Here is a 72,089-nt window from a genome sequence, read left to right as displayed (position 1 = left end):
AAGGCTTTTTTTTCTGTAACATTTACTCTATAACCTTCTGTTTATCAAGTTGTCATTCAATGCAGACCTACGGGTTTCAAGCCCAAAAAAAAAAGTGTCATTGAATGCTAAATGGGTCAGATTCAGCACTGCATCGGGGGCTGCGGTTCGTTTCCAGCAACAGCGGTTACAACTTTTTTTCTTTTTGTTCTGATGAAAAGCCCTCGTGTCATGTTCGGTGAAATAAGTGGAGTAAACTCTCTATTCCATCTTTAATGAGTCAAACGAGAAATAAATTTGAAGAAATATGATGAAGTAATATTTGAGTTAATTCAAATTAAGTTACTTCACATTTAAAAATGTGAAGTAACTTTGTTTGTGAATCATGTAGTTATATTTTCTCATTCTTCATAAGCTTATTTTATCAAATTTCAATCAAACATGATTAATTTAATATACCTTAATTTGGTGTAAGAAATTTAATCCGAATTAACTTTATTCCCTAACCAAACATGAATCCGATCCCCTAAAGTAATCCAATCTTTGAATTTTGGATCGAGACCGTTCGATTCAAATTCGTCGCTCGAGATTGTTTCACAATTCGAATTTATCTCTCCAAATATGTATGCTCCACTTTGAATAGATTATCACGGATTCAGATTAAACAGTTTCAATTTAAAACTCAAACATCGAGTTACATGAATTCACCAAACATGACCTCAGGCCGTTAGGCGCAGCGGTTACAGCTTACAACAAAGAAACCGCGTGGTCTCCACGTGGCGTGGTCCTGTTGAACGATTACAACTCTGTTGAGCGATGTTTGTTGCCAAAGGTGTATAACGGGTACTTCCAAATTGTCCGAGGACCTCTGTAGCTAACTACACCGTATTCCATCTTTTGACCTGCCACACAAAACCATGTTCAACCCAACGCTTGATGCTGTGGTGGACCCGCAAAGGCAGTGATCTGACCAACAGAACAGAGACACGTGTCATGTCCGTATGTAGTTTTTCTGTTTCTAGTTTTAAGTGGCTTCCCGTGTTGCTGCAGCTCCATTTTTTTGGTGTCAAATATCATGGTCTGATTTAGATCAAATGGCTCCCTATTGCTGTTTTTAAAAATATTCCAATTTTTTTTCCTGCATCTTCCACCCTTTTACTTTTAATCGGATGGCACACAATTTTGCTTTATAATACAACTCTATACTATTCTTCTTCACCCTGTTCGGTAGGTAGAGAATAGAGGAATTGAGCAGAATTTAAATTCTATTCCTGCCGAACATGATCTCAATGAATTGGAATAGAGGAGCAAGAATAGGCCACTTTTCCACTTTTCTCAATTCCAGGGGTGATTTGGAATTGAGAATTGAGCCGGAATAGAGAATAAAAAAATACTACTTTTATCTTCATTTTGATGATGTGGCAGCCCCATTCTAATTTAATACTACCCACCCTTCTTCTCTCCCACCTTTCTTCGTGCACAATTCCAGAGGAAAGAAAAACTTTTTTCTTCATTAACTCCAACTAAAATTAATGACAATCTATTGGGAGATTTGAGAAATTAAAACTACAAGATTGATAAACTCAAAATGCTCTTTCAAATGAGATCCCCTTTGATGTTTTTGCTCTTCTATCTTGCTTCCCCTTTTGCTTTTTGTCGGTTTGGTTATTCATCTATAGCCATATTTCACCATTATTTATGTCAATCGCGAGTCCAAGGAGGCTATCGGGTATCCGGTTGAAGAGGTTCTTGAAAGAAATTGACCAGTCTATGTTTTTACTCTAGTTTAAGACGATTGATGAGCTAAGTTGAAATAAAAATATTCTGATGACATGTCTGAAAAATGAGAAATGAGGTTTGCTTTTCTCATTACCCAATCAATTTTGTTAGGTTTATGATTTACTATTATTTATTTGGTTGATTTTTGGACATGTATCAACGGAAGAGGACATCAAAGCCCATTTACTTAAATGGATGCATGAAGAAGGATTTTATGGAATATCTTTGCAATATCTCTCTCCAGTTCAAGATATTCAGATGACCTATCGAGATCCCCTGGTACCACTGGTACAATCGTTGATCACACGATAGTAGCATGAAGAAATTATAATTTTAGTATTTTTTAAGGACTTTAGAGCTTTTTCAGAATTTTTAGAAGAGTGGGGTTGTAATAACAAAAATGAAGGTTCCAAACTGGTACAGTACATGGTACCAGTATCAAGTTTTATTTCAAGGTGCATTTTTTTTCTTGTAAATTTAGATTTTTTTTTTACTATATTATCATTTTATTATCACAATTTGTATTTAACATTTTATTGAATATGTAATTTATTCATGTGTTAATATTCATCACTTTATGTTGCATTCCTCAAAATTCAACAAGGTTATAAAAATCATTTGTACTAATTTTCTATTTTAGTGAAAAGTTACTTTTGCTATTCTAAATATTAAGTTTGCCGAACACAATTGGAATAGAGAGGAAGAGTGATCAATTCTCAATTCCACAATTCCTCCGCTATTCTACGAGGCCACATTTTGTAAAGTAATGTCGGCTATACTTTGAATTTAAAAAAAATATAACACTATAATTTATATTTCATAAATTCAACAATATTATGTTTTATTTGTGAATATGTATTAAAAAAATTAACACTACCCAGTACCCACCTAATCGTGTTAATATATTAAAACTGAGATAAAGTGGCATTATTCAAGAAAGTTGAAGACAGCAAATAAAAAGTTCGTTATGTTGTACATTCTATTGACAACACTTGACATAAATGCTTTATCACTTATATAATAACCTTAATCAGAAGTCAAATTTAGTATATAAACAAAGCAGCTCTCTTGTCATGATACTAGAAAAAGTCACTGCCACTTGTCAAAGTTAAGAGGACAAAATTGAGGTTGATTGTGGAGCCCATACAACCTTAATATTTTTTAAATGAGAAACCAGTTCTTCTGTAACTCTCCTCTGTGACAATTTGTGTCGTTAAAATAGAGACCTTTGTTTTTTTTTTTCCTCAAGTTTTATGTAAGTTGAGCTTGTAGCCCGTAGTCTGTTTGTGTTCAACTTTAATTTACCTTAAGTTTAACTCGATTGATAAATTAAGTTCAATAGCATCTAAATTGACTCAGTTAAACTTGAATTGAATGTATTTTGATTCTTCAATATATGTTTACTATTGCGTTGTTCCATATTAACTATCTAGTCATGTAATTATATCATACTTGTATAGATTCAAGTACTAATTTTTTAAAAATATTTTATCATAAGAACACTAAAACTTAAAAATTCAGAAAAATTACTTACAAATATAATGAGTGGTTCAACTTTTTTTTCTTTAGAAAAAGATGCTTAAACAAATTCAGCATATAAAATAATTGAGTTTTTATAAAGATTAAATTTGACTTGAACTTAAATTACTTTGAGTTCAAGAATTCAAAATAATGAAAATACTTTTAACTGTATTGATCTCAACTCGACTAATAACTAATAACCGAATCAAACTAAAATTAGAATAAATTAGATGAGTTAGTTTTTTTTTGCAACTATAATTAGCTTTTTATTTTTCTCTCTTAAGATCCTCCGCCTTTAAATTTAACTCTCTCCGATTGTATAGAGAGTGCAGAGGAGATACAATAATTAGGACTTCATAAATAAACTTTTTTATTATCAATATATTTGTTGGCAGTTTACCAACCATAAAACAAGGTCCTCTATACAAGTTAAGATATATGGACCCACATGAAAATTCTTTTTTCTTCTACAAATTTGATACATGAATTTTTTGTAATAACATGCCACAGAAAACCTGAAATACTGGCTGATTAGCGATTACATTCTAAATTTCTAATACTACCACTAATATATAGCCATCCATCACTTTTGGTTTAGTTGGTATCACCACCCAACGGCCACTCCAACAAGTGCAGGGGCCCACTTATCACGTAATATCTACAAATATCTCCAGTTCATCTATGCACTGGAAATATCCTTAACATCATATATGGGTTGTAACTTGTAAAACTAAATCCTGTGCAGATGTAATGAAATGGACATCTACAGTTTCATAAAAATGGTGAGATATGTAGTGTATCATCGGTTGGAAATTCTGTATTGCCCGGCGGTAGATTAGATTTTCCTACCTACTGATAAAGAGGTATCTTTTTCACAACAATCCCTGATTTATTTATTTGTTTCTTTATTTTTTGATACATCCCTTCATTTTAGTTTACTTCTTGCCAAAATTAAAATTCTAATTATATGGTTCTACCAGACGCATTACCACTAAATCATCATCAAGCTCTACTGTCATCATTTTATAGAGAAGGAGAGAGAGAGGTCATGGAAGAGTTTAGTTTTCCTATAATTGCAACAAATCAAGATCCACCCTTTCAACACTTTGCCTCCTCTCCTCTGTGGTTTTTCTCACCAAGTCACGATAAGAGCCAGAGAAGCATACTCATGAGAACTCAACGAGATGTCGAGATAAAGAAACCGGATGAAGATAAGATGGATATGCTATGGGAAGATTTTAACGAGGACGGTATTGCCGCCGTGAAATGCGATTTAGATAAAAAGTTGGGGTTTTCAAATGAATTTGACGTGACGAAAGACGGTCGAATTGTGAGCCGGAAAAAGATCGGCATGGTAGTTATGCTTAAGGTGTTGAAGAGATATTTCAATGACAAGATGAATAAAAAGAAAGAGAAGGTAAGAAGGATTCTGTAATCTGTCAAAAGAAGGAGAATTAGTGTTGTTTTTCTTTTATTTCTTCCTTCTTTTTCATAAGAGTACTGTTAGGAATTTGAAGCATGTGTTGCACAGGCAATGTTTTTGTTTTCAAGAAATTAATTTTGATTTTATCAAAGACTACCTATTGAGTCTTATTAGTTGTTTGAGTTGATTTTTACTAGAAGATGATCATATTTTGTCTTGTTTATACTTGAGAGCTTTCTTCTCTCATTAGAAACAACATGTATTTGTGATTGGCCAAAATAAAAATAAAAATTGCAATCGTCACTACATGAAGTTTAACCATCTCTGAATAATACATGCCAGTATCTGACACAATTTAATTATCTCTTTCTACTTTTGTTCTTTTAGTCTTATTATGCACCATAATGGTCTGATACCAGCATGTATTTTTATACTGTTAGCTATTCATGCATTTCAAGTTTAGCATTAAAGAGGTGAAATTTGTACTTGACTACTGGTGTTTTGAGGAACCTTCGAGAAATAATTGCTTTAATTTAGGCTCATATAAGCCATTCAATCCAAATTGCAAAATGATCAGATGTTTCCAAGGCACGCTGTGCACCAAAAGCTACTGAAATGCTCTGTTTATATGCTATTGTGGAGAAACCTAGCACTCTTCCCCTTTTTAAATGATAATAGACTTTTCATATATATCTTAAATGTCAGTCCTACGACATAGTAAGTGTCTAACTAAACTAGACCTATTGTACATGATCAAATGGAAAGCAAGCTGTAGTGATGTGCAAATTGCTTTCAATCAAAGAAAGTTATGATAGCTTTATACAAAAGCCTGCTATTCTGGTATGGAAGAACAGATGGAGACCACAAGGCAAATTGCCAAGTATCTGAAGTTTTAACTTCTTCTTCTTTTTTATATAATTTCTTATTATTTTTGTCATTTGCATTTATAACATTATTTAGATAAAACTTCTACTTGTTCAGACAAAAAGAAAATTTAATCACATATTGAGAAATGGGATTCTCGAGGTACCTTTTATATTTAGGTATGACTAATATTTGATTGAGGCTATAGTACTATCCATAGCTAAGATTGGTTTGTACTGTAGATTAATATTTTCTCTTTCAAATTTTAATTAGTCAATATGGACCAATGTTCTAAATAGCGCGCTATAGCGTTTTTCTCCCATAAAAGCTATGGCACTATGTCCAAATAGCGCCGCTATAGCGCGCTATTTCGCACTATAACGCCGCTATTTGGGTATAGCGCAATTTTTTTAACCCGGCCGATATGATGCGATAAACGTTATTTAAATCATTGATATGGACCATTTAACATGATTTTTATATGAAAATGTACTTGTAGACTAAATTTTATTTTCAGATTTTTTTTGTACTATTTTCTTAGATTGATAGAAAATCAATACTTATGAATGGCCTAGAATTTTTAGATCACGTGATATTTCTATCTATCTAAAAAAATAATCTAAAAAAATGTAATATTTTGATATGCAAGTACATATTCATATGGATTATGTTGAGCAGTTTAAATTGATTGCTTGGACTTTAAAAATAGAAATATTGATACATAGTAAGGATCAATATCCGCTATGCATAGTGCTATAGCCTCACTCGTGATATTTTTATTTAAATTTCTCTTTGGAATATTTTCCAAATAAGTTCTTGTGATAACAATCTTTTATCAGCACGTAAGAACAGTAACTGGGTCTTTTGCACACCCCTTTTCCAAAATATACAAAAAAAAGGGGGTAAAAGTAAATATTTATTTGACTTATTTCTTAATCTGCCTTGAAGAAAACCATCTGCATGTTTTACATCAGTTGACAATATTTACGAAAATTAAAATGCCTAAAATTCCAATTATTTGTAAATAAACACACAGCATATGTGGCATCATATAAACCACTACAATCTGCTAGATACTGCCAGATACTTGGTATGCCGTGCTTGTGCTATTGTTTTCCCGGTTTTTTTATTCACAAAATCAATAGAAATGACACCGACAGATTTCCCAGCTCTCAGTAGATTTCCTTCTATCTCTATTTCATCCTACAAGAAAAAATAAAATTAATACTGTACTGGAAATTTAAAAATAAATAGAGGTCTGTACAGTAAAGATATATTCATTCTAGTGATAAAAATCATTACCCAAGATAGTAATACAAAGACCAGTGCAGCACAAGCATGGTGCTAGGTGATACCAACTATTTACCAGAACTAGACTGGTACCGGCATTAAGAAATGGTAAAGAATGGGATATGATATACTCACTCCAATGAAAGCGGCATCGACAAAAGAAACACTGATCTCAAGGGAAACCCCACTTGTATGGATACCAGCACTGTAGAAAACGGCAGACCCTACCACATCAGCCAGTGTTGCAATTGCTCCTCCGTGGATGTAGCCTCCTGAGCTCTACTTTTAAGTTAGCAAATAGAGAAGATTACAATATGGATTGAACTAAAAAGGATAAATTAAGTCATTTTTTCTGAAATGATTGCACAAATAAATACAGGGTGAATTCGATTATGGATTTAAGTAGCTTTCAGGCACATTGCGAAATCAAATCTGGTTTTGCAATTCGATTACAGTTTAACTGCACAATTGAAGGTAAAACGAGACGCAATTGCACAATTGAGGATTATTTGGGGGCTTAACTGAGTTTAATTGCAAATCATAAAGCCATAACATCACTTGATCAACACTTCATTCAATCTGCATCTAACTGGTGCTTTAAACCAGAGAGGGGAGAGAAAGAGGTGAGGTGATGAAAGGAGACTAACAGAGGAGAGACGGGGAGGGACGGAAAGGGAGCAGAGAACACGGCCGTTGTCGACGGCGTCTAAACGCATGCCGTGAAGAACGAACTGATCGTAGAAGTGATCGGACAGGTGGGAGATGAACTCCGCCTTGTTTTCGCCTTCAAGCGATCGCTTCACCGCATCCGGGTCCATTTCTCGGCCTCGATCAAACCCGATCCGATGCGGCCTCAGTGAATCCGATCGGGGATATAAAAGAGAATTCGGAAGAATGATGATTCTTTAATTCCTTTTTCATATGCATGCAAACCCTTGAATTTTTTTAAATTTGAGATTGGTCTTCAGGAACTATGTACTTTTATTTCGGACGGAGTAATTTATTTTGGTATGTTAATAGAGAAATATTAAATAACATCAGTGAATTTTATATAATTATTTTTGAGTATATGTTGGAGTCAAGTTATATAAATATTTAATATTCATAAAAGATTTTTCTTTCCGAGTTTTGAACATGCGATGAATTTTTTATAATTATATCTCTAGTTCATAGATTCATGTGTTTTTATAAGAAAAAAAAATATTTAGCTTATATTATATGATATATATACTTTATAAAGACATTAAAAAATCACATCTTTTTACATATGTTTTTATGTGCATCGATAGCTTCAGGAATTGAGGAATCAACATATAGTTCCAACAAGTAATTTTTTCATATTTTGAAAATTTATATGCCAACATATAACGCTATGATAACACAGATGTGATAAGCACCAAAAACTAAATTTTTTTTAAATTTATGACATTAAACTTCATTTTCATATATTTGATATATAATGCATAATTAACCGATTTTTTTTATTGGAGTATTAAAAAAAATTACAAAGATACTTCTATTGTTCACTTGTTCCCAAGTATTGCAGATTTGAGGGACATATAAGTAAAAGTCCAAGAAATGCGTCTAGTTGGCGCCATCCTTCAGTCCACATAGTTCGTCACCAGTTAAGACCAATGAAAACCCGCCACGTAGTCCCTCTTCCTTTCATCCCCTCCAGCTCATCTTCTCTCTCGCGCGTAATGGCAACGACGTATCAACGCCGCCGCCGCGTAAAACCATCAACTCCACCTCTTGACTCCACCCCTCCCCCTTCCCTCTCACCGTCTTTGCCCAAACAAAACCCTAATCCTAACCCTAACTCTACCCCGCGTCGCTCTCTAACGTCTTCTTTCCAGTGGGAGCCACTTCCCTTCCCCCAATCAGAGCTTTTTCTTCCCCTTACGCTTCCCACTGGTCAGTCCTTCCGCTGGCGTAAAACTGGACCTGTCCAGTTCACCGGAGTTGTGGGCTCTCACTTGGTTTCCCTCACCCACCTGGACATCTCCCCTTCCCGCCACGTTGCGTATTATCTCCACACTGATAACTCTGTCTCATCAGCTCATGCTGCATTGTCAGATTATTTCAATCTTGGTATTGTCATATCGTCTAAAAAATGCATTTTTTTTTACTTATTTAATTTTTTTTATCTCAGTGTTCATACTCAATTAGTTAACTATCTATCAGGTATATCCCTCTCTGATCTATGGCAAGAATTCTCAGCCACCGATTCCAGATTTAAGGAGCTGTCAGAGAGGTTTGGGGGTGGGGCGCGCGTTATGCGACAAGATCCAGTTGAGTGTGTGTTTCAGTTTCTATGTTCATCAAATAATAATATAAAGAGAATTGAGAAGATGGTTTCTGTTTTGGAGTCGCATGGTAAACATTTGGGTTCGGTTGGTGGGTTTGAATTTTATGAATTTCCTTCCATTGAGAGGCTTGCTTCGATAACAGAAACTGAGCTCAGAGAAGCCGGTTTTGGATACAGGTCTGATTTCTTTTTAGTTTGGTTTTGAATTCTGCTCCTTTGATCAACAACTCAGTAGTGAATTATGTTCTGAAATTTGAATAATCAGAATCAAAAGTTCAGTACTGCCATCAATTGGCATTACAATAACATGTTGGGAGTATAAATTTGTATATACCAGAATATCTCAATTCAATGAAATAACTTAAAACAAACAGAAACTGATTGGTTTTCACCGGGGCCATTTTCACACCTAATGAAACCAGTGAAATTATCGAGCTTCATTAGTTGAGTGATACTAGTGAGACCTGTTAATTCAATAAAATGAGAACAAAAGGGAAAACCTGCCAAATCTAAACTAGGTTGAAATATAAAATAGGGCAAAGTACGTGGTCGGGACTGCAAAAGCACTGCAAGAAAAGCCAGGTGGAGGCGAAAAATGGCTTGCATCTCTACGCCAAATGGAGCTTAGCACGGTAATTGATGCGCTTTGTACATTGCCAGGAGTAGGACCTAAAGTTGCTGCTTGTATTGCATTATTCTCGCTTGATCAGCATCATGCCGTACCCGTTGATACCCATGTTTGGAAGGTGATCTCTTTTTTCCTTTTTCAATTTTTAATATTATTCAATTATTCTGGTCACCGTATTTTATTTTTTGGCAGAAAATTTTGCCTGCTCGTCTAGAAACTCAAGTCGTCATGAATTCCCCTGCTAAACAAGAAATAATGTGTATATTCCATCCCCATGAAAACATGGAGAGATCATATCTTATTATTTACCCAATTCTTAAATAAATTGTCCAAAATACCCCTTTGTATTTGACGTCTTTATTAAAGCATATCATGATAAAAAAAATTATAATTGGGCACATCCTCAGGCAAGAAGGATTGAGAAATAAATACAGTATTATTTGTACAGTTTGCTTCTACTGCCATGATTTTGATGGTAGCTTCCTGCAATTCTAATCAATCTAAATCATCATATTAAATTCTAGTGGTCCAGATGGGCACCTTGATATTTTAGGGGTTGCATCTGTTATCTGATCTGTACCATCCAATTGAAATCGGATGGTTCCCTGCCATATCTGCACCATTTGGTAATGACAGCAGATGTGAACTCTTATTTTGTACATTACTTGTGTTTGTGCTGGCAGGAATTATAATTTCTTTTTATAGCTTTGTTCTGGAAGTTTTATTTTAATTCCCATGGGACTATTTCTCCAAAATAACATGAATTAACTGTACGCTTTATATTTCAGATTGCAACAAGATACCTTATGCCGGAGCTAGCAGGTATGAGCTTGACACCAAAGCTATGCAACCGTGTGGCCGAGGCATTTGTGGCCAAATATGGGAAGTATGCTGGTTGGGCTCAGAATGTGCTCTTCATTGGTGAACTCTCCTCTCATAAGGTCCCTTCTGCAGTTGGTGGCGTCACCCCTCACGTAGCAAAGGCGGTGAAGAGAAAACATGCCACAGAAGATCTGGTTATATCAGAAGACATTGAAGGAAATTGAAATACACACAACACATTGCCTGTATTGTTGTATTCATTGATATTTGGAGTATTATGCCCCCATTTTTTTTTTTCTTTTTTCAAGGTTTTCTTGAGGTGGTTTGGGTGAGTTGGTAGGGCTTGATGGGGCTTGATGGGGCTAGATTTTTTTTTTTTTTTTTTGTAAATGAGTTCGTGATTTTTTTCTTGCAAATTTGCAATTAGTTGTAGTATGAGAGATTGAGAATATGATAGTTTGCGGTGCTAATCCAACAACATTTCCTTTTAAGTTTATAAGCCAATTAAGAAAACCCAGTTAGGAGCTATGCATATTGGTCCCTGCAAAGACTAGTTATTTAATGATATTATCTAGTATCTACAAATTTTACCACATGAGAGAATCCCAGTACAAAATTAGAATGGGCTACGTCAGGAGCCCAAAAGGCCTAGAGCTTAGAAAATAAATTGAAAGTGATTCAAAAAAATTTGTTCGGTCAACAATCTGTTGGATTTCAAACTCATTTTCGGCCCGTTTAGGTGGAAATTTATATAAAGGAGATGGAAATTATTTTTTGTTCTAGAAATGACTTCAGTTAATTCCAAAGTTCTAAATAGCGTTTATCGCGTCATAGCGGGAAGCCTACAAAAAAAGCTATAGCAAAAGCTATGCTACATAGTATTTTTTAATTTTTATAAAAATTATATCATATATTTGTACTAAATATCAACATTAACTAAGTCTCATGAAATAATAAATAACATCAAATTAATTAAAAAATTATAATATTCATATTGAACCAATACAAAGTCCAAATTGCGACTCAAAATATCCATAGTAATACTAATATCATAAACTGTCGATCTTTTTCTATTCAAAATATATTCCTCTATCTTTTTTTCTATTTAAATTTCAAAATAACCTACACATTATGGTATAATTAACTATCTTAATCTATTCAAAATATTCAAACTACCATATAGTAAATATCATTTTGTTAGTTCAAGAAATATCTTAATATATTCAATCTGAATCTTTATTTAAAGCTCATATAAATTGAAAAGAAAAAGAAAAAGAAAAAAACAACTCATGTTGCATAGCGCGCTGTAGCTTTCTTATTTGATTTTGTTTGATGGATCTCTCATTTAATAATTAATAGTTTAATATAAAGCTTAGTACGTCAATTGCAAAAAAAAAAAATCACGGTTAAAATCCAATCTGAGCCTTTATTTATTTAAAGCCCATATAAATTGAAGAAAAAAAAACAACTCATGTTGCATGGCGCGCACTATTTGCGCTACACGCTATGCGCTATTACCACTATAGCGTCCATAGCTCAAATAGCGCGTTTTGATGCTATAAGCTTAGCGTTTAGGGTCCAAAAACGCTATAACGCGCTATTTAGAACACTGGTTAATTCTGATATCTATTCTTTTCGCATATTATTTTTATAAAAATTGAACCTATGTCTCTTTGTGAAGAAACCAGATTAATCACCATCTATATTAGATTTATGATTCTAAAGAGATATAAATCTTCATTTTATATTAAGCATGTAGATGTTTTGATTCGCTAACAGTTGTGATTAAAACATGAAATTTCGTACTAAATATGAGCCTTCTAATCAAATAATATGCCTTCTTTTAATTCAATGTATTTTTTTTATACTTTTTTTTTACATGTAGAAATTTAAATTTATTTACACACATACTCACTACACGTACTGCACCCGATATAGTTAGAATTAAAATTGAATAAATTTAGATTGGCAGTTAAAAATTTGAAATAAACTTAGATAGGCACTGAAAAATTGAATAAACTTAGATTGGCACCCGATATCGCTGATTTTAATAAATATTGAAAAATTTCTGGATTATTTTCATTTTAAAACTGGCTTAATAAATATAAAAAAAATTATAAAAGATATACAATTTTGTCTCTAGATACATTTTAATATAGATTGAATGTTGAACAGTTTGGATCAACTATTTGAACTTTGAAAATGTAAAAGTCGAATCGTTTGTTCCATAGCCTAGGAACAAACGTTTTGATATTAGCTAACCCCTTTCTCTCTCTCTCTATATATATATATATATATTGAGAGAGAGAGAGATTGACTAATATGTTTTCGGTGCACTTTGGCCGAGCTAATTTCAAAAAACTGCATGTGAAACTTCAAACTAAGTAGCTCAGTAAATTGGTTATATATTGAACTTGTATAATACCAATTTTTACTATTTTTGAAATTTTTTTCACTACTTTTATGATTTATGAAAGATAGTAAAAGATGGCCTAAAATATTGGCAATTTTCTTTTATTTTTAGGTTATTTTTTGGATCAACTGATTTTCTACCTATCTAAAATTTGGTCTCCAAACACATATTAATATGGAGAACAAGATGAACAGTTTGGATCGACCGTTTGGATTTTGAAAACTCGAATATTGAGCCGTAGCACTGCTGGTCGCTGTGCAACCCATAGCACCTTAGCCTTACCCTTCTACAAGTTCAATATATAACCAGTTTAATGAGCTACTTAGTTTGAAGTTTCAAATTCGATTTTTTTAAATTTGACTTAGTAGTACTTTGGCCAAACTGCCACCAAAAGCATATTAATCAGTCTCATATATATATACAAACTTTCTAAGAAAAAAAATATATATATATTTGACTACAATATCATATTACTTTAAGGAAGAATCCAACTAAGGCACATATCCATTGGATTTTTTTTTAAAAATAGCACCAAATTTGTGTATTTTAATGAAACAAGCACATTGAATTTGATTTTTTTTTATGAAAAACAGCTCCACCGATGGATCGGTGGAGATAGAAATATATTTGTTCCACTAAACGTACTGCATGCATAGTAAATTGCTTCCACTGATCCACATGATCGGTGGAGCTATTTTTTGTAAAAAATCAAATCCATCATACTTGTTTGATTGAAATATTTAAATTTGATTCTATTTAACAAAAAGATCTATCCATTGCTACTATTTACTATTTTGTTAACCTTACAAATGATATAAATTCTTGCGGATTTGTCTTATTCTTTGTCAAGTACAATCATAATGTAACAAGTCTTTTGTTTTTTAATATAGTTAATTTGCTACAAAATTATACAAAAGATTTACTAAACAGTTAAATTTCACTACATATTATGATCTATCAAAAGAGTAAATAAGTTTTTTTTATTTCTGTTGCAACTCACGGCCACAATATTAGTTAACTATAACAGTGATGAGTATTTGGTTATGACTTTGGAAATTGGAAATTGGAAATTGGAAATTGGAAATTGGAAATTGGAAATTGGAAATTGGAAATTGGAAATTGGAAATTGGAAATTGAAAAAAAAAAAAAAAAAAAAAAAAAAAAAAAAAAGGGTTCCAGATAAGCATGGAAGGAGAATGGGAAAAAATGATTGAAACTGCATATCAGAATATATATGCTTAGAGGGGTGAATAGATAAAGACCTATGTTACATTTGTTCTCGAATTTTAATTTTATGAGGTAAGTGAAGAAAAAATAAATAAAATCTGGTGCATCACTTCATAATTTTATTCACATGTAATTTAGAGTATAATCCATGTAGCCTTTTATCTCAATTTATTTTATTGACTTTTATTTTCCCTCAAACTAGGAAGTAAACTCAAAATAAATTATTACTTTATTCATTTCCTCCAAACTCTATTCTAAATATGCATTTCAAATAACTTTTTTACTATTCCGAATAGCGTTGAGTTAATACTATTCTCTTACAATCAAAGTTAGTGCTATTCTCATCTACTATTCCGAATAGTAGTTATTCTAGCTATTCTAGCTCTATTATATAAGCGTACCCTAAGGAAGTAGGAACTATAATGCCATCACATTTCAAATTAATAAAATTAAAGCGAAAACCATAAGTACAAATTAGTGATTTGAAAGTCTCTCCAATGTTATCAAAATAACATTATATCCTTTCCGCATACGCGAGCTACCATCGTTAATTACCCTGAATTTCTCTGAGTAACCTCCAATTCACCATGATTTGATAGCAAAATATTATCTTAACACAAAAAAGTATATAGAATGGTTCAACTCAAAGTTTGTGTTTCTAACTTATTCCTGTCAAGCCACTAAAAATGCTTCGATTTCACACATGTATACACATGTTATCAGGCTTCTAAATAGCTAGCTATAGCGGCGCTATAGCTTTTCCGGACCATAAACGCTATATGAGATAAAATTGCGCTAACTCAGCTACGACCGCTATAGCTATAATAGCTGACCGTTATTACCGCTATATGAGACCTGCTATAGCTACCGCTATGCTACATGGTTTTTTTTTTTTGAATTTATATGGACTTCTGTACTTTTATTCTTATTTCTAATGTTACATGGTCTTCTACGATAAGTATACTAAACCAAACTATATGCTTCTATTTTTATTTGTGATTTATTCTATCATTCTATATCGAGAAATATTCAAATACTAATTCTTCATTTTGATTACTCTTTTTATAGTATTCATTTGTAAAATTATTATCGTTCGTTTCAATTGAAAGCTGATTTTGATTATTATTATAATTATAAAATGTTTAAATATGTATATTGACTTCATTTACCTTATAAAATTAATTGTTCTTTGTCTATTATAATATGTAATACCATGAAGTATAAACTATTAAATAATGTTACTTTTTAGATTTTTTTTTTCTTCTTATTTGCATAATTGATAAAAAGTATAGACTTAGATTAGTTGTTACATCAATTCTCTAATATTGATTATGTTGATAATTAGTATAAATATAGAATATAAAGTTTGAAAAGGGAAATCGCTATGTGTGATAGCTTCCGCTATAGCTACGCTATTCGCAATAGCTTTTTTTTTTGGTCTCCCTGCTATGCCGCTATAATCGCTATTTAGAACTTTGAAATTAATAAATCTAAAAAGAACATGAAATTCAGTGTACTGTTTCAGAGACTAAATGAAGAGGACCAACCGTTTTATTTTTTTTCTTAAACAAAAGAGAGGGTTTAATTTGTCAAACGAGAAAGTATTGCATAGCTCTGCAATCTTTAACAGAGGAAATTCACTATACCTGCCTTTATATTAGAAATAGACCTTCTGGCAATGTGACTTTGATGATTCAACATAGATAAAAATTGTGATCTACATATACAATAACATCATGTGTAACTCCATTTGTTGATAATTCAGCAGACATGATGTTTTTGTAGATGACGTAACAAGGAGCTATGTCAGCAAAAGTGCTTTAGAAATTATGTTGCTTTGAATTTGGAATTGGAATTGGGTAGGTAATTGACTGAAGTAAAATCTTAGTTAGTCTTCGATTAGCACTGTACATTTTTAAGATAAAAAAATCAATTCTAGCAAAAGATTAGAATTGGATTGTTAAAAAAAAAATACATCAAGCCTTCAATAACTTTAATGTCAAGTTTTCAAATTTTATATATGATAATAAGTTTTAAAAGCTACAGGTGAAAAAAATATAATAAATAAAAATTGAAATAAACTTATGTTAAGTATTGAGAACTGACCTTCGATTTAGTGCCTAAAGATAATAATATTTTTTTCGCGAGAAGTTGCGAAATATACATGAAGAATCATTTATGAATATTAAAATGCGGATATTTTACCTCTTATCTTTATCATTAAAAATAATTAAAATAATTGAATGATTATATGTACTATCTCAGATATGAAAATTGGACCCCCAATTAATAAAAATGTTTTAAAAGTCTAAATTCCTGACGAATATCCAATGAGAGTTGCTGGGCTCTTCCTTTTTTTTCCATCCAAGTTCATGCAATTTCTTCGTTTCTTAAAAAAAAAAAAATTTGTTTGACTTGACTTGACTTGTAAGGCAAGGTTACCAGTTAAGAGTCAGCCAGTTCTGGTTGAATCCTATTTTTGTAAACAAAAGGAAAATCATGTTAGAAAAGTAGATGAACTAAAATTCATGTAAAATTTCCACTGAATGAAATTTCAAATGGGACTGCACTTTCTAGTTTATGTTATATATACATCATTTCTAACTTTTTGACTTCTCTAAAATTTGACTGAATATAATTTCAATTGTGCCTACCACCCTTAAGTTTGTACTAGATCAATTCTAATTCTTCACTTTCTACTTTGATTGGTATAAAATAAACCTAATTTGACAATTCTGTATTCAGTAGGTTAGAAAAAGGTCAGAGGCCTTTTAGAAGACTTGGAGTCAGTCAATTATATTTACTATTACCACGAGTAGAGACCAAAGTCATGGAAGCGTATCCTCTGCAGAGTTTTTCCGTGCGGAGCTTTTAATCTGGTCCATTCGTTTCGGATCGAACAGATCAGATTAAAAGTTCCGCATATTTTAATTTTTTTTTTCAATTCGGGCAAGATCTGATCTGATCCATCCGATCTGAAACAAACGGACCAGATTAAAAGCTCCGCACGGAAAAACTCCGCAGAGGATACGCTTCCCCAAAGTCATGGTCACATGTTTATGTCATCAAATTTAATTTAAGAAGTTAGGAATTGAGTCGTCATTTCTGAGATTCAAGATTTTTACTTATCGACTCAACTATTTACTTAAGGAAAAAAAAAAAACCCTTTTGCTTTTACATATTTAATTTTTTTAATAAAAAAAATATTGACAACATTGTTTTAATTTTATACATGCAACGCGCAGTCAATAGAGTTAGAATACAAAAAACACATGATTCATGTGTTGTATGTAACATTGTCACTATTTTTACTCTCAATTTTAAGGAAACAGGTACGCAATGGAAATCGGTGTGATACCCACTCAGAAAAGTCCAATTTGCTTAATGATTTGTGCGTGCCGCTTTAATATTTATGTAGATCAAGCACATAAGAATTATGAAACGAATCGGATAGTTCTGAATAAACATCAGACTAATTTAGGTCTAATGATTATCGTATGCAATGCAATTTTGATTCAATTATCCGTGTGTTGTTGCATGAAGCAAAAACTTCTCTGTTAATATATTTATCCCTCCGGTCGGAAAATCCGGTTAAGTAATCCCTAACGCGCCAATTAAATGAGGTTGATTTCCTTTTCGTGTCGCTTATGTTTGTCAATTTGTTGATATTTGTCAATCGACTTAACACGGTTCAAGATTTCCCCCAAATGAAGTTTCGAAGTGTGGCCGTATATATATATGTAGGAATAAACGTAGGCATGTAGGAAAAATTTAATCTACAGCATGTTAGACGCGTCTAATCATGTTGGCAACTGACGAAAGTCAAATTTCAAATCATATTATTAAATATTATACTAAATCAAAAGAATACATCAAATATTTTGTACGCAAATTAATTTGTTGATTATATTTCACGCGTTTGCTCGTCAAATTTGTACGCAAATAATTATGTATATTTGTAGCATCATTGTAGCATTGTGTCATTAATTAAATCTAACATTTCATCCAATTCAATACGGAAAGCAACCGTAATTCAAGGAATTTAACCAAGTCAATGTTTAAGGTTTTACTATATTGTTAATCTAATAAATTAATACATCAATTGACGAGTGATCTTTGACTCGCTATAGTGCGTGAAGAATTTGCGCACCGTCTCTGAATCTAATAAGGCATTTTGGATATGTTTGATTGCTCATTAAGAAATGAAATGAGTTGGAGCAAATTTTTTATTTCACATTGAAAGAAGTGAATACTTCACACTTATTTACATTATTTATGTTCTAATATTTTATTTACTGTGATGGATTAAATTACTTCATATTTAAGCTGTTAAAACGAGACATAAAATAAAAAATAAACAAATGAAAAATACGCAATTTAATTCATTTTTTCCTCAAAAAAAAAAAGCAATTTAATTAATTTTAAATTCTAATAACCATCTAACATTACTTCTAGTTTGGATTTAGAGTTCTCAACCCTATTCTTTCTGATTATTTTATAGTATCTGAAAGGAGAGATCGGAGAAATGTTTTCCTCCAATAATAAATCACACACCACCACATGCTTATGCCGACACCAATTAATATATATGACATAAAGACATGAGCAACATGCAACACTTTCGGATAATAGAGAATAATGCTTAATGACTTGGCAATGACACTGTTATTACTTTTTCTATACAAATTACCAAAGTGCTGATGTGACAATGACATTAGCACACAATTAATTAAAAGAAAATACAAGACAGACTATATTTAGTGGCCGGTTTATGAAAAATAAAGGATTTTCACCTCTGGTCAGGAAATTTTACCTTACAAAATAACATCAATTTTTTTTGCTCAGGTAAAATTCACCGGGTTAATTACAGAAACTATGAATTTATACAAGGACATGGATGCAATTCCTTACGAAAATGTTGGTGTCCCCTCAACAACATGGCAGAATGTTCCAGTCAGAAACCAATTGTTTTAGGCTCTTGCCAAGAAATTTCATAATATCTAGATCGATTCCATTCTCTTTAACAAAAGGTATTAAATTCTCAGAAAAGCAACATTCATGAAATGAGCTAAGAATGTTCTGTGCACATTTCTCATTACCCCCACTCTCCAAGAAATTTCCCTTCATATATATCTTTCTTCCTTTAATACATATTCCATAAGATCAACTTAAACCTATAAATATAGATGTGATCAAGATTGTCATATTAATAATTTGTTTGAGTTCTTAAATTTTCTGTCTGTATATTCTTCTGATCATCTTAATTTATTAAAATGTCTGACCTAGCCAGGAACATCAAAATGGAGAGCGTCTTTGATTCGATTCCGTGTTGCCCATGCTCTGTTTTTCGGTGCTATCTACTTCGTCTATCCAAATATGTCTTATGTTTTAGCCTCAAAACAGTGCGACACTATTGCTTGTATTCATTGCTTATCAATCATTATGGCAAGTATACTCACGACAACAACCACAACATCATGGAAGAAGAAGAAGAACAACAAGAACAACAAGAAGAAGAAGAAGAACAACAACAACATATTGCGTTACATAAATGTGAAAAGCATGATACAAAAGACGAGCTAACATGCGATGACATAAACACAGTCATAACTAGTCTAGGCGTAGAGGGTTGGCGAAACATACAAAAACAGGACACAATGCTAATACAAGAGGCACACAAGTTCTTAGATAGCAAAAATGCAAGTTTGAAAGAATTGAAAGAGGCATTTTACGTGTTCGATCGAAATGAAGATGGATTTATTACCGCATTCGAGCTATGGAGCGTGTTAAGGAGATTAGGGTTGAAGGAAGGAATGAAGTACGAAGATTGCGAGGAAATGATTAGGGTTTATGACAAGAATGGCGATGGAAGGATTTGCTTTAACGAGTTTAAGAGCATGATGGAACAAGCTTTGTAATTAATTAAATTTAAATTGTATATGGGTTGTTCGCTTTACTTAACTTATTATTTTTAAATGTACCATCATTATTAATTAATAAAATTGAATTAACGAAACATGGTGAAATCATACTTTTCTTTATGTTTTCATCTCAACAAAACTAGATTTTTTTTTTTTCTTAAAGAAACTGAAGAGATGGTATCTTACAGCCTACATATCTATTAACTATATCCATACTCCCTTACCAAGTCAATCTAATAACAAATAAGCCTGACAATATCACTATGTCATGTAACCCAAGCTATACTGGGTTCGGATCCCCTAAAGTAACCCAATTTTTGGGTTTTGGATCGAGACCGTGCGATTCGGATCCATCGCTCGAGATTGCTTCGAAATTCGGATTAGCTGTTCGAGATGTGTGCTCTCCACTTCGGATAGATTATAACGGATTCGAATCAGACGGTCCCGATCTAAAACTCAACTTTTGGGTTACTTTACTGGATCTGAACTCAGCTATACCACTTACTAGATACTAACATTGAACTAAAAACCAAACACAGTAGATGTGCAGACTGTAGAGCAATGCTTGCTATTATTTAAAAAGAACCATAAGCCAATTCGTTCTCTCAATCTTCGTTTAGGAGGCCAATCCGATTCGGCCCGAAACAATCCGGGCCTTTCGGACCGGGTCGGGTTTTTGTTGAAAAGTCAAAAAATTATTCGTTGACGATCGTCTCAAGTACTCAACTCAAAGAACGCTGATCTTCTCTGACAGGACACGTGTCTGCATCGCAGTAACAATGACTGTCTCCGTATGACGCACAATTGGAGAGGAGCCGAACCGGCCGGTCCGACATCGAACCCATCTCTCGCGAACCCTCGCTCTCTGTCTTGTTCGATCCGACCTTTCTCTCTCTACTCCAATCTCGGTCGGATCAGACCTTCGTCCGATTCCCCTCTTCTTCTCTCCCTCTCTTTTGCCATTGAAAAAGTTCCGAATCTTCTCACAGGAAGAAATCGAGAGCAGGTAGACAAATTCTCAACTTTTCTTCCTTTCTTAAGACCTAATAATGCTTTCTTTCTTTTTTCTTTCTATTGTAACTACCGCTAACTCTAATTGTAAATTTGGTTGCGGAATAGGTAAAGTGTGATGAGGGTTTAGAGATTTGCTTCTTCCTATATAAAATAGTCCTTTTGGTTGTATTTTTCTTTTTTGGTCCTTGATTAGAGCTACTATTGCACTTGGTTTACTCATAGCAAAGTTGGGAAGGGCTGTTCTAAGGGGACTTACGATATCTACTGGAATTATGCTTTGAAACTAATTTCATTTACTGAATATGCTGGAATAAGTAAAATTGGTTTCAGTTTCTTGTCTCTAATTAAAATATATTCTAGGCAATTACGTCTTAATTCTCCAAAATTTATAACCTTTATTTTTAGAGCTATTCCAAATTTTGTTCCTTTATCTCACCCCTTTTTGCTGAAATATGTTTTTTATATAGTTATAACTAACTTAGCTTTGTTGCTCTCTGCTAAATCCAGGTTCATGGACTATATTCTAGCCTTGAAAATGACAGAACAGTCAGAGGGCCGAGATCCTGTAGTAGATAAATTTCAAATATCTGAGACCGAAAGTTGGATTCCCAAAGTAGACATGGTTTTTGAGTCAGAAGACAAGGCATACTGGTTTTATTGTAATTACGCAAAAGAGTTGGGCTTCGGGGTAAGAAAGCACCATGTTAAGAGGCGAGCAAATGGATCAGTTTCTGGTAGGGTTTTCTCTTGCTACAAAGAGGGTTTTGGCCGAAATATCAAACCAAAGTCTAAGCCGAGACCTGACGTGCGTACTGGTTGTGGGGCACACTTGACAATTCGATCAATAGAGAAGGGCCAGTTCCGTGTTACAGAATTTGAACCAAATCATAATCATGATCTCATAGCCAAACGGGTCGAACCAAATGACGGTTCAGCTAATAGATCAGCCCTTTCAAAAAGTGTGAAACCTAAGAAAACTGCGCTCGTCAAAAAGTATATACCTAAAGTTGGCACATCGATTGTTGGTCCCATTGTTGGTACCAATTCTTCTACTTTAATCCGTGGTGTGGCTACTAGAACGCCGAATCCTGGTGCTTTAGTTGGTACCACTGGGAGCCGTGTTTCAATTTCTGTTCTAAATTCGTTGGTACCTAAAATGGGGATGGAGTTTGATGATGATGAAGAGGCGTACCGGTTCTATGTGACCTATGCTGATAATATTGGGTTCAGTGTGAGAAAGCATCAGGTCAAGAGACGCGCTTCAGGTGTGGTTTATTCCCGTACTTTTGTTTGTCACAAAGAGGGGTTTAGAAAAAAGGCGGACAGTGATAAAGGTAGAGAACCAAAACCTTATGACAGGACAGGCTGTCAAGCTTTGATAACCGTGCGACTAATGAAAAATGGAAGGTTTCAGGTTATCGGGTTTGAGCCGAAGCATAACCACCCACTTGTTATACCATCTAAGGCTCACTTGGTGAAATGGCGGTGGAGGCGGCGGTACCCGTCCCTCGTACCAGCTGTTGAAGAAGAGGAGGAGGAGGCTTTAGGGTTTTCAGAACAGGAGCAAGATGAGCATGCTGATAATTGCATTGTGGTCCCAAAAGATTGTAAGAATTACATTCCATGTAAGAAGAAAGCAGGCGCGAGAGGTGGCGAGCTAGGGTTGGCAATGCAATATTTCCAAAAGAAGCAAACTGCTGACCCATCGTTTTATTACGGGTTGCAGTTGGATATAGTGGATCGGGTCACCAATATCTTTTGGGCTGATTCAAAATCCAGGTTCGACTTTGAATTTTTTGGTGATGTAGTTTGCTTTGATACCACTTACAAGTATACCGATTCGGTTAGACCTCTTGCATTGTTTCTTGGTTTAAACCACCACAGACAAATAGTTCTTTTTGGAGCAGCATTTCTATACGACGAATCTGAAGAATCTCTAAAATGGTTGTTTGAAACTTTTAAAAGTGCAATGGGGGGGAAGCAACCTAAGGTGATCCTCACAGACCGCCACTTGGCGGCTGATGATTGGTTGAGCACCGTTTGGCAAGGCACGATGTGTCGGTTTTGCGTATGGCAAGTGTACAATGAAGGATTGAATTTCTTAAGTCCGGTTTTTCTCGGTTCAAATTCATTTGGTAAAGAATTTAACAGGTGTATGTTTGATCTTGATGATCCAAAAGAATTTGAAATTGAATGGGAAAGGATGGTGGAAAATTATGATCTCAGATCTAATGTTTGGTTAACTGAGGTGTATGAAGAGAGGGAGAGGTGGGCTCCACCTTATGGCCACGAAATATTTTGTGGGGACATCAAAAGTAGTTTGAGAAAAGAGAATATAAGTGGCATGGTTAAGAAACATTCTGACCTAGATTTAGATTTCATGGAATTTATCAGGAATTTTGAAAGAATTGTAGAGGAGACACGGCAAAATGAGTTACAAGCGGATACAAAAATCGAACAATACCTCGTTCTATTTCCCTTCACGCGGATGTTAAAGCAGGCAATGGATTCCTACACTGCAACTGTGTTTAAGATATTTCAAGCCGAATTTGAGTTCTCGTTAGATTTTATGGTGCATGCTCTGAGCTCAACCGGTACCAATTGCGAGTACAAGGTCACAAATGCGGACGAACCTAATGAATTTTTTGTCCAATTCGACTCTTCAGAAGTTACAATCGAATGTAGTTGCAAAAAGTTTGAACATACAGGTTTGCCGTGCCGTCACATCATTAAAACCCTTGATATTGTTAATATAAAGGAATTGCCAGACCGGTATTTGCTAAAGAGATGGACTAAACAGGCAAAACAGTTGGTTTATTTAAGGGAAGACGATGTAAATGTATTTGATGGCGAGTCCAATGTGGCGAGGCGGTACAGTGCTTTGTGTAACATTTTGACTAAGCTGGCAGTACGGGCATCAGAGAGTGAGGAGACTTATAGCTTGGTCAAGAGCTTATCTGGTCGCGGTTTGAGTGGGGTCCACCAAAGTTTGCTTATGGAAATGCATGGGGAGGCTACTGGCAGTTAGGTTTCTGTTTAGGTTCATTCTCAACAGAATTTTAGAAATTTAACCTCTCTCTCTCCGTTGCTAGCTCTATTATTTTTTTTTTGTCTTTTGTAGGAGGTAAACTTAGAGACTGTTGGTAGCTGTTGTAATGATTAGTTCGCAACTGATGGATGCTGTAGCTAATTTATAACCTTTTTATCAGGTAATCCTTGCTATTTGAGTTTGCAATTGTGTAAACATGTCTGAGTAAGTGTGCTATGAATATTGTAAAAACATCAGTTGCGAAATTCTGATATGTATTACCAGGTTCTATGGTTGTAATTCGTCATGATTAGTGCGCTAGTCCAGTGTGAATTATTATCATCCAAGTGCACCAGCTTGTCAACAAGTTATTTTTCTTTTTGTGTGTGGGTGCGTGTGTCAAATTTATTGCTCTTGGGGATCAAAATGCGAAAAGTTTTGTCACTGGTAGAAAGCAAACCTGGCACACATGGAATTGTACCATTATCATGCCAAGTGTAGTCCCATCAGAATTGACATGAGAAGGCAGTGTTTGTAATTGTCTAGTGTAATTATTATATTCTCTTTTGAAAGTAATGTATAGCTGCATTCCCCGATTCCCGTAATTTCAGCATGTTTAATTAGCATTCACACATTCTGATATTATTTTGGTTTTGAGGTTTGAAGAAAATAAACGACTTCAATTCTTTCAGCTTAAAGCGCATTTTAGGTTAGAGCCGTTGCAGGAATCAGCAGTGACAAATGAATTATTCAGATTTGGTTCAGCGAGATCAAAAATTCGTGATTCGGAAATAATTCAGAATTATCCGAACTAGAAATCTTAGTTCTACAAGAGCAAAAAATAAAAAAATTGTTATGGCACAAAATTCGGAAAAAAAATTCGTAAAATTCACAAAATATTCGGGTTTAATTCGGTTAAAATTCGGTCAACCGAATAATTCGGCGTTTAGTTCGACATCCCTAAAAAACGAATTATTCGGATATAATTCACGAATCTTGTGACTATGGTAATCAGCAATGTATGGAAAATTGAGATTCAAATCTACTACAAAAGGAGCACCCTCCTATTCTTTCATCCGAACCATTCAAAATCGATCACACGGTTTCAATTACATCAATTTGTTTTAATATATTATATTGATATAAAATAAAAAGTAATTGAAGTTGTGTGATCGATTTTGAACGGTTCGGATGGAATAATAGAAGGATGCTCTTTTTCTTAAGAAAGGAAGCAGATTTTAATCTGGAAAATAGTATCTCACTTTTGTGTTGTTTCGGCTGCATTTAATTGATAATAACTTAATAAGTGTTCCACAATTGGGTTAGCAGAATATTTTTAATTTTCATCTTGTAATATAGTATCATTATATCAAAGAAACTTTTTACTAAAACCAACCATGTGTCTTTGACATCAAACAACAACAACAAAAATGTATATATGAGATGTATTAATTAATAAATTGTATAAATAAAGGACTTAAGAAAATAATATAAAATTAATGTTTACAACTTTTAACTAAATTACCCTAAATAAAATTGTAGTAAAAGTATTCACTTAGAATTTGAAATATATTTGAATTTAGAAAGAAATTTATTTCGGTAATTTAATGCCATACTTAATAATACAAATAAAAATTTAGCATTAATAAAAATTACAACATAATGCAGAAATTCATATTTTTTAATAAATAATATAAAAAGTCCAAAAGAAGGTAACTTTTTAATTATAAACAATCGAGTCATCATTAAGACTATTCGATAATATAAACCAAACGGAAAATTTATAGTTAGCTAAACTAATTCTGTTAATTTTTTAACAAATTTAAAAAACATAGGAAACGACTAAACAAATAGACGAACTTTGAACTATGTAATATAAACAAGCTTCTAAATAGCGTTTATAGCGGTGTAGCGGGGAGACAAAAAAAAAAGCTTTAGCGAATAGCGGAGCTATAGCGAAAGCTATTATAAATAGTGTTTTTTTATTTCAAAAATTATATTTTATATTTATACTAATAGTAAGTAGAGTGATGCTTCTATGGACATAAGGGCCTATTTGTAAAATGAATATATTTTTATTTTCAAAGTTCAAACAGCCGATCCGAACCGTTCATCTTGTTCTCCATATTAATATATCTTTGGAGACCAAATTTTACATTTTTCTGAATTTATTTACTATTTATTAAGATGGGTATAAAAAATATCAAATTCAGACCATTGAATTTTGTACCCATCTTAATAAATAGTAAAAAAAATCAGAAAAATGTAAAATTTGGTCTCCAAGCACAATTAATATGGAGAACAAGATGAACGGTTCGGATCGACTGTTTGAACTTTAAAAATAAAAATATGTTCATTTTACAAATAGGTCCTTATGTCCATAGAAGGCTTTGCCTAGTAAAAATGTCTCATCAAGAAAAAAAATATCAAATTAATTAAGAAGTTCTAATATTATTCATATTAAACCAATACAAAGTTCAAATTGTCATTCAAAATATCCCTAATTCAAAAACTATCGATATATTTTATATTCAAAATATACCACTACCATATATTAATGCATGATACAAAATTTAATTGATATAGCGGTATAGCCCGCACATGTTCCATTGTATTGATATAGCTTAATAAAGTAGAAAAAAAAAACCAATCTAGATATTAAGGCCCATTAAAATTGCAAAATAATGTTTTCAGAAAAAAAAATTGCAAAATCATAACCCATGTAGCATAGCGGACCGCTATTACCGCTATAGCGGTCGTAGCTTGATTAGCGCAGTTTTAGCCCGTAGCTTAGCTTTCTGGGTCCAAAACCGCTATAGCTAGCTATTTAGAAGCTTGAATATAAATCATGTTGTAAAATATACTCAAAGAATGGAAAAATTAGCGATTGTTATATTAAATTTAACAAAAAATATATATTATATAGTTTCAAGTCACCAAAAGATAGAAAACTATCAAAAATATTGTAAAATATATATAATGCTGAATCATTTTGTTTGTAAAAATAAGACAAATTTTCGGGAAAAAAAAGGTACTCTAAACTGATATACTTATAGAGAGAGACACGTTTAAATGTACTCTAAACTGGTATACTTATCGAGAGATACACGTTTAAATTTTAGAAATAATACAATGCTAAAATATTTCACAATTCCATGTACTTTCTTGATGTTTGTATAAACAACAAAAATATCGAATTGGTTAGAAAATAAAACTTATAACGAAACAGTATAATGTGGCAAAGTAGCGAGAATAGCGAGAATAGCGGGAACAACGAGAATAGTGCTGTTCTCGCTATTTCTACAAAAACATGGAATAGCAAACTACTCTCCCAAATGTTCAATCACTGTTCTCATTATTCTAAATGTTCGATCCAAACAATATTCTGAATAGCTTTGAGTTAGCGTTATTCTTAAATAGTAGCTATTCTAACTATTCTTAATCTACTATTCTCAACAGTAGCTATTCTAGCTATTCTCTAGTGCATCCAATGCACTGAGAATAGTGAGAATAGCGAGAATAGCGCTGTTCCGATCCATTCAAACATATTCAATTGCTATTTAGAACAGCGAGAATAGCACTGTTCCGCTATTCCTACAAAAAGTTGGAATAGCAATTGGTGCTCTTTCAAATGTTCAATCCCTCCATCGCTATTCTAAATGTTCAATCCAAACATCATTTTCGCTATTCCGAATAGTACCACATCAACACTATTCTCACACTCTTCCAAAAATCACTATTCTCAAATAGTAGTTATTCTAGAATGCATTCAAACGTACCCAAAGTACAGTACTAAAATCAAATACCGTATTATCAATAAGACAATTTGTTGTAATTTAATAGTTTATTATTGTTTGAATGGCTCTGGTGCGAATATCATAGGAGCTCCGTGCATTTCATTTTGAATAAGATTGATTCGGATTCTGATCGGGAAATCTGAATCTAAACTCAAAATTCAAGCTACTTTAGGGGTTTCAGACCTCCAAATTAGGATCACTAAAATAACTCAAAATTTGAATTTAGAACATATTTGATCAGAATCTGCATGAATGTTAAAGGTTTAATGTGCTTTCAGTCAAGATTGATCCGAATTTTGATCGGATGGTCGGAATCCAAACTCAAATTTGGAGCTACTCTATGGGATCAGACCCCTAAGAAGGTTTTGAGTTCGACATTGCACATGTTTGTAGCAGGGCACAAAACAAAACTATTACCGCTACTAGGAAACGACGCAAGCACAGCTAGTCAGCCACAAAATTTAGACAGCACATGCAAATACCAAGCACCAGCCAGCACCGACCAAGCTGGTCTGACTGGCAGGGTGCAAACACAGTTTGATAGATTGATTCATGTCAAATCCTATTAGAGATAATTACATGTATGGGTCCCGGCCATCCCGGTTTCACCTTTTATAATGCCATCAATAGCAACAGCAACAGCATCATGTAGCATTGGAAGTTTAGAACCCAACCCAATCAAAATCGGAGTTTATTTTATTTTATTTTTCAAGATGAAAATAAATAAGAAGAATAGAAGTGGCTAGGGATGAATCAATCAACAGAACCTACTCCCCCATCTCCACCGAGTGGCTATCCTCTGATATATCTCAACTTTTGCGTGACCCACGTGTCCGGTGCCTATTCGGGGGTGATGTAGGGGGTCCGCATTATGCAGTGTTTTAATAATCGGTTTTTATTCGGTATTTGAAAAGCCACTGCATACCGCATATACGGTATGCGGCCGCATATTCGGATTTATATATTCGGATTTTCAAATGAAAAATCATAGACATCAACTTTAATAAACATAGATAAACATTACAAATAAAACATAAATAAAACATAACATAAGTTAGAACAAGTTAACAACTCACAATACAAATTACAAAATTACAAATAAGCATAAATAAAACATAAGTTCAAACTTAAATAAATTAAATTATAACTTATTCGGTTCTTATTTCGGATTTTTATTCTATTCGGAAAAATTCGGCCGAATAGTTAATATGCGACCGAATATTGGACCGAATACTCATTTTCTATTCAGATTTCAATCGAATACAAATATTTGGCTGAATATTCAGCCGACTAAATCGACTTTTAAAACACTGGTATTATGTGTGCTTTTTAAAAAAAAAAAAAAAAAAAGGCTAGAACAACCTGTTTCATATATTGAAACTATTTGTAACTTACAACATCTATAATTGTTTTAGTTTGACTAGAACAAGGGCATCATTCCACTGTACCACCACAAACAAAGCAAAGTATCAGATAAAGCACAAAACAAACTACTGGAGTTAACTAAGTGCACGCAGGCACTGTCAAAATGAGGTATAGTAAGAGGAGAGTTTGTAGAAAGCAAGGTACTAATAGCAAAATAAGTGCACACATGCACTAAATTACTGAAAAGAGATCAGTGGGTTAGTCTTCATCTTCGTCGCCATTCACCCAGTCCAGCATCAAGCAGTCTTCTGATTCCAGTACTTGGATGGGAATTGCATCGATGTGCTGTGGCAGCCACAGGTGAGTTGCTTCCAGAACTACAGGGTCTAGTGCTCCTGACCAATAAGAAACCAAAGAAATAATTTGTAAGACAATATTCCTAGATGTATATACAAAACTGTGATTAAAACATAAATCGTTACGCTGCTTCCAGATACTCGAAATCACACCACAGACCACCATTAGGAAAGCAGTTTTCTGAGTTTTGTTTAATTGGGTAGCAAACTGAAGTACATCATAAATAGAGGATCACTGTCTAGAAGGCACCCGACAACTCCCCATCCAGAACCAAATGTGCTAAGCATAGTGGCACTGAAAAAACAATTGATTAGAGTCTTCAATATGTTTACAAAATTGGCAAGAGAGGTCACCAGCCCATCCTTTCTTGGAAAGGACATTTTTTGTAAGGATTCGGTGTTTTTGGACTAACCACATGAATGCTCGGATTTTAGGTGGTACAGGGAGCTTCCACCAAAGTAAAGGGTAGTGGACTAACATACCTCGGAAATTGAGAAATTGATATAAAGATTTAACTGTAAACTACCCATTTGAGTCCCATCTCCAAGCCAGTTGATCTAGATTGTGACTAAAGGACACAGTGCTTAAAAGTTGGAGGAGGGATCCCCATTCTTGTAGTAAAATGCCAGTTAAGTTTCTTCTGAATTTCATAGCCCGCCCTTGGGTTGCAACCAGCTCCTGTACAGTCAACTGTGGAGTGGTACACACTTCATACAATTGAGAGAATCTACTCATAAGAGAACAATTTTCATACCAAAGGTCTTGCCAAAATAGAACCTTTCCTTGACTGCCAGGGACCATTGTGGTACAAGATTTTCCCAAATGTTCTTTTTTTATAACAGCTTGCCAGAAGGAAGAGAAAGGCAAGGCTGGTGTCAATGAATAATATTTGAGGTGGATAACTGTTTTCCAAAGTGCTTGGTAAGTGGGATCTCGAAATTTCCACCACCATTTGAGTAATAAAGCAATGTTCATTTGGTGTAAATCTAGTATCCCCATGCCCCCAAATTGTTTGGCCATACAAAGCGTAGCCCAATTACACAAAGCATATTTTCGTTTGGTACTAGTACCCTGCCAGAGAAAAACCCTTCGAACCTGATCATTTTTTTTGAGTACTTGTTGGGGAATTGAGTATAAAGATAAGGTATACAAGGGGACAGCTGACACGACTGCATTCACTAGTGTAAGTCTACCTCCTAAAGACAATAGCTGTCCTTTCCAGTTCTGCAATTTATTTGAAATTTTATCTATGATGAACCTCCAATCAGCCACTGACAATTTCTGGTTATGCAAAGGAACCCCTAGATATTTAAAAGGAAAGGAGGCAAGTTTACATCTAAACAAATCAGCTAAGTAGTGGGCTGTTGGGTCATCCAGATTAATAGGATAGAGTTCTGTTTTATCTAAATTTATTCTAACCCCTGAAATACCTTCAAAGATAACCATAGTCCACCATGCTGTAAGAACACACTGGGGTGTTGCTTGAAGAAAAAGAACTGTATCATCAGCATAGTGGGCATTGGTTAAAGCTTTATTATTCACACAAGGAGGTCCCAGTCCCACTAATTTTCCAGCCTCTCTTCCAGTTTTGAAAAGCTTACTAAGGGTATCAGCAGCTAAAATGAATAAGTAAGGGGAGAGAGGGCCTCCTTGTCTCACTCCCCTCTTATAAAAGAAACAGGGAGTGAGATGTCCATTGATGTTCACACACGATTGAGAACTGTACAGCCATGTTTTCATCCAAGAAACAAAAATAGGATGAAAACCTCTACTGTGCATTAAAGAGATTAGATAATTCCAGTTAATCTTGTCGTAAGCCTTTTCAAAGTCAATCTTAACAACAACTCCTTGCTGGTCAGTAACTTGGCAATGATGTATGATCTCATGGCTTAAGACAACATTATTAAGAATATATCTATTTTTGAGGAAAGTTGATTGATTATGATCAATTATGCGTTGAAGAATTGGTTCTATGCGATATGTCAGGATTTTTGAAATGATCTTAAAGCTGCAATTAACAAGACTGATAGGTCTGAATTTTTTGATATTTTGAGCCTCAGGTTCTTTCGGGATTAAGCAAATAATAGATTTGTTGATAAGAGATAATGCCAATTGTTCCTGATATAACTTCTGACATAACAGAAAGATATCATGTTTGATGGTTTCCCAAAAAAACTGATAAAAAACAAATGAAAACCCATCAGGGCCAGGGGCCCCATGAGCCTTTGATTCACAAACAGCACGATGAATTTCCTGTTCTGTGAATGAGGCAATCAAAGCATTGTTTTCAGTTGTTAAGATCATTTCATTATCTTGCCAGAATTCAACTTCCAGGTTAGCAAAAGTAGATCTAAAAGTACCTAACAAAGTCTTATAGAAATCTAAGATGAGTTGGGGGATAGCTTGATCATAAGTACTAAGCTGCTGATCAATTTCCAAAGATATTATGTGTGCTTTGAGATTCGTACATAGCGTATTTAAACGGTTGGATTTTCCATAAAGTCACGCAAAGTTTGAGATATCTCAGAGGATACGAATTCATCTCCACCTGTTCTGATCTCTTTGCCACTCCGAAAATCTCTCTAGTTTATTGATTTCTCCTCCCCAACACTATTATTTGCAAATTTTTATTATTGTTTTGTTCACATTTTTTTCCCTCAGTCTCCAATCAATAAAGAAATTCAATGCAGTATTAAATTACTTAGATCTCATCAACAGTGAGTACTTCAGTTACAAAGTTAAGAAAGTTGCTGTATCCCGTGAGCACAATAAATTCCGATGCTTTTAAAATCTAAAATCTGAAGAAAACAATAATAAAAACCTAAATTCCGATGCTTTTAATATTCATGTACTTTAAAATTTGAAGAATTATGTTCACTGAAACGAATTGGTTGGTGCTAAAATAATTCAAATTGAGACTAGAACCAAGGATGTTTTTCGTTCGCCAAATCTTTTTTCTAAGTTCGTCAAACCTTTTTATAAACTTTAACTCTAAACCATATAAGATTAATTCTAAAATATATCGGATTAAATTCAAATAACGAATACAAACTTTTGATGAAATAGATTTACTTTAGAAGTAATATGTCTTCGTGTACAAGTAAATTTTTTAATTAATTTTGTAAGAGTTAACTAAATAAAAAATATTTAAAAAATAAATACAATAAAATTAATTTATAAATCTTCTAAATCACTTTTGACTCATAAATTTTTTGAATTAATTTTGTATAGAGTTAAATAAAAAAATATTTAAAAAATAAATACAATAAAATTAATTTATAAACATTCAAAGCAAGACTCATAAAGTATTCATAAAGTATAAATCCGTAAGTAGATCAAATTTCAACAATATGAATTCATCATTTAAATCCAATTAAATAGATTTTAAGAGTTAAGTTTACTAGAACTTAAAAATAGTAATACTCCATAATACAACATTTGAAAAAAAAATTGGCTCACAAAGTATACACCCGTAAGTAGATCAAATTCCAACATTTTGAATTCATCATTTAAAACTAACTAAATAGATTTTAAGAGTTAAGTCTACTAGAACTTAAAAATAGTTCTACTCCATAATCCAACATTTGAAAAAAAAAATTCGCCAAAATAGCCTGATATAAAAAAAATATTGGTATTTCAAAAATTCAGCAACATTCACTTCGAGAAAAGAATGTCTATCAATCAGTATAAATCTCATTGACATGTTGTACCTTAAAAATATGTTCTTTCCAAGTCTCTAATTTCAAAATGATAAATTTACTCGGTTGACATTTGGTTAAATGTGCACAACCAGGTCCATTTCTAAGCGACCCTGCCATCACAACACTACTACATTTCAGCGTTGGCAATCATGGGACGCATTTGGAGTGCCATAACATCACTTCAACTAATACTAATCTAAATAGCGGGCTCCTAACTACCTAATAACCACAATATTATTATTTAATCCAAAGTCGTTACTAAACAACGCTAAACCACCTCTAAACCCAAACACCCTGATCAGACACGAATTGCGGCCGCCTCCACAGTGGCACCCGCAGAGGGCCCACCTGGCAGAGAGACAGTCTCTACATCCATGCCTCCATTGCTACTGCCTCTACCACCACCTGGTGACATCTGATTCTTGTGATTGTGCATCCAGACCTTCATAACATGCTGATCGACACCGATCTCGAGGCAGAATCTATCGAGCGCACCGTCATCGTGCCGCTGTATCCTCCATCCAAGCCTCTCTGCAAATTCCTTCATCCTCTCCTTTTGTTCTGGTGTAAACTTCGTTCTATATCTTGATTAATACAATGTACACCGAGTTAAATAAATATAAACACATCTAGAATCTATATGCATTATAAAATCTACCTCTTTCTCCCTCCTGCCGATGCCATGGCCTCATCAGCACGAGGAGGAGTCTCAGATCCAGAGCGGCTCAGATCCAACTGCACTGGTGGTGGCGGGACCATCTGAGGTGGCATGGGGTGGTACGTTAAAGGCAAAGGCGGGGGCGGCGGGAGATAGGCAATCGGCTGGAGGATAGGCCGTCTTGGCGTGGCAACACCGTCCCGACGGTGGAAACTCCGGTGACAACCACAGGCAGCGCACATGAGCGACTCCGGTGAACCGGTGGCGCCTCCAGCCATGAACTCGCCGCACCCATCAAAGGCTTGACCACCTCTTGCCGCCGCGTGGTTCTTCATGCACTCCCCGTACTTGGCACCGCCGCCTCTCTCCGACGAAAATCCGTACGGTATAACACTCATATCCATGGATCCTTTTCGGATCACTATCTTTTGTTTGATCGTTTCAGGCTAAATACTAGGTAGTAGTGCTTAGTAGCTAGCTTGTCGATTGCTATCGCTTTCTCGTTTAGAATTTTGTCTAATTCGAGTATTTCGCTAGGGATAACCCGGGTATTTTGAGAAATTACTGCCTTTTTTGGCTGAAACGAGACATGTAAACTTGAGGAATGACTTGTTATGATTGTCAAAATTAAATTTGTGGAGGGGTTGTTGAAAGAGAGGGAGGAAGGAGCAAGATGGATTTATGGGGATGAGGTGAGAATAATTGTAGAGTGGTCCTGAGAGCTTTCACGAATTATGCGTGACGTTTCAAGATATTATGTACCACAATTAAATCTGAGAATTTGAAATTCATGGAGGTGGATATTGTATGAAGCACGAGCTTAAGTGGCACTGTGACCCAATTTAAGGCGGTGAGGCGAGTGATGTTAATATTTTAAGAAAATCAGTTTTATTTCAAATTAATATTGTTAACTTTGTGGGTCCCGTAATTAGGTGATAGATACGGGAGGATGGTTTGGTATGCCAGGTCTTTCCAAAATATATCTCGGTGCTGAGGAGAGTCACGTGAGGAAGTGCCACGTGGCAATCGGAGGGAGATTGCCGGGCTGCTACAGGATTAAAGAGCTCGCCACGTGATGTGGTTGATTAGACCAAACGGAATGAGCAGTTAAGGTACGTGTCGATTTATTATTGGCCAATACTTTATTTGCCATTCCAGATTTGGTAAAAGCACATCTTCTCCGTTGTTAACAAAATCCGGACATGTCCCTTTTGTGACTGTCATGTTCGCAAATCGCAATAAAGGCAACAAGAGGTATCAGTCCGGTCTTTAATTCGACATTTTCCTCTTTTATTGTTATGAACTTATGATAATTGCATATTATAATTTGAAAAAGAACCCCTTAATTTCATTAACAAACTTGTATATTTCTTTCATAAATTAGACAATATATGATACGTTTGGATGAGAATTAAAATAGCTATAATAGTGAAATTTGATAATAGTAAATAAAAATAGAAAAAAATAGTAATTTTTAAATTAGTGTGAAAATAGTGCTATTCAGATTAGTAAAAATATTAATTGGATTGTACATTTGGAATAGTAAATAGTTGTAACTGATAAATAATAGTATTTACAAGATACTAATTAAGAGAAAATATAGGCAAGTTGGGGTCTTAAACAAATTGTCACAACATGGAGATAACATAAAGTAGTGTCAATTTTTGTTATTTTGGAACGTGTTGACGAAAATTCGAGAAATAATCATTTTTCTCTTTCTCTTCGCATTTTTGAATAGTAGCTATTACAACATTTACAAGGAATAGATAATAGCAGCTATTCTAATTATTGCGAATAGAAAAAATGTTATTTGGGTGCACATTGCTATTTCGAATAGCCGCTATTAGGGCGTGTTCGGCAGACGGACGGGAATAGGAATAGGAATGGGATTGCAAAATTTTTGAACTAAATTTTACTGTTCACGTGGGAAAAAAAAAATTTAGTCTAACTGAATTTTTTTTCCCACGTGAACAGTAAAATCCGAACACGCCCTTATAGAATAGCCTCTATTCTTGACACATCCAAACATACCCTATAAATTACATAAATTACAAGAAATTGTCTTATTGATAATACGGTATTTTATTTTCGTATTGTATAAAATGTTTAACTCTATTATAACTTGATTCTAATGTTCGAGCATTGCACATTTAAATACAAAAAGATATACTTTTACTTTTTCTGTTTACTCGTCTATTATTTATAATAGAACAAAAATTTCTATTTAGGTTTTCTAAATATTATTGTCTATTGCGTTAGTCTAAGCAAATCATTTATAATTAAAAAGAAAAAACTTTAATAATAAATTAACTTGACTACTTTTACAATCGTCAAAAATATTTTTTATATTAAAATACACCTAGATGTTATATACTTGTGGTGCATTTATAACCGGAATATATAACTTATAATTTAAAATACACCATTTGAAATGTGATGTGTAGACTGTAGTGCATTTAGATCTTTGATGTAAATTGTACCGCACATTAAATATCTTAAAATTAATATTAGTTTATATTTATGAGTTATTAATAGAATATTAAGTTCGCGCTAATTTTACAATTTGATATACGATAATGCTACCAGGTCAATAACATATCTATAATTTTTTCTATTCTCTATTTAATTTGAAAAATATTTTTAATATTAAATTAATCAATTATATCCCTTTCAACACAAAATGGATTTGGATGCAATGTTACATCAGTGTTGTAACAACACTAAACGTCCGTTTAGATCAATTAATCAGCTGATTAATCGTTGCAGTGACTAAATTATCATAATTTTTTTAATTAATTGATGATTATTTTTTAATACGACCGATTATTTCTATGTAATTTTGTCCGTTCGATTACGCATATTATTACAACACTGCGTTGAATTAGTCAAACTTTTGGTTTTTTTGTTTTTTTCTTAAATCTGGACTTAGGCGTGCAAGTATTGACCGCTTGGGAAACTGCAAATCTCCAGTTTCACGAAAAAAACAGGGGTCTGAGCGCATTACGGACATGACAGTGGTCCCCCCGGGTTAATTAGTTTTCATACAGTGACGTGAGCGGATGTTATCAATCCCTTGAAAAAAGGACCTGCATTTAATGCCCATAATACATACGCTTTCTAAATTTCTGACCTTGAACGGATATCATAAATCAAAGGACATCTATGCAATTTCTCTTATCAGTAATGATTTTAAATATGATGCCGGTTAATTGTTGCCATTGGAAAAATCAGTGTTATTAAAATACGATTTTATTTATGTATACAGAAGATCACTGCATACTGCATATGCAGCATACGACATACAACTGTATATGTGAATTTTTAGGCAGATTTCTTTTAAAATGAGAATTAAGATATATATTTATATGCGTGCATTTTATACTACATGTAAACGTAGTGTATAGAAAACTTCACTTAAACATATACATGTAGAGCTTCTCATATTTAATTCGAAGCCCAGCGCATAAAAATTCCCTGTTTTATATGGAACCCCAGCGCATGTTTACAAGTATAATAAATAAATGCCCTGTTTTAATTCGAAGATGACTAATAGGCTATAAGTGCAGCTGCTTTAATTCGAAGTCCTTTGTAGCCACACCCAAATTAGTAATAAAATAATGTAAACACTGAATTCACGTGAAATCCACCCAGAGCGTCCTTCTGGAGTAGTGTTGTGCTCTCGGGTGGGGTACAGGTACCTCGGGTAAATCCGGAACGGATAACGGGTAGGACGGGTACGGATAGAACGGGTACGGGTAGGTCAGGTAATTTTTTAAAAAAATGTACCCTACCCGTTTCATACCCGTGCCCGTCTCGAGTAACGGGTACCTCGGATAGGGTACAGGTATTTTTTTTCTGGTTTTTTTTTTTATTTTTAATACTGTTTTTTCGGTTTTTTTTTTACTTTTTTTCTGTTTTTTTTTCAAAATAAAACGGATAAACGGGTAAACGGTGCGGGTAGAACGGATAAAGTATGCGGGTAGAACGGGTAAAGTTATTCGGGTAAATGGGGTACGGCTACAACAGGTCCGGATGGCCGGGTTTCGGGTACGGGTTGGACGGGTTTTTTTCTCAAATATTTGTGTCCGGTCCGTCTCAAACCCGTACCCGTGTACCCGTTTACCTACCTATACCCAGGCACGGGTACCTCGGGTAACGGGTACGGGCAAACCGGATTCGGGTAACCCGTTTCGGATATTAGCAATACTCTAGTCTGGAGTAACCGGTATAATAGCACTACTTTAGCCCCAACTCTTTAAAACAAAAGAAAGAAACATTTTGAGAGCCTACAAGAGAAGTTGCATGGACTATAGGAAGTTTCACTTAACTTTGTAGTCCCTAACCGCATTTAGACGGTTGGTTAATTAGAGTTTCATAAATTTTTAGATGTTTTTTGTTTAACTCTCTAAACTACTCAAGTCAAACAGTTATTTCACAAGTAAAATAATTTGATAGAGTTAGAAATATTTGACACTCAGGATGAAAACGGAGTTCGGCTTAAAATACCTACGTCTCCAGGCATAGGAACCTCGTAAGCGCCTCTTGTCTATTACCCAAGAAGAAATGATACAGCTAGTGACACATGATCCCAAATCGTGTGGGTTGTCATGATCAACTTTGTGTACAGGGTGGGCCTAGAAGCCGTAGCCGACGAGTCCTACGCAGAGGATCGTCACATAGCCTTAGCTGTATTGAGCACAATAGCTCGCGCTAGTGTACTCCACACCTTACAAGCAGACTACACTAGCGTGGATGAAAAGGCTCTAGAACTAAATCGTAGACATTAAATATTCTCCTTGAAAATAAGTCGAGTAGATTTGAGACTGTTCAGAGGATATTGAAGTTACAATGCTCAACAATAGAAGCCTCACAAGAGTTGCAACTTAATGTATTTTGAAATGTGAGATGCGACCAGCTTGACAAATCTGAAATGGATTAATTATTTTTATAGTGGGAGATTCAGATTTGCCAGATCCAATCCAATGGAAAGTTTTTTCTCCCATTGGATGAATCATACGGATATTTGCAATTTAGGGTTTCCGTCTTTTTAATTCAAATTATATTCGACCATTCCGTACTATACTTGCCTAGAACGGTCAATACACTTTTCTCACAAAACTTGCCACAACGTTCCTCGACGGATCACATTCATATTAGATGGAGTCAAACTGGAACATGTTAACTTGTAATTAAAATTGGTTCCATATTTGATCCATTCAATATGAATGCTCCAAAAATCAACAAGGCTCAAATATACTTGACTACTCATTATAAATTTATGGCTAAATTAAAGATCTTGTTAATTTTTCCAGTCCATGTGAAGAACCTTGAAATTAAGCGTTGCATCAATCTTGGTTCTTCAATATTGATCTTGAAATTAAAGCTTTGAACCAAACTTGAGCTCTTCACTATAGATCATTCAATTAAGTGAATCTGCAAACTCACTAAATTATTTGAAATGTTAAATTCGAGTAATATATGTTTTGCAAAATTTAATCAAACATATTAATAGAAAATTGCATATATTCAACCAACTAAACTTATGTCCGGATGAGTATATATAAAGAATTGGGTCCGGATTTTACTGCATATCTGATTCTTTTTTTATTAACAAATGTCTGATCAGAACTTGTTTTTTTTTTTTTAATTAATTAAAATAAACATTTGTATAGAGTATAGACTGCATAGTATAATGTGGTTTGTATGGACTGCATACGTGGTTGTACATGCAAACCCGTGTATATGAGGCTGCGTGAAGATTTTCATATAGTTTCTGATTGCATACGTATATGCGGCTGCATTTAATAACACTGGAAAAATGAGACCGGTTAAATATTAATGAGCATATATTTTGGAAAAATTTCACTATTTTTTTAGATAATTACATAATTGTTATTTTTGTATGGTTAAAAATAATGATTTAATAACTATCTAAAAATACAGTGAAATTTTTTCAATAAAATATAAAATTTGATTTCCAAGCACATTTTAATATGGAGGTTATGTTTATATGTTCGAATCGACTTTTTTGACTTTAAAAACAGTGATAATGAATTTGATCCATATTGAGACATTAAAGACAGAGGAATTTTAACCCTCATCATTCTAAAAACATATAATTTGATTTACAAGTGCATTTTCATACGATGATTATATTAAACGGTTCATATCGGCTATCTCTGTAAATGAATAGACTTCTTTTTTTGATAAAAAGCACGAAACCCATTTCATATAATGGAGATATTGATATGCCGTATGCATAGTACCATAGCCTCACTCTAGATTTATTTTATTTTTAAAGGGAGTATTACACGTATACTGAAACTACATATCTTACTTTCTAGACTTCTAAAACTCACAAATTTATCTATTTTACTATCTTTTATGTTAAAATTAATTTAAATTTATAAAGCATGGAAAAATTATAGCTTGTTTAAAAAAAACATCATCTTTATATATCATTTATCCTTTATATAATACATATTTTGTTATTGAAAATTGGATACCCATTGTTTCCTTCACCCCTTGTAATATACCTATTTTGCTCTCGAAAACCAAAGTAATATAAGATCGATTTATTTCTTAAACAAGTTATAATTTTTTATGCTTTTAATAAAAGATAATATATATATTTTATAAATTTAAAATGAGTTCTAAGATAAAAGACAACAAAATGGATAAATTTGTCGGTTCTAGAAGTTTATAGGAAGCAATACCTAATTTTAGAGTTTAGAGAGAAAAATATGTAATTTTTAAATTTTTGAGGGTATACATGAAATTTCCCTTTTTCAAATGGTGCAGAAGAACTGCAGATAAAAGAATGTCAAAATAATATTATCACGCTTTTAATGTATGAAGAGTGGTTGGTGCCAAAGCACATGAAGGGGAGCCTGAGACCGCAAAGGCAGAATTGTACTTGTACCTTTGATATCATTTTTCTTACACATCTCCAGTACATATTAACCGGAGGTGCCCAGTTTCAGGTTGTCATGAATCATGATCAACAACAGTTCGTTTGCCAAAACAGGTAGGGGTGTAAACGGATCGGATAATATCCTATTTTGTCCGATATGTATCCGAGACTATCCGTATCTGTATCCGTATCCGAAAAATTATAACGGATACTGTAAGACCTTTAACTATCCGTATCCGACTCTTTACACTTTTAAACCACAACAAATATGATATATGTTCTTAAATTAATTTATTAAATTGCATATAAATATATATTTTAATGAATAATATAACACTATGACATAATTAGTGACCAATATTTTAATAATATAACAGGTTTTTTGTAACTTATAAACTAATTATGAAAAATATCCGTATCCGTCCGATATCCGATTCGTATCCGTGATATTTAATATTCGATCGGTATCCGTCTCCAAAAAATTATAACTGATACAGATACGTTAAGACCACTATTCGATCCGTATCCAACCGTTTACCCCCCTAAAAACGGGGGTCTGAGAGATGGTTACTATTGAAACCATCGGTCAAATACTGCTGCAGGAAAAGTTCGATGGACGTCATCCGTTTTTATCGACTTTTGAATGAAAAGAAATTAAATTTGTTGTTAGTTTTAAAGCTTCTGTTATCATTGTCAAATGGATCAAATGTGCCAAGTCCGACCCAAACTGTAATTTGGAAAATTTATTCCATGCGACGGCCCAGTCAACATCTTCGCTTTGCTTTCTATGTTTTACGAAGAGAGCGACCAACAGTTTTCAATCTTTATTTTTCAAATATATATCGTTGTAATGATTTATCAAACAATGATTTCGGTTTAAAAAAAGGAAAAAAAATATGATATTTATGTTATAATTACGACATATATTTATATTACCAGTTTACCAGAACATTATACTAGTGAAAGTGGAAATAAGGAAGCTATTTTGTTAAGGAACTTAGACTGGTGTTCATATTTGAACAAAATGTTCATACTATTACGACAAGTATTCGTATTACAATATGTGTTTATTTAAAGAAAGTTGACGAAATTGTTAAAAAAATTAGATTGTTGATTGTACTTTTGAACCAGGTATTTATGTGTTTTGGTGGTAATTACTAAATATTTTTGTATATGAATCTATATAGTTACCAAATCTTTTGCACATTAATTGTCGATATTGAAAATCTCCAAAAAAAGAAAAAAGAGTAAGAAATATATGTTGAAAATTTAGGATGCTGTTTACAAAAAAAAAAGGATGGAAGAAATATGTGTTAAAAAAAAGCAAAAAGAAAAGGACAGAAAGACGAATAAATATATTTACTAAAAACGAATGGTTAATAAATATACTTATTTCTCTTTTTGGGTAAGAAGTCTTGTCTCTATTTTTTTTTTCCTTTATCTTTTTAAACTCGGTAGACATCTTTAATTTAAAATCGTTCGAAAACAGAAAGAAACAAGACATGTCTTCGAGTTTATTTTTTTTATTTTATAATTTTGATGATACGAGATTTGTTTGTTTGGGAGAAGATATCGTTGTTTTGAGTACAAAATGGAAATTACTTGGAAAGCGGTGCCGCTTGAAATAGCCATGACGATGGCAGCAAACCAACCTCCCCCCACCCACACACACACACCTTCCTTTCTACTTCTTTCTTTCATCTGAGCATGAGTTTCATTTTCATCCGACCAGAAGCTTTCATCTAGCGAATCTGATCATCGTTTTTTAGTGCTTCCAATTTCTGGATCTTGTTCCAGCTCTTCATTTTGTCTTTTTGAGAGATTTTATTTTTCACGACAAGTAATTTGCTTTTTTTTTTTAATCTTTTTTTGAGCTCTTCTTTCTCTTTATAGCAATCAAAGAGTGTGTAGACTGAGTTGTATATATAAATACTTAGTTTATATGTTATTGTCTGTAGAGGCAGAGGGAGTAAGAGCTAATGGGGGTTCATTAACTTCCATTTTTTTTTTTTCAAATTTTTTGTACTTATACACGATTTTTTATATAATTTAGAGTAAAATGTTACATGTATTGTAAATTTATCCCCATCCGCAGTATGAAAATTTTATACGATTGACCCTCATAGTCATAAAGTCTGGCTCCGCCTCTAGTTGTTTGTGTTGGATGTTTGTTAGTTTTTGTTATGTGCCATCTTTCTTCCACTCCTCTTTTGTCTTTCTTTTCTGGCTTCACATTGACGGCTCTTCGTGACCTCTGAGTGGTGACTGTTCTGGTCCGGTTGATTTAGTTTTCGGTCTGGTTTGATTCAGTGCCTCTCTTGTAATTTCGGAGTGATGACTGTTCTGATTCAGTTGATTCGGTTTTCGATCCGATTTGATTCAGTGTCTTCTCCGATGTAGTATGCCAGAAAGAATATGACAACTATGCATATCGAGAAAACAATCACCAGACTCTTATCATTTCCATCAAGTAAGAATGACCAACTTGGTCTCAACAAGATGCACATACTTTTTGTGCATTTTTAGTTTATTTATAATTGTATGTTTTTTCAAACAATTCATAGTCTAATTTTATATAACAGTTAATTGATAACTCTTTTAATTCAATAAAATTGTTTCCGCTCTTCTAACTCAAAACAAAACAAAGAAATTAACTGTTGAGTTGATTGCTTATTTCATGGCTTTGCTCTACGATCAATTGATTAATTAATTAATTAATGGGAACGCATGGTTTCTTGATTTTCGGCGGGCACAGCGACCTTTGATGTGACATGTCATTATTTTGGAATTTGTGATTTGTGAATTTTAGATTTTAACCTTTCAAGATATGCTACATTATTTATTTGGACTTGCAATATGAACAGAGAGGAGGGTACTGCTCATGGCCCGTTTAGCAAACATTAATTTCGAAGTTATTTTAAAATTTTAAATCAGCTGCTTCTCCTCAATTTCTATATTTCTGTGACGTTGATTGATAGCATGATTAATAATAAGTTAATTACGTATTTAAAATTTTAGCTTCCTATCGGAGATGCATAAAGAAACCTGAATCATTAATTTGATTTCTTAAAAAATATTTAACGGAATATATACGATTAGAAGTCCTCTGTGACTTAATTTTCTTTTATCCTTAACAAAATATTTAATACATTATAAAAATAAATAAAGTTGCTGCAATTGCTCCAAATTCTCCGCTGAGGCGCCTGAGCAAAGTGCAAACGCTTTCTGTCTCTCCAGTAATATTATATTCTGCTATGTTAAGATACGATCTTCAGATTTGACAGGTAAGATGATGATATATAGCCTATGCGGCATCATCTCCAGTTCATAATAAATTGTAAACAAAACCCACGAACAATTTTATTGATAGAAAAGGTTATAATTAGCTCTTACATGAGATTAAACTAGGAGTGTATTTGGATGGAAACTCGAGTTAGTGAGAATAGTGAGCTAACTCAAATTTGAGATAGCGAGCTAACTCAACTTTTAGTTGAGTTAGTAGATTAACATGCTAATTCACAAAAGACAAACAAAGAATAGTCTCTTTTTGCTAACCCAAACACATCCAAACGTAAAATAGTAGTTTGGAATAGTAGCTAACCCGGGTTAGCACTATTCTTTGCCTCATCCAAATGCAACCCTAGTGTCTAGTTGTTTACAAACGGGCCGGGTCGGGCGGACCGGGCAAAACCCGGGCACGGGCATGAGCATGGGCGACACGGGCACACGAGTACAACGGGCTGGGTATTATAGGTTTTTTTTTTCAAAAACCCTGCCATGCCTGTTTCAAACCCGTGCCCGTCTCGGGTTCAGGGGCAGGGCGGTCCAAGTAGGGAGGAAGGGCAGTTCGGGTAGGGGGGGCAATCCGGTCCGGGTTTTTTTTTTCTGTTACTTTTCCCTTTTTTTTCTTTGTAAACCAATAAATTATAAATCCAAATTCATTTAAACTAAAATTCATTTGACATGGTTGCATATTTGAACTCCATAATTTTTGTTATAATAAAATATAAATCAAAATTACTAATTATTTTAAAACAATGTTGCTTAAATCAATTACATTAAAATATCTTAACTCAATTACTTTAAAACAATAAAATATAAATAAAAAATTTCTTAAATCAATTACTTTAAAAATAATTATGAATTAATTTAAAACAATAAATTAAAAAATAAAAGTTACCCTCCTCCTTTATTTGAGGCTTAGGACCGGCTATGTAAAATAACATAGGCGGAGTTCTAACTTTTTTTTTGTTAGTAATTCTTATTTAAAATGAATAATTTAAAAATTAATTGAAATGTTTAGAAATTTATAATTTAAAAAATAACCATAAAGATTAAAAGGGTTAGAAATTTATACCGACACTACCTATATGGAAGTTCTCATTCATATACCATTGTTCGCTCTCCTCCGCACCGTCTGAATCTGAATTAGCCTCGGGCCGCGCCTCGGTACCGCTTTCTTCAGTGTCGACTCCGAATAATGATTCTTGTTGATCATGATGTTGCTTACGCTCTTCAGCATCAATCCAATCTTTCAAGCACACAAGTCTCTCAAAAACATGTGCACCCAACTTACTGTGTTTATCGGAGAGGATCCTGTTCGCCGAACTAAAACAACTTTCAGAAGGGACGGTGACATGGGCATGGCAAATAAGTTGTGGGCCATCATCGCCAGCGTTGGATAGGCCCTTCCATTCCTCCTCCACCAAGCCATGATGTCAACCTGTTCATTTGTGTTGCGCTCTGCAAAATAGCTCAATAACTTGTTTGTGGATGTGTGCGGTTCGCTCTCCTGCTGGAAATATGCTAACAATCCACCACTACTAGTGCTCCTGGAATTGGAACTATTAAAAAAAAATATAGTGGACAAATAATGTAGATATTATAAATAATAAAGATTAAAAACACATGTATATTTATATTCATACCTAGCGGCGGCACGGGACGAAGACGGGTTTTGGTTGTCACCTATTCTTGAGTTGTATAAGTTAAACATCTCATCGAACTTCGAATTCACGAATGCCTCCACCCCGATTTTGTCTAAATATAGATTCTCTTTATACGTTTCAAGTATTCTGATCGTGAAATATTTCTTGTATGCTGGGTTAAGGCAGCTTGCGATAATGGCCATGAGGGGTACATCGTCCCAATATTTTAGAAATTTTTATTTCATGGCATCTACGATCGGTGTGAGAGTGGAGTAGTTGCTTTCAGCTTGTTCCAATTCACGATACACCTTGGAGATGTAATAGAGATGTTTGATCAACTCAAATGCCGTCGGTGAGTACGAGCATGATAGTTTGATGGTTGCATTAAAAAGGATCATAGGAAATTACTAAGGCTTTGTAGTTGCTCCCATTCTCCGTCGATGGGATCCAATGCCATTCCCTCGGGGGTAGAGCTTCTCAAAAATTCCCCTATGACAGCTTTGTAAGGAAGATCACGGTTCAACATCCTATAGGTTGAGTTCCAATGGGTATCTATATCCCAAGGTAGTCTCAACTTGCTCAATTCATAGTTGACACACATAAACGCAAACTGTTGTTTTTTTCTTAGTTTGAAACAATGTGGTTGAGAGCATTTTTAAATTTAATTATCAATAGGTTTACGACTTCTCTTTTAAGACCCGCCTTCACGACGAAGTTAAGTATGTGGCGAGCACACTTTTGGTGAAATATTGCACCATTCATAATTGGGTTTAGTGACCGTTTAAAAATCACAGTGGAAGCTATGTTGTTGCTACCATAATCGAATGAGATAGAACAAAAATCTTGTTATCCATATCTCTCTTAAGGTTATACTCTTGTAAAACCTCAATAATGGATTTGAAAATTACATTTGAAGTGTACGGGGAATCCAACACTCAGAAACTTAATACCTTTTTTGTAATACCCAATGATTATTGATCCAATGTCCGGTAATACAAGAGTACCCAAGTCCATGTTTACCGGCAGTCCATATATCAGAGGTAATTGAGACCTTATTGTTTTGATATGCAAACATAGCTTTAAGCTCGTTTTTTGTAATGGTAAACTGGTTTTTTTATTTCATTAACCATCTTTCTATGATGGAACCTCTTGTACATTGGTTGACCACACCCCCGAATGACTAACAGGGCAAAACTCATGCAATCACCCATACTTATTGGTTGTTCTTTGTGGGTAATGTACCGGGTCAATTCACTAAGCATTTTTTATTCATCGTATTTTGGGTTGATTCTAGTACCATTCAGGTTCATAAGGGTTTGGATTTGTCTCAGTTCAGCATTTTCACTTGGAACCTCACACTTTCTTTTGTGCATTTCGGCATGTCTCTTAAAGCTAGTCATATCAATATGTTTTTTATACTCAAAAACCTTGTTGTTGCATTTTTTTTACCTTACTTTGTAGATATTGCATAGTGCCATCCTCCAAGAGTGTCAGCTTATAATACTTCACCCACCACTGATTGTATTCGGGAGCTCTTCTAGTCTTTTTTTATGCTGGTTCTCGTGGGGGGGGGGGGGGGGGCACTTGTCGAAGGAGGGATATCAACCTCTTGAATTTCAGGGACACTTGTAGAAGGAGTACCTTCCATAGTGAATGTGAATTGACTCGATGGTACAGAAGAAGTGCCTCCAATGCGTACGGTGGTGTCGATTGATGTGTTTCTTGTGGAATGAATAAGTTTGGATCATTTGAAGTATAATACGGTGTGTTGTTTGTACAATAATCTTTTACGTCTATTTGACTAATTTGCAAAAACATACAATTATTGAATTTTACGATTTCTTCTACTTTGAGATTATGTAGGTCCAAGAAGAGTTGGAATTGCAATTTAATATGCTTGGACTGAAGAAATCACGAAGACTTTTATCAAGAATACGAATTGTAAAATTAGAAGTTTGGCAAAGTAAGTTTGAGGCTGTTTTTACAGAAGTAAAACGTTAGTAATGTTTATAAAACGTTGTAACGTTTTAATTCTGTCAAAAACACTGAAGTAAAAGCTTGATTAAACTCAGAAACAACTTAAAACGTTGTAACGTTACGTTATAACGTTTTAGGATTATCAAAACAGCTAAAGCACAGTTGTTCAGAACAACTTAAACGTTGTAACGTTTTTTGTAAAACGTTATAACGTTTCAGGATTGTCTGTATCAATGCTAAATTCAAATTTAAAACATTGTAACGTTTTCATAAAACATTGTAACGTTTTCATAAAACGTTGTAACGTTTTAATTAAATCTGATCTTCAAACAATTCCTGTTTTTATCAAGATTTTACAGAACCAAACGTTATGTAACGTTTTTAAAATGTTGTAACGTTTTTGAACAATTAGCTGAGCTGTCAGGAAATTGAAAACCTAAAAATCGCAAAAGGAAAACGTTGTAATGTTTTAGCCCAATTAGCTCATTTTTGAGCTGACTCTATAAATAGTTAATTGGGTTTTCTTCTAAATCTATCTGAGCCAACCCTAATCATTTCAAAAACGATTTTCTGAGAGCTTAGCCTACTCCATTGTTGTGAGAGCTTAAAACTTCAAAATTCCTCAAGCAACCTCAAACTTACTTCACTAATCTTGATATAGATTAGGTTAGAGTGATCTATTGAGTGTTTCTCTTGATTCTCTAGACAATCGAGACCTTGTTCTCATCTCTTTGAGTAGGCTGTTTGACTTCCCGCTTGGTGTGTAAGGGCTCAACGGTTCACAAGTTGTAATCCTTTCATATTGGGTAATAGAAAGGCGCACCACACAAGGTTGCGAAGCCCCGGAGACATAGGCTTTTGTTTTGCTGAACTCCGTTAACATCCCACGTGTCAAATTTCTCTAAACTCATATTTTTACTTTCAATTGCAATTTAATTTCAGTTTTTGAGTAATTAGAGGTGCACCTAAGTTCAACACGGTGCACTCATTTGGGGGGTGTTGATGATTTGTTTCTAGCATATGGTCCCTTCTTTGATAATTTTGTGAGTAATTTTGTGGATAATTAGGTGGTGGCATATCGGGGCCAAAAATATCGACCGACATTCTCGCGATGTCTTCTTCCACCGATTCGCGATGAGTTATCATTTTTTAAACCTATTCAAAAAAATAAATGTAAATTACTTAACATATTCAAAAAAATAAATCTAACCTATTTATTTAACCTATTAAAAATAAATCCGAATTTAAAAAAAATGAAATCTAACATATTCAAAAATAAATCTAATTACTTAAGATAAATCTAACATATTACATTTGAATTCGGATAAAATTAACATATGAAAAAATAAATCTAACATTATAATTAAAATCTAACCTATTTAAAAATGAATCTAACATTCAAAAATAAATCTAATTACTTAACATATTCGAAAAATAAATCTAACCTATTTATTTAACCCATTAAAAATAAATATGAATTTAAAAAATAAAATCTAACCTATTCAAAAATAAATCTAATTACTAAACATATTCAAAAAAAAATCTAACATATTTTTTTAACCTATTAAAAATAAATCTGAATATGAAAAATAAATCTAATTACTTAACATATTAAAAAAATAAATATAACATATTTTTTAACCTATTAAAAATAAATTTGAATTAAAAAAATAGAAATAAAAACAGAAATTAAAAACAGAAAAAAATATGTTGTTTCGGCCTCTGTTCTTGGCTGAAACATGCTGTTTTGACCTTTGCAGAGAAGCTGTATTTTCTGCAAAGGCCGAAACAGCCTATTCCGGTTAGGAACAGAGACCGAAACAGCATATTTTACAATACTCATTATATTTTACTCTAAAATACATAGAAAATTACTTATGAACAAATTCTTTTTTTAAAATAAATAAAAGTCAATTGACTCTCATTTATTGTTAGTGTCTCTGTCCCTGTCTTTATATATGTTGGCACTGTTAATCAGGAACAAAATTATAAAATGATTTAGTTAGATCATAAACTCAATATTTTGTTTGTAATTATTTTAGATTATAAGTACGGTTGTACAACCATTGTCTTTCCAAAACCTCACCGGAAAAATTAAAAAGCCCAGTGCATTTTTAAGGATATACCAAAAATTAAAAGGTCCATGAAAAAAAAATTGCAGCGCCTTTCATATATTTAAAGAAGACGATTTAAAAATTATATTTCCATGAAGTATTAGAAATTAAAATTATTATTATAAAATTATAATAATTAAAGAGTGTTAGGGCCTAGTAAGTAGTAGGGGCGGCGCAATAGTAATAAAGCACTATTGGGTCTCTGGAAAGGGAATGAGAATTATGGTGAAGAGATCCACTTGATCTACCAACTTCTTATCTAAAAAGAATCATTTTCAATTCTTCTACTTTCTAATTTTCGACGTATTAATTATAATATTTAAAAAATAAATTAAATCGATGATATTATTTTTCAAAAATTTCAAAAAATAACATTATCACGATGAATTATTACACTCACAGGAGAAATAAGCTAATAAAAACAGTCGCATTGATGGACTGTAAATGAATCATTACGGTCATATTATTTTAGAAATTTATGAAAAAATAATGATATGAGTTTAATTTATTATTATTAAATGATATGAATAAGAATGTACAATTATCTGTTCTCACAGCAATATTCACAACGTGAATACTTGCATCATCATATAAATCAGTGGTTTGAGGTTTGATCCATTGTCTATTATCTGCATATTTTTAATTCAGTAAGAAGAGACAAATATGTCTCATTCTTGCCCATAAAAAGAGAGGATGATTTCTCAAACAGATAATGTATATCAATTTAGATGCCGTATCCATTGCCAATTAGCCATTATGTTATAGATCAATTTAATAATGAATATATGATGTATGGACAGTAAACAATTTTTGCTCTTTTTTGCTGGAAGCAAGAAAGTAGGAGGACATAATGTATTCGAATAATAATAAAAAAAAAAAAACTAAAATGTTCTTTATTTCATTTTATGCGTAGCAGTACTAGAGAATTGAGATTAAAAAAGGCTTAATTAGCTAATGTAGTGTAATTTTTTTACAAGAACACTGAAAAATATGAATTATATAGGGGTATAATTTTTTGGCTCATAATCTGTTTCGACTTTAAGGAGCTTCAAAATTCGTTTAATCAATCTAATCGTCTTTTATTTGCTTTTTTAAAAGGCCGTTCATTATAGACGAGGTACGTTGTTATTAGATTTGAAGCTTACATTTGATGTGCAATAATATGGGGATCTAGGAAATATATTTTCTACGTCAACCTTTCTCATAGTTTTTCTCTTGTTGAGATGTTTGATCTATGATGAAATAATTAGATAGGAGGAAAATATGTTGTATACTTGTCAATTGTCATTAAGAAAACTGCTGTTTTTCAGACGAAGTATTGCACATTAAATTGTACTGAAAATTTTATTGTTTTCTTTTTATCTTCTTTCAAATTAACATGTATCAAACACAGGGGCAGATTCAGAATTTTCGTGAGAGGAGCAAAAATATAGCGAATCGAGTTCAAATCCATTAACTAATCGGATGCTATATAAAAAATAATGTTTTAACTTGTAATCTTCAATGCTTTGACTTATAATTTATGATGCTCTAACTTATATTTTTAATTACCAATTATAATTTTAAAAACATATTTTAATTTTAACTCTAAATTTAATCCAAAATACAAATTAGAATTTCATAAAGGAGCAAAAGAAATTCTAGAGAGAACCGATAGACAACCATTAAAATTCAAATTCCAGGACCCCTGATATACAATGGGTTCGCCCCTGATATTCAAACACCCCTCTGTTGAAAAATGGAGCAACCCAAGACACTTTGGCCCTCTTGGGATTATTCAAAATACTTGGCGTGCCACTAGTAAATTACAGGATATCCACACTTTTTTTCATTTATATAATAGGCCATTAGTGGGAATGGTGGCTGCAAAATAAAATACATGTCGAACTTGACAGCTTTGTATTATCAGCCCAACAAAATAAAATGGGCCGGCTCTGTATGCCAGATATTTTTCCTTATGGGCTATAACGGGCCTTGATTTCCTGTATGGACAGAAGTTAAAAAATGGTTATTCAAATCATGCAAGGGATACACGGGCTTTATAAAAAATGAAAACAAAAGATACAATGGTATCAAGAGAAAAAACAAGAGTAACTTCCCCTGTAGCGGGTATAAAACACCAAGCATTGTATATCCATCTGAAATGCCCGCAACACAGGAGCTCTTTTCTTAAATTGCACTCAAAACCTTTCCCTGTTCGATAAGGGGATTCGCAGGGGAGGAACAAAATCAGACAAAATTCCTCTGCAATTTCGATCGATGGGAAGTGAAGTATCAGATAATCCGATCTTCGCCGCGTCGAATCCGGCGGTTCTCTTCGTCGTTCGCCCCCTTTTTGCGATTGCCTTCGTTTTCTCTTTTATCGCTCTCAGTAAGCGGTTCATCCAGGACTTACAATTGCGTCCGATTGTTCTGTTACTTTACTTATTTAGAGATAAATTTTCAATGGTGATTCTATAAAATCGCTGTTCAAAGTCTAGACATTGTTTATATCGTAATTTTAATCCTGTTATCTTAATTAGTCCGTAAGTTATCATCAGATTTTTTTTTTGAAAACAGAAAAATCATCATCAGGATTATGTTTAAAATTTGTGTATTTACAATATGATCAGAGTTATGTTAGTAGATGATTTTCTCTTGATTAATTGTAACCTAGTGCAGTAATAGAGGGAAATGGTGTTTTCTGTCTTTGTCAAAGGGTAAAAGAAAAGAATTATTTTTATCTGATTCTGGCATGGAAATTTCAAATTTATTCTCTTTCAGTGAGCACTCAAAATTATCAAAAGAAAGTTGCTCAAATATAAATCTTGGATTTGATTCAGGCTGGTTTGTGGCATGGAAAACAGTACTGGTACATGTACCAGTGGTACAAGAAATATTTGGTCTACGCAAGAAGAAGTTCAAGCCTAAGCCATCCACTCGACAACGAATCTCACGATTCTATAACTCTCAGTCTAGTTCTAGGTCTCTCTCTCCCTCCCTCTCAAACCGTGGTCTCTGTAATGTGGTTTCTTTTTTAATAAGGTCTTTTTAGTACTGTTTTGGTCTTTTTGGTGTCAAGTTGATGTTATATAGGTAATGTGGTTGAATTCAGGGGGTTTGAAATCTATTTATGACCAAAATAAACCTAAATCCTTATTGACAATTATAACATTGTATAGTGTTTAACATGGCTTAGCTTTCATACTTTTTCAGCAGCATGTAATGTGGAGCAAAAGAGAAATAGTCTTGTTGAAGATCAATTGTCGGTGAATATTCATGTAAATCACAGTGATTTTTCTATAACCTTTGCATTTTAATTTACATAATTCATCTTTTGTTTTCGGAGAAAAATTTATTGCAATATAGTTCAATTGAAAGATGCTATCGTTCCAATTGCTGCTCAAGTAGTTTGATAGAAATGGCTTCTATATAGGCCTGTAACAGGCCAATCAATTACCTCACAGAAATGGTACTCTTTAATTGTGATGTTTTATTTAATATAAGGGCTCTTTTTTTGTTTTCATCTTACAAGACCATACTGCACATTAGTTCCTACTAGTCACTAGTGCTCTGCTGTGTGTGACAAATACATGTGCTATCCTATGGAAGAAATGGATTTTGATAAGATGATAGAGAAATAAGAAAACGAAAGTCTTTGGTAAAGGTATCCAACTAAGTTGGGTAAGCTTGGACCAAACTAATTTGTCTTAATGGGGGACAATAATTGACAAATTGTCTTTTGGACTTTTATAATTTTAATAAAATAGCTTGCTATTTGGTATATTCACTGTGTTTGCATGGTTTGGCTGGAATGCTGGTTGACCAAATTGTTAATTTATTGTTGGGATCATTAATAATATTTATAATTGTGGAAATAACTGTTAAATTGGTACCCGACATTGAATTTAGTACTATATCATCCATATAAAAAATGAGAAAGTTCGATGCAAGTTTTACTGTCCATCAAATGAACTAAAATTTGCTACAGTTCGTAATTTTTTTTTGAGGAGCTTGGTAGCGGCTACCAAGAGTTGCTGCAGTTCATAATTGACAGCCTTTGCTGGACTTCTAAATGATACTGAAGTTGCATGGAAATTTATACAGTACAAATCTATGAGGCGAAGAACATGTTTACAATTTTTTTCCTATTTTTGAAATTCTTTTTCACCTGGTTTGAAAAACATTGTTGAGATTATCAAGTTAATCTATTGTCCATGAACTCAAACTGTTGTTTTTGCAACTTGTTAGTTCCCCGGGAAACCTAGATGCTGCTAATCCTGATTTGGAGTTTTTATTTAAGAAACCGTGTCAGGCATCAAATTTGACAACCATATTCATGGAAACTTATCTAATTCTGATTTTAGTTAAATATTACCTGTAAGAGAATGAAAGTTGTAGGTTTTTAGTTTTCATCAGTTCACAATGCTTTGACAATTTAAACAGATTAAATTTGAAATGCAACTGTGATTATGTTCGGTTAGCAGAATTAGAGCTTTTATTAAGAAACCGTATCAGGCATCAAATTTGACAACCATATTCAAGGAAACTTATCTAATTCTGATTTTAGTTGAATATTATCTGTAAGAGAATGAAAGTTGTAGGGTTTTAGTTTTCATCAGTTGACAATACTTTGACAATTTAAACAGACTAAATTTGAAATGCAACTGTGATTGATGATGGGTGGTTAGCAGAATTAAGCTGGGGTAATGTGTGTATTGCTGAGGACCTGAGAGTAATTATCTAGATTTTAGGGTCATTTATGTGAAAGAATCTGGAATTTCACTACCATGTTATTGATTGTTTATATGAAAGCAGTTCTATGGATATTTTTCCTACCATTTTTTTTATATAGCGACTTTTTGAAAGGGAGATTTAATTTCAGTATTTGCTGAAAATCTAGGGAAGATTCAAAACGTTATATTATTCTTAACAGATAAAAACATAAATTTAAGTGCAAAAGGTACTGCTGTATATATATTTTTTATAAGCGGCACACGCCACTTATTTTATTCTACTGAAACAAACTATTTTCCTAGCCATCTACTAATCTACCCACTCTAGATATGATTTATATCTGCTCAATTACAGTGAATTTGCTTAGCTTGGCTAATTGCCCGGCATATCTCCTCAAAATATTTATTACTTTTATCAAATAAATCATTTATGGATGCACTAGAGAATAGTTAGAATAACTACTGTTGAGAATAGTAGGTTAAGAATAGTTAGAATAGCTACTATTTAAGAATAGCGCTAACTCAAAGCTATTCGGAATGTTGTTTGGATTGAACATTTAGAATAGCGAGAACAACAATTGAACATTTGAGAGAGTAGTTTGATATTCCATGTTTTTGTAGGAATAGCGAGAACAGCGAAAACAACGCTATTCTCGCTGTTCCTGAGTATGTTTGGATGGATCGGAATAGCACTGTTCCCGCTATTCTCGCTATTCTCGCTATTCTCACAAGGCACAAATTTCCTTTTTACATATCTTTGATATCTTCAACTTATGTAATTAGTCTTTGGGAGTACATGTATTCCAAACTAGTTCAATTGAAACATGCTTCAATTCCAATTTCTGCTTGAATAGTTCGGTACATAGTAGTTTGTAACAAAGCAATCAAGTACCTCACAGAAACCGTACGCTCTCAAATGTTTTCGGGTCAAAGGAACGAAATTTGATAATGTTTGTATACTTCAATCAAAATAGCAGAGGTGCGATAGCCATTGTTAGAAGCTCGGATCGTTTTGGCACGTTACGCTGTTTGCAAGTGTCAATCTTTTTGAATAAATGTTAGAGGTCAAGTCATTCAATTATTTTTTGAAGTTTTTCCAATTATTTTTAGAAGTCACAACTTAAGTAACAAGTTCCAATTGAACAAGAACAACTTAACTCACCTTAGCTTGAAGTAAAAGAACTAATCCTCTTAAGTAGCAATCAAACTTGATTTTAGTGCTCTTGCTTTTTCTTGTACTGTATTGTTCAGCTGAGGCAACAAAATTGTCAATGTATTGTGCATTTACTTAAAATGGAAGTTTCTATTTCAAATTTGGAGACTTTCATTTGGAAGAATATCAGGTGTCCCATTTGACAGCTGTATTCAAGCAACCCCATCCAACTCCAATTAAAGTTGGATGTCCTTGAAATAGAATGAAAGTCATAAATTTTATGACAAAAGATCGACATTTGTTTAGGTTTTGATTAAAGTTAAGACTTTTCTAGGGTTGTTGGAAAGATGAATGTTAAGTTTTCTAATTTTAATGTCGGCAAAAGATGATTTATTTAGGTTTCAAATATAGTTTCAAGGTTGTTGAAAGATGGATGTTAAGTCTTTCAATTTTAAATATTAACAATAATAAAAAAAATCATTTGTTTAGGTTTCAATTGAAGTTAGATTTTTTTTCAGGGTTCTTGAAAAATAAATGTTAAGTCTCAATTTTAAATATGGACAACAAATTATTTATGTAGGTTTCAAACATGCAATTTAACAGAAAATATATATTAAAGACAAAATCCAACGCATTAATTTGAGATGGATCCAAATTATAACTAAAGATTTGAGATTTGATATATGAAATATGAGTGAGTCTATGGTACTATGCATATCACGGGTTGTTACCGTGCTACGGCTTTATATTTGAGTTTTCAAATCCTAACGGTCGATCCGAACCGTTCATCTTGTTCTCTATATTAATATGTGTTTGGAGACCAAATTTTACATTTTTTGAAAAAAATTTACTATTTTTTTAGATATTTAGAAAATCACTTGATCTGAAAATTCTGGACCATCCAAAAACAGTGATTTTCAATAAATCTAAAAAAATAGTAAAAAAATTTCAAAAAATGTAAAATTTGGTCTCCAAACACATATTAACATGGAGAACAAGATGAATGGTTTGGATCGACCGTTAGAATTTGAAAACTCAAATATAGAGCCGTAGCACGATAACAAATCGTAATATGCATAGTACCATAGACTCACTCTATGAAATATTGTACTCACCTTCTAAGTTTTTATCCTCTGTACACTTCCTAACTGTTTTTAATCAACTTATTTAATACCATTTGTGCGTCTAAGTAAGGTTCTACAGATAAATTTTAGTTTCCAGAGACCAGAATCTGTATTTTATTTTGTCAGCATCATCAAATGTCAAGCTACAGATTGCTTTACCAAATTTATAATTTTTGGCATTTTTGAGACTATTGCGTGACATGAGCCTTGTGACAAATTTGTGCAGTTGTAATTTTGTGTTACAAAATATAAGCATATATAAAGCGTCCGTACTTAGGTTTTGCTTTTCATCTTACCATCGTCACTCAAATGCTGGAGGTTATAAAATGCCTTTATTTGATCAGCATTTTTTCGAAAAATAGAAAATGTTGCCACTATAGAAGATCTTATAATTTTATAAAAAAGCAAGATCTTGTGAGAAAAAACACATGGAGGGCATACACAAAATGAAATTGGTAATATGGTGCATTTCACACAAAACTGTTTCTATTCCACTAGAGCAAATATAACGATTTCGGAATAAATTGTTCAAATTCCAGTAGGAGTTAAAAAAAAAAAAAAAACCTTAGCCATATTCAATCGTGAACTCTGCATGAATATTAAAACAAAAATGATGAACTCTGTCCTTGATGAGAGAGAATGAAATTATTTTTTAAGGGATCATCGTTCAAAATTTTAAATGATGCTCTGCTTCAGTGCCTTGTAACTTCTTCATGTGTTGGCATTTTAGACAGATTTTTGTAGTGTTGATATTAGATTTCAATCATGCAATCTCACATGGAATTAAGGATGATGTCTTAACTACTAAATTAGACGTCATTCTAAACATTTTAAATATGCTTTTCATGTATGGCTGGTTTTATTAACAACATTATGAAATAAGTCAACAAAATTCACTATTTATTTACACTTTTAATCAATTTTTGCTCTATTTTTCCGGATCCGTTCATTTTTCCTCTCAAAATCACGTGTAGAGACTTTCTTACGTTTTGAATTTTCTACAATACATGTTTTCATTCTGAAATGGAATATTTCTCTACTTTATTTTACATATGTATACTAACCCCATAGATTGAAATTCCACCTCTGTACCGGTACATGCAGTACTAAAATTACGGGTCAGCAAGAAACAAAACTATCAAAGTAGAGGCAAATGTAGGGGATCTTAGGGGGGTTCGTATCCTCCCAGGTACCGTAGAGGATTACCTTCACTTTACAGTTTGAGATTAAATTTCAGTTGATTTAAAAATCAGACTAGCGCAGGAGGTGGGCCAGCACAGGGGCCAGTTAAAAAGAACGGTCCATATCTACTAATTCCGTCACTGTGTTCAAGCAAAACTATCACTCAAAAAAAGAAAATAATATATCTTTCAAAAATCAAACATGACCAACCATTTGTGAGGAGAACACAACATGACACCTTGTTAGTGACACAAACAAAATCTTAATCAGAGCAATAAAATAGTCAACTAAGCATTCAAATCTAAGCTTCTCCAAGCCCCAACTGCCTCAAGAACAATTCAATAATTTTCTTTCAACATTAATTATTTCTCCTTCCCTAACAAGCATGCATCATCAACCTGGATAGATTATAATAACCTTATATTGTAAGGTTCTTATTCAAAATAATTTCTCAGGACGGCTGTGGTACAATTCTAGAGCTGTCAAAGTTATCTTTTATCTGAGTCAAAAGTGTAAATATGCCAAGAAATCTGTGACATGTTTCCCCTAGTGCTTTGCTACGCATACCCAAATAGACCCCCTAAATTTCTCGCCGTCAGCACTTTTTTCAAAAATTGAACGTGCACCTGTTATGTTATCGACTATTTTGAAAATATGCCAAAATAAACTATAAAATTGAATTTTTATTTTACAGCATCTAAATGGACTATTTGATGTGTATAATATGAGTAACGAACGATCGATGTACCATATTATCTTGCTCTATAAGCAACCTTGTACTAAAAAAAAAGTAATTTATTTTGCTCTATAATTGCTCTTACAAGTAAATTACTCCAAACTTGACGTACCAGATCAATACCTCATTTTGAATAATGGTACTAAAGTAAATTATTCGGAACCCCGATGGACTAATCCTTAAAAGAGGTATCAATATCTCATTTGCAATAATGGTTCTCAAAAGCAAATTTTTCAGCGGTATCAATATCTCATTTAGAATAATGGTACTTAAAAGCAATAATTGTTTTTTTTAAACTAGCCTACAAAAGGAATAATTGTCTTTTAAATATAAATTACTTGGAAACTTGATACTACCAACTTTTTACTAAATAAACAATTAAAGCGAATAATTGCTATTAAATAACCTTGACCGTACACTTGCTTTCCTAATAATTAATATAAGCAACTGATTAGCGGTTCTTATAAAAATTGACTTATTAATGCTTTACTAATAAGACAAGCCAACGGAATAATAAATCATCGAAATAAAAAATAAGAATAAAATATATAATAGTAAGCATTAAGCAAGCATCACACAATTTCACTTTTGTCCATAAAATTCTAAATTTTACGTTTTGCTGCTTGTACACACACACACATCTCTATATAGAGAGAGATAGGCTATCATATTTTGAGAAATAAAAAGGGTGTTTTACTTTCCGTTTATATCTCTATTTTCAAAGTTCAAATAGTCGATTTGAACCTTCCAACATGATTTTCATATTAAAATGTGCTTGGAGACCAAATTTTACATTTTTTTTCACTATTTGTTTAGAATTTTTGAAAATCACAACTTTTTATTAAATAAAATAATAAAAAAAATTTAGAAAAACAATGATTTTCAAAAATTCTAAATTTTTTTTCCAAAAAATGTAAAATTTGGTCTCCAAGCACATTTCAATATGAAGATCACGTTGAGAAGTTCGGATCGACTATTTGAACTTTGAAAGTAGAGATATGAGCATGAAATAAAACACCCTCACTACTTCTCAAAGCACCGTAGCATCGGTCTCTGTGTGTGTGTATTGTGGTATGTATCAATTTGATCATATAATTCATCTGCACAAAAAGAAGAAGAAGAAAAAAAATTAAGGAACGCTCGTCAAACACAACTAAAATTATGGTGTGAAATATTTTGGCTTGTAGAGAAAATAATATCATGGATCAAATTGTTGAAGGACCAACATGGAAAATTCTCAATTTTCAGGGACCTAAGATGAAGATACATTATTTATACTATCTATCTTCAGGAGTTGCTCCACTGTTCATCTCCAAATAGGATTCGCAAATCTTACTATTATCATTTGTTATCATTTGTTTTAAGTTTGTTCAAGTCAATAAGCGCATAATTTCTCTCTTTTCACAAGCACACATAACTAAGATGTGAAAGGGCCGCTCAGAATCCTCGTACAATTATGGGCCCCGCCATTTTCCTGACTCAGCCTCCCTCTCTAATCATGATTTTACATTTTTGATATAATGATTGTAATGGTATCTGTCATAAATTAATTAATTATATATAAAATAATTTGAATTTGTACTTGACGCCGGTGGCAAGTTTATGTGAATCACAAGTTTCTACTAGAAACAATGAAATTTCAACTAATTGAATTGTTTGTGAACATAACCTCAACAACAAAAAAATCATTTTAAGAGACTAATTAGAACACTAATTTACTTGAGAAATGTTTTTTTTAGTTCATTTATAATGAGAACAAGATATTGAAATAAGATTTTATTTTTGTGTGTGTGTGTGTTTTTTTTTTAATTTCATTCTCGTTCATCTTGATGCGGACCGAACTAAAAAAAAAAATATTCGACATAAACATTTGGCTCATTAAATAGATCAGAATTGATAGTTATTATAAATGCATCATGTTAATTAATTTATTGTGCCTATCCATTTGCAGCACATAGGCAATTAATTTATATAAGACCAGAAAAGAAAATTAATTCCTACATAGTTTGGATGCTTAACTGATGATTGGAAGCAAAATAAAGTTTCAAGTGGCGTGCAATCAAAGGATGGTGGTACGGAGGGATCAAAAAAATAATTGAAATCAGAAGAAACGAGATATACCTTTTGCTAATAATAGGTAGGTACATGTATGGATGGTGGGCTTAATGATGATTTTCAAGAGAGAATTTGAATAGTTTTGGGCCCCAAATCATTAGAGAGAATCCTACTTATTGTTGCGTCTCAAAAATTTATTTTAGTTGTGTGAAAAAAGTTTCATTTTAATACAACTAAATTGAAAACTTTTTTTACTCAATTTATTTTTTATTCATTTGAATTTTTAGTAGGATTCTCTCTAATCATTTGGGGCCCAATTCTATTCAAATTATTTCTAATGCTTGTTTTTGAACTAGAATTTGAAGTATTGAGTTGTTTCGATTATACTGTAATTCTCAAGGTTCTAAATAGCGCGCTATAGCGTTTTTAGACCATAAAAGCTATGCACTATCGACGCTATTTGAGCATAGCGCTGTTCTTTTAAGCAGTCCGCTATGACGCGATAAACGCTATTTAAACCTTTAGTAATTCTAATGTCCTTATTTATTTATTTTCAATTAAAAAAATATGATTCATACGTTGGCAGCTACCTCAAAACATAATTTGACAAATGAATTTAGGTAAATTTGATAATTCATTATTTTGACAATCTTTTAAAAATGACAATTAAATTTAAAATTCAAAATTATAGATATGATCCATATTATTCACATATCATGTCTATAAACTATGATGAAATTTGTTGTATATTTCAATACATATCATAAAATAAAAAAATTAACCGTTCTTAAATACATCATTAAATATTACTTAAATTGTATAAATTAAATTTGATTATTAGTTTATCTATATGTCCAATAGCATACCACTTTCCGATTTCCAATTTTATTTGTGAACTTGTTTAAAAATATATTATCAAGATTGTTAAAATAATCATTATGATCACTTATCATCTATAACTAAGTTCACAACATACTAAACGCAAACATGATAAAGTTTAACAGATATGATATTTATTCTCCGACGCATTGCACGCCGATGAACTTTAATCCGGAGTTTTTGACATTAATCACAATAAAATGTTTTCATAGATGCGTTCATAACACTGTATTTTTTTTATAGCATGACATAAATTCAATTCTAACTGTCACATTTTAGCAAAAACTAGCATCATCCAGGGGTGAAACTATAAAATCTTGATAGGAGAGGTTAAAAATAAAAATATACAAATTGTGTCTAGTGGAAATTGAACACAAGCTCTTTACGATCAATACTCAAACTCTTACCACTAGATTACAAGTGAACATATAATAATTTATGAGGGAGGCTGAACTATATAAAATGTTTTAAAAAAAATAATTAAATAATAGTATATATAACTAAAATTTTAAAATTATAGGGGTGACTTAGCCACTTTTTGAATAACTTTAGATCCGCCCCTGACATCATCTAAAGACAAATAACAATGTTCTCTGTGTGAGAGACTCCATATATTTGAAATCAATATTAGATCATTTACGAATAATCAAATTTAAAATGCTAGAGCTCTATCTTTCTCTAAAAAGAATTACGTTCTCTCTTATATATCTTAGTCAAGTTAACAACATCCGGACTTAGAGATGCAAACGGATCGGATATTATCCGACCGTATTCGAATCCGTATCTGAAAATTTAATAACGGTTATCCGATATCCGAATATCAGTACGGATACAGATATGGTTTTATATGTTATTTGCTATTATAAAAAGCGGATATCCGTATCCGTATCCTAAAAATAAAAACGGATATGGATATGATTTTGCCACTATCCGATTCGTATCCGATCCGTTTGCACCCCTATCCGGACTATCCTTTCAGATCTCAAGGCAAACCGATTTCAAAGTCAATCGGACGGTTCATATATTGTCGGAGTCGGGTATATATGTTCTTGAGAAACAAGTTAGCAAACTATTTAAAGTGGTTCAGCTCGGGAATAAACCAAAGGGAATCCAGAACTATCACAAAATGTTACATCCATCACATTCACAGAGCATTCAATCAACACCAAATTTGAAAATTTTCTCTTTGAATTATCATATAATGGACCACAATCTCTCATGCATTATTGTCAACATTTGCATCATCACCCCATGTTCCAAAGAGTGGTTTAAGAACCCGGTTTTCACCCAAATTTAATGCCACCTAGGTACCATATTTTTGTTTTGTTAGTGTGATTTTTTTTTAATCAAGTTCAGTGAAGCTTTGATATAAGTTTAGTTCACAAGAAGATTAATTGTTGAAGTCAAAGAGTTACCAAGAAATTCTAATCCAATTTAATGGTCTATTTATTTGGTACTATTAAGTAAATACACTGCTTTTAAGTAAGGTGTCTCAGTTTTTGTACTGTAACTTTTGAAATTTTTAATAATAAAATTCTAAAACCCAAGCAAAACAAAACTAAATAGCCAAATGCAATCTACATTATTTTCTCTACATAGCATAAAAAAAAAATTATATTTTGGCTCATTTTGATAGAATTTAAGAATTTGAAAACTCAACATCTAGAAATTATTCACATCTTTGAATATTTACATACACTTAATAGTTAATACTAATAAAAAATAAATTCAAAATCTTGTAATTTATTCTACGTGCACACAAAAAAAGTAAATCTCTTTTACAATTTTATTTTGATATCTGAGTTTAGATTTTGTAAATATCATATTTTTATTCTGTGTGCATTAAATGATAATTCTACAAATTACGAGGAATAAGGTATAGTGCCGGCGCAATAAATTGAGGCATACGAAATTACGAATCCTCTTCTATTATGCAAAAATTGCGTGCCAATTATGAAAAATAAGGGAGGCATTTTTATGTGGCTTATAGTATTAGAATTAGGTAAACTTGAGAAAGCAAAGATCTGTATGCAGAAGGCTTTTTTGCCTACACCCAAAATGAGAATAAAAAATAGGAGAAAGCAAGCATTGACCGAGAAGCAGCGAATTAGTTGGCAAGATAGCGTTGTTAGATGATTTATTGAGATAAATTCGTGTAGCTTTTGAAGAGAATTTATTTGTCTTTATTTTTTTTACCTTTATTTATGTGTTAACTTTTTAATTTTTTTAATTAAAATTAAAAAAAAAATTATGTCAAAATAAAAATTATTTGTATTCAATTTCGGTCTTATATGAATTAATAAGTTGGAAAACAAAACAACGCCTATAATTATTCAAATTGGTGTATTTTTGCATGCTCTTGATAAATAAATTATGAGCGTCGCTTCTTTCAACTTATTATTTCACAAAACGCTTATGTTCAAATGCCATATATATATTTTTTTTTACATGTGTGGAGAGAAAAATGATATAGTTATATTTAACGATTTTATTTTAATATTTATGTTTTAATTTTTTTTTAGTTATTATAGTTTTAAAAACAAAGAAACAATAGAGACGCAAAAAAAAAATGGCATTTGCACCTAAGCTTTTTACATGGCATATCTGACTAATCAGATTAATCCAAACTAAGCTTTTTACATGGCATATCTGACTTATCAGATTAATCCAGACTGGTTTTCTTATTACAATATATCTTCAAGAAAATGTTTTCCTCCGCTGGCAGAGTTTTGATATATAGGAAGTATACATGCAAATTGCAAAGGAACTGATTAACTTTCTGTTAAGTATTATACTAATTACTAAATAATAACTACAAAAAGATATCCTATGATAATAAACTGATTGATTGCTTTTGGGGCCCATATTGGTCAAAGAGGATATTGGCTCCTTCTAATAAACCTCCTTTTTAAATGGAAATTGTATATTGTACCCAAAACAGCAAAGCATAGTTAGAGAAAACCAATATTTTTTTTGGCACTTTAACGTTTATCATACTCATAGTAATATAGCCGAATTTATGGTAGTATTAATTTATAACTAGACTCTAATAAGATCATTTTTATTTATGGATAACATGTCAATCTCAAATGGTCCAACAAGCCCCTCGCAGTAATAAATTTTGAATAAAAATTGTAACGTATTTATATTATTTTTTTTTCAGCACAAACTTGTCGAGATTACGCTGTAACATAATTACGATAATAACATGAGAAAATTAATAAAAAAATATTTCGATAAAACATGCATGTTACCCTTGCCCCATATATCAGAATGTCAAATTCTTATTCCTAAAATTCTAGATTAACACGATTAAATACGAAATTACAACATGAAATAATTTTATCTGAACTAAAATCTAATTAAAATTTGCTATAAATTTGAGCAAACTAATTTATTTTGATAAAAGGAACACAAAGCCCCTTGTGTGTCCTTATGGGTACAACATAAGGAAGTATTGGAAATCTATTAATAAAATGGATTTGGGAGCTAGTTTATGATTTGTTTTAATAATTAAAAACGAAGAAGAAAAATTGCGAGTGTGTTGATGACTTTATTCTTGCTTTGAAAGATATCTCAAAAGAACAACAAGCCATCCCACGAGTCCCAAGCATCACACTCTCCAAAAGCCCACGAGCACCAACTCCTTGATATGATAATCATAATCATAATTTTTATTTTTTATTTTGGCCTAAGATGGGATGGTATATTATATAGTGTGACTTAGTTTCTCTACCACATCTCTTCTATGGCATTTCATAAAACAATATGTTTTCCTTAAAAAAAAAGTTGGCGAATAATTGGTTTTCGGTATCTTTTTCTAATTGAATAGGCGAATTAAATGAAATTTATAATTATTTTCAATTTGTTCTTGATTTATTTGTGTATATTATTAAGTATTCGCGAATAATTTCAAATTATTTGCAAAATTTGAGTTTTTTATTTAATCTTTACAATTTTGATATATTTTTATACATTATAAGAAAATAAATTATTCTCAAGACCATATATGTATTATTAAATCAATGATTTAGATCATGCCGAATTATTCACGAATTTGAATTCATCACTATGGCACTGGGCGAGAATCTGCTCCTTTTTCGGAGGAAAAGGAGCACCCTCCTTTTAGAGAGAGAAAGAGAGAAAAAGAGAGGGGAGATAAAGGAGGAGGTAGATAGTGAGGAGATGAGAGTCCTATTCTCAAAAATAGGAGGGGATTTCGTTCTCTATGGCACTTATCACAATACAAGATTCTCGAATAATATCCATATTATACTTGAGTTAGTCATTTTGAACACTTCTTTAAATTATTTTCATATTTGACAAATTACGCAAACACAATATTTACTCATATTATCTATAAAATTTACTTACTATTTTTATTCATACATACATATATAACTATTTTAATATATTATCGATATTACAAAAAATATAACCACATAATATTCCGAATGTTTTCAAGTCCCTAACTTATCAATGTGGCATAGTGTGATTATATTCGTTGTGAAAGATGTGATGACGGTGCAACTATAACATACAAACTTAACCGTGTGATTCACATTAAATGTGTAATGAGTGATATGACTTTTTAGAAATTTTAAAGAATTGTGCAAGATAACTAACGAGAGGATAAATTTCTGTGTCGTAGTTCTATAATAGAGATCTATTAACAAATGTAAGTTTTTCAAGTGTTGGATCAAAAGTTATCTATGAGAGACTATTAACAGATGTATGAATTGAATTTGAATCTTGATCGCTCATTACAAATTGATACAGAAGCTAAAACCACTCTGTATATTTTTAAATTAGTTAAATTTGACTCGACCTCTTAATCGTATGGTCAAGACACCAAACTCAAGTTTGGATTACTTTAGAGAATCCACCCCCTTGAAAACTTAGGAATTAAGATCAAATGTAATATACAAAATGAAATATGATCATCTATTTTAATCTTTTGATACAGCATGGCAGGGCATACTTGATTAGCTGCAATTTTTTTGGTCATATGTGGTTGTGAAGTAAAATTAATGAGGATTAAATTATTTACTTTATCTTACTCATATTTTACATCTTGTTTAATAGTTGAATTTACGGTTAAATTAATTCAACTAGAAGAGTTTGATATTGGAAAATAAATCTCTATATGTGACAATAAACTTTATAAATGAAGTAAGTGTGGAGTAAGTTAATCCATCCAGAAAGATAAGAGTGAGTTACTCCGAATTAATTCACCTCTTATTTCATTCTACTCTTTTTTTTACTTCTCTTTTGACGGTTTAAGAATGAAATAAGGTGTTTACTCCGCAACCAAACGTGGCCAAATTAGATGCATTTAGTGCTGTACATAGGCCACAAAAATCACTGCAACAGAAGAACCAAGAGAATGCTAACAGGGAAGGAGACTAAAAAGTCTAAAAAGAAGATCAGCATTGGGGATGGCGACATGGTTTGATACAATGGAGACCATCATTCCATGGCCCCCTCCTACAACCGAGATTTGGGGGTTCGTACGTACTCAAACCGGTACCATATTCCTGACCCGGTATTGCGTACAAACAATTCAGATTATAAGCCTATGGACCCAATGATGATTCGGATTATGTAGAACCGCATCTAGGAACATGAATTACTTATCAACTAGTGGCAAATATTTATTAATACTTGCATTGTGTATGTATTTTTTTTTCACAGCACCTCTTCAAATTATTTTTTAATTTATTGAATTGTATGAAGATCGCATTATTCATCTAACATTTTTAATATATTTATAAAAAATAATTTAATTTAGAAAATATCAATTTTTTAATATGTTATTTGTGTAATAAAATAATGAACTATTTACGAATTATTTTTAAAACACAAACTTATCACTTACCATTTATCAAGTTACTTTAAAAAAAACTAAAATTAGTTATTCCTTTTATAAAAGAACATAAGAGGCACGTATAAGCATTTTCATTCTCTATTCTTTTATTTTTGTAAAAGAAAAAGAAAAAAACAACAACACTCGTTCTCCAAAAATAAACAAGCCAATGCTTAGTGTAGTGCACAGATGTGGTAAGGTAAGAGGTGAAAAAGTAGATAGAAAATTAAATAAATTAGGTGGAAAAAAGGAAATGGTGACAAATGGGAAGTTGGCAAGTTGCTTGAGCAGAAAGGGGATGGAAAAACAAAATTAAATAAAAGAAGTTGAGAGCACTCAAAACACAAAGTACTTTGCAAACCTAAAAACGCAATACAGAGCTCCTTTTGGGGCTTGATTGGGGCACCCCTCTTTTTATTTGGAGCAAGTCTTCTAATTGATATTTCTTTTTAATGACTGATTTGCCCTTCAACTGTTGCTTTTGACTATTGGTGTGTGTTATACTCTATAGGCCATGTTTGGTTGTGGGTAAGAGGTGGAGTAAATCCCTTACTCCACGCTTAAGGAGCCAAACGAGAAGTAACATAGGCGATTTAAGATGGAATAAGATTTGAGCTAAACTGGAGTAACTTACACCACCTAGAGAGGTGGTTTAGCTTACTCCACCAAACATGATTAACTTATTCTGGTTTAGCTTGGAGTAAGAAATTTAATTCGGTTTAACTTTACTCCACAACCAAACATGACCTAAAAGTCTATTTAAGTGTAAGCAACATTTTAGCAATCAAAATTTCTTAATCAGATTGATGTGTGTGTGTGTTATTCTACTGCCTTTTGGCTATATAGGTGGTCTTTTCTATTGTTGTGGATCGATTTATTTCAGTGGCTGACTTTTTTACTTCCTCTTTAAATAATACTTTTAGAAGACAATTAACAGCAATTTACTTACAAGAATGGCATTCTTTGCAGAATAAATTCTTACATTTTAGTTTAGATTCTACTTTAGAAGATAAATTGTTGTGGAGATGGTCAAATAAACATATTTTCACTGTGCATTATTTTTACTAGTATTATACCCGTGCGTTGCAACGGAGACATATTATAAGGAACAAATATATCAATGAAAATATAATTATCTAAAAATTAAAAGACATGTTAATTTATATGATTCTGTATTTTTAATTAACTTTAATCGTGAATCTGTGATCTCTGATAACAATTTGATGATGTGATGATTTTTTTATTTTTAAGTACCAATGAGCAATGATATCAAATAATAGCTCGATTCGAATCTAATATCAAATATCGTACAACAATTCAATATCAACATATAATATGATATCAAAAAACATAAATAAAAAGTGTCATCGTATGTATGTATATGATACACACACACACACACACACACACGTATTATAAGAAAAATATATATTCACACACACGTTCCAATTTCTATTCTTCTTTGTTTCCAATTTAGAACACACACACATACACACACATTGATATATTCTAAATTGTCCACACCAATATGTATAGAAACAAAGAAAGAGAAATAAGGAAATAAAAAAAAATGATTTTCATTGTGATCCGTATAGAAACGAAGAAGTAAGGAAACAATAAATAAAAAAATGGAAGGTGGAGTCTTCTCAATTGAAGAGGAGAAATATGGAAACAAAAAAAAAAGAAACGGATAAATATATCGCTAAATTTCAGAATTTATTCAATTTTAATTGTAACGCATTGTGTGGCAGCATATGTGGTGGGTATGTTTTTAACTAAATTTAGACTTCTATACATAAAACAGATGCATTTAATCAAAAGAAGACAAAATATGTAATTGGAGAGCTGAGATCAAATCTGAAATTTCATCTCTCACTCGTAGCCGTTGGCAGATCGGACACCCAACGTGCTTAATAATAGAATAGAGATAAGTGGCTAGAATATGGTGAGATCCTAAATAATACTTACAATATGATTTGGTATTCTAAGATATTTTTTATGGCTTGTTGGAAAAAATAAAATTCTTATCAAAGTTAATTTACTTAAACGAGGTTGGCAAGGGGCAACTGATCATTATATGTTTTGTGGCCAACCTAAGACTACTAAGCATCTCTTTGTTAATTGTTCTTATATTTGACTAATATGGAATTGGATTTCTAGTTTTAATGACTTTACTCTTACATGTACTACTTTAGATGATTTGTGGTTATTAGATGTAGCTATACCTTTTAAGGATCGTTTGTTGATTGAACTATTACATGGTGATATTTTATGGATTATTTGATTAGAACGTAATAATGTTTGTTTTAATCATTCTAATCCAGCTTCTACTAGAGCTTTGGGTACAAGAATTATTATGACTCTGATGTACTGATAACTGGGTTCAAATTACCTGCTTTGGATGCTTGGTCCTGGTTTAATTGATTTCTAATAGAAATAATTTTGGTGGATGATTTTTTCCGTTTTACATGGATATATTTCATAGCAAATAAAAGCGAAAGTGAGGCAACCAAAAGACAAGTTGACCGTAAAGTAGAAAAAGAAATATAGGACCAAAGGTAGATCTCTGTATTAGCCCCCTCCAACCCCAGAGGGAGACCTCAAACGAAGTCAGTTAAACGAGACCAAGCCACGGGATGTGCTCCGAGTGGACTAGTTTACTACTTTTCAAAAGAAAAAAACAGGTGCAATATTTTGATCAATTAATATTCATAAATAAAAGTTCAAATATCTCAATTTTTTATCTTCTTTTTTAAAACTTTAATAACTTAAATTTTAAATGTTAAAATAAAAATGTTACATATAGTCTATACTATTTTCTATATACAAAGAATTATGACATTTCAATTAAGAGTTTGTAAAAATATTTCAGTCGAGAGCACACTATCAGATGATTGCAATATGTCTCCTTTTATCTTATTTCAAGGACAATTAAAAAAAAAATGTTGTTCTAAATGGGCAAATTATTTTTAGGTATAAAATTCAAGACAAAAGGTCATATTTGTCACAAAATATGCAAATCGATTAAAAAGGGGAATTTAACGCATACCCTCGAAAACTTCGAAATGATGTATTCCCCTTCTAAAATTAATAATAACATACCTATCTTTCTAAATTTTGAAAACTCACAAATTTACCCATTTTATTGTCTTTTCTATTAATACACATTTTAAATTTAAAAATTATCTATTTTACCCTTCATCTGGTAAAATAAAAAATATGCAACATGTTTTATAAAATGTCAGTCTTCTAATCAGTTGGTTTTCGGGAGGCAAGTGGGTCATTCATCTACTTTTAACACTTACACAAACATATACTATGATCTCATATATTCGTTTTTGAAGTTCAAATAGTTGATCGGAATAATTCAACATGATCTTCACATGAAAATATATTTGCAAATCAAATTTTACATTGTTTTAAAAAAAATACTATTCTTTTAATTAGATAGAATAATTACTTGATTTGAAAATTCTCGACCACCTAAAAAAAGTGATTTTTTATAAATCTAAAACAATAGTAAATTTATTTTCAAAAATATACAAATTTCGTCTGCAAATACATTTTTATAAGAAAATCATATTTAACGGTTCATTAACAGTGGGAATTTTAAAAATAAATATATAAATTCATATTACTAGTCGACATGCATTATGCACATTACTATATTACCATAACCTCACTGAAAAATGATTATCGGTTAAAAACCATACGGAAGAGAAGTATTCATTTTCATGGTTGGATCATGAATTAATGCTCATTTTTTTAAAAAATTTTTGATATATGTTATCTTGGAGTATATGATAGAAAAAATAGTGATTTGACATGGGAGAGCTGAGCAGGCAATGCCTCTAATGGCCATAGTAGAACCAAGGCCTCTTTTCCTGTGCACTGGGTCCCACATGTAATAGTCGCCGATTTGAAGTATTTGCAAGATTCTTATCCAGTCAGTCAAATTTAGACGGGACTAGGGAATATTCTTTTCTGGTGCATTCCAATTATATCTTCAATATAAAAATAATGTTCGATAGTATCCAACAAAAATAAATTATATCCCTCTGGTTGGTTCTCTTCAAAAAAATTATTATCTTAGTCGTCTTTTTTATCAATAAAAATCTGGTAAATTTTACTTCCATATTGATCCATATAGAAGTTTGAAAAATATGCGATTTAATATATTTTTCATGCAATATGAACATAGGGCAGTTCATATTGCATGGTATTAATAGAAAAATATGTGATTTGATCAAGGTGATATTCATCTACTTTAATATCTGAGAATTATAGTGCGCTACACCTTGCTGATTATCTGTAACATTTAAAAATAATATATGACATCGTTTTCAAAAAAA

At 32.6% G+C, this 72,089-nt stretch overlaps 5 protein-coding genes and 1 long non-coding RNA gene across 9 annotated transcripts; 4 read left to right on the top strand and 2 right to left on the bottom strand.

Moving 5' to 3' along the window:
* Positions 1-4,057: 4,057 nt before the first annotated feature.
* On the top strand, positions 4,058-4,690 carry LOC144566492 (uncharacterized). Its single transcript, XR_013515205.1, has 2 exons — positions 4,058-4,142; positions 4,260-4,690. It is a non-coding gene; the product is annotated as an uncharacterized LOC144566492 (long non-coding RNA).
* Positions 4,691-6,491: 1,801 nt separating this feature from the next.
* LOC144566256 (uncharacterized) lies at positions 6,492-7,767 on the bottom strand. Its single transcript, XM_078316231.1, has 3 exons — positions 7,504-7,767; positions 6,992-7,135; positions 6,492-6,769 (listed from the first exon to the last, which is right to left on the bottom strand). Exons 1-3 carry the CDS (start codon positions 7,672-7,674, stop codon positions 6,626-6,628), a joined length of 459 nt encoding a protein of 152 aa, XP_078172357.1. The 5' UTR covers positions 7,675-7,767; the 3' UTR covers positions 6,492-6,625.
* A 680-nt stretch (positions 7,768-8,447) lies between these two features.
* On the top strand, positions 8,448-11,108 carry OGG1 (8-oxoguanine-DNA glycosylase 1). The gene is made up of 4 exons (XM_078316531.1): positions 8,448-8,947; positions 9,041-9,341; positions 9,700-9,910; positions 10,581-11,108. Exons 1-4 carry the CDS (start codon positions 8,491-8,493, stop codon positions 10,836-10,838), a joined length of 1,227 nt encoding a protein of 408 aa, XP_078172657.1. The 5' UTR covers positions 8,448-8,490; the 3' UTR covers positions 10,839-11,108.
* Positions 11,109-20,995: 9,887 nt separating this feature from the next.
* Positions 20,996-24,584, top strand: LOC144566139 (protein FAR1-RELATED SEQUENCE 7-like). Of its 2 annotated transcripts, none has more exons than XM_078316042.1 (2): positions 20,996-21,181; positions 21,697-24,584. In XM_078316042.1, the coding sequence occupies exon 2, from the start codon at positions 21,701-21,703 to the stop codon at positions 24,215-24,217; it is 2,517 nt and encodes an 838-aa protein (XP_078172168.1). In that variant the 5' UTR covers positions 20,996-21,181; positions 21,697-21,700; the 3' UTR covers positions 24,218-24,584. The 2 variants fall into 2 exon arrangements, with proteins under 2 accessions (XP_078172168.1, XP_078172167.1); XM_078316041.1 differs by lacking the exon at positions 20,996-21,181 and adding an exon at positions 21,295-21,503.
* An 8,810-nt stretch (positions 24,585-33,394) lies between these two features.
* On the bottom strand, positions 33,395-34,911 carry LOC144566772 (zinc-finger homeodomain protein 8-like). 2 transcript variants are annotated; one of them, XM_078316799.1, is made up of 2 exons: positions 34,096-34,911; positions 33,395-34,021 (listed from the first exon to the last, which is right to left on the bottom strand). In XM_078316799.1, exons 1-2 carry the CDS (start codon positions 34,497-34,499, stop codon positions 33,736-33,738), a joined length of 690 nt encoding a protein of 229 aa, XP_078172925.1. In that variant the 5' UTR covers positions 34,500-34,911; the 3' UTR covers positions 33,395-33,735. The 2 variants fall into 2 exon arrangements, with proteins under 2 accessions (XP_078172925.1, XP_078172926.1); XM_078316800.1 differs by having other exon boundaries at positions 33,395-34,015; positions 34,096-34,744.
* Positions 34,912-52,180: 17,269 nt separating this feature from the next.
* LOC144566855 (uncharacterized) lies at positions 52,181-53,790 on the top strand. 2 transcript variants are annotated; one of them, XM_078316893.1, is made up of 3 exons: positions 52,181-52,398; positions 52,850-52,991; positions 53,226-53,790. In XM_078316893.1, the coding sequence occupies exons 1-3, from the start codon at positions 52,287-52,289 to the stop codon at positions 53,230-53,232; spliced, it is 261 nt and encodes an 86-aa protein (XP_078173019.1). In that variant the 5' UTR covers positions 52,181-52,286; the 3' UTR covers positions 53,233-53,790. The 2 variants fall into 2 exon arrangements, with proteins under 2 accessions (XP_078173019.1, XP_078173018.1); XM_078316892.1 differs by having other exon boundaries at positions 52,183-52,398; positions 53,223-53,790.
* Positions 53,791-72,089: the final 18,299 nt, after the last annotated feature.

Source organism: Carex rostrata, chromosome 15 (genome assembly GCF_964058835.1).
Source record: "Carex rostrata chromosome 15, lpCarRost1.2, whole genome shotgun sequence".
NCBI classification, from domain to species: Eukaryota; Viridiplantae; Streptophyta; class Magnoliopsida; order Poales; family Cyperaceae; genus Carex; species Carex rostrata.
Note: the sequence above shows the minus strand (reverse complement) of the source record. Positions and strands in the feature narration are given on the sequence as shown.

What these genes read in the sequence shown, in the direction of transcription:
- LOC144566256 (XM_078316231.1), bottom strand. Translation starts at nt 7,674, where the DNA reads ATGGACCCGGATGCGGTGAAGCGATCGCTTGAAGGCGAAAACAAGGCG. An exon ending in TCCCTCCCCGTCTCTCCTCT is followed by an intron (nt 7,136 to 7,503) that starts GTTAGTCTCCTT and finishes ACTTAAAAGTAG; the next exon opens with AGCTCAGGAGGCTACATCCA. An exon ending in TCGATGCCGCTTTCATTGGA is followed by an intron (nt 6,770 to 6,991) that starts GTGAGTATATCA and finishes TTTTTCTTGTAG; the next exon opens with GATGAAATAGAGATAGAAGG.
- OGG1 (XM_078316531.1), top strand. Translation starts at nt 8,491, where the DNA reads ATGAAAACCCGCCACGTAGTCCCTCTTCCTTTCATCCCCTCCAGCTCA. An exon ending in GTCAGATTATTTCAATCTTG is followed by an intron (nt 8,948 to 9,040) that starts GTATTGTCATAT and finishes ACTATCTATCAG; the next exon opens with GTATATCCCTCTCTGATCTA. An exon ending in GAAGCCGGTTTTGGATACAG is followed by an intron (nt 9,342 to 9,699) that starts GTCTGATTTCTT and finishes AATATAAAATAG; the next exon opens with GGCAAAGTACGTGGTCGGGA.
- LOC144566139 (XM_078316042.1), top strand. Translation starts at nt 21,701, where the DNA reads ATGGACTATATTCTAGCCTTGAAAATGACAGAACAGTCAGAGGGCCGA.
- LOC144566772 (XM_078316799.1), bottom strand. Translation starts at nt 34,499, where the DNA reads ATGGATATGAGTGTTATACCGTACGGATTTTCGTCGGAGAGAGGCGGC. An exon ending in TCGGCAGGAGGGAGAAAGAG is followed by an intron (nt 34,022 to 34,095) that starts GTAGATTTTATA and finishes GTATTAATCAAG; the next exon opens with ATATAGAACGAAGTTTACAC.
- LOC144566855 (XM_078316892.1), top strand. Translation starts at nt 52,287, where the DNA reads ATGGGAAGTGAAGTATCAGATAATCCGATCTTCGCCGCGTCGAATCCG. An exon ending in TTTCTCTTTTATCGCTCTCA is followed by an intron (nt 52,399 to 52,849) that starts GTAAGCGGTTCA and finishes GATTTGATTCAG; the next exon opens with GCTGGTTTGTGGCATGGAAA.